The 72,089-nt window shown below is 43.9% G+C and overlaps 3 protein-coding genes across 3 annotated transcripts; all 3 read right to left on the bottom strand.

Annotated features, from left to right (window-relative positions):
- Positions 1–11,060: 11,060 nt before the first annotated feature.
- rcan2 (regulator of calcineurin 2) lies at positions 11,061–24,105 on the bottom strand (the record flags this gene model as incomplete). Its single annotated transcript, XM_080745051.1, has 4 exons — positions 11,061–11,209; positions 19,050–19,224; positions 20,568–20,741; positions 23,893–24,105. The coding sequence occupies 4 exons, from the start codon at positions 24,103–24,105 to the stop codon at positions 11,061–11,063; spliced, it is 711 nt and encodes a 236-aa protein (XP_080601177.1).
- A 26,767-nt stretch (positions 24,106–50,872) lies between these two features.
- LOC308301157 (cytosolic 5'-nucleotidase 3-like) lies at positions 50,873–57,894 on the bottom strand (the record flags this gene model as incomplete). The annotated part of the gene is made up of 7 exons (XM_080745050.1): positions 50,873–50,974; positions 51,932–52,132; positions 52,637–52,799; positions 53,557–53,646; positions 53,812–53,944; positions 54,187–54,256; positions 57,829–57,894. The coding sequence occupies 7 exons, from the start codon at positions 57,892–57,894 to the stop codon at positions 50,873–50,875; spliced, it is 825 nt and encodes a 274-aa protein (XP_080601176.1).
- A 7-nt stretch (positions 57,895–57,901) lies between these two features.
- Positions 57,902–70,183, bottom strand: LOC308301253 (24-hydroxycholesterol 7-alpha-hydroxylase-like; the record flags this gene model as incomplete). Its single annotated transcript, XM_080745170.1, has 10 exons — positions 57,902–57,970; positions 59,611–59,698; positions 60,553–60,638; positions 61,509–61,604; positions 62,459–62,592; positions 63,603–63,693; positions 63,835–63,930; positions 65,211–65,307; positions 66,135–66,284; positions 70,143–70,183. 10 exons carry the CDS (start codon positions 70,181–70,183, stop codon positions 57,902–57,904), a joined length of 948 nt encoding a protein of 315 aa, XP_080601296.1.
- Between the last annotated feature and the right edge of the window lie 1,906 nt (positions 70,184–72,089).

The raw sequence follows: 72,089 nt of genomic DNA, 5'->3' as shown, positions 1-72,089 counted from the left end.
CGCGGCACCGAGTGCCGCGCTGCGAGCTTGTAGATCTGCTATTTTTGAAAAATCGTGAAAATTAGAATTTTGACCCGATTCTAGTGTCTTTTGAATCCTTCTAAGATTTTTGGAAAAAACCCTATGTTTCTATTTCAGCAATCTGGCCAGCCATCGTCAAGGAAAAGGTCCTTTTCACTTAACTGGAGCTCAGTTAGTCTGTTCTTGAGAGACTACTATGTCAGTGTTCTTGAGAGACTACTATGTCAGTGGTTCTCAAACCTTTTCATGTGAAGGACCCCCAAAATTATATTTATTTGGCCACGGACCCACATCTCAAAATATCTAGTTCCAGGGACCACCCAGAAGCAAAATTTGAGTTACAAGCGTTCGCTTTGAAAATACAAATATTCAAAGATTTGCACACATTTTCACGACTTTTTCAAAAATAGCAGATCTACAAGCTGGCAGCGCGGCACTCGGTGCCGCGCTGTGAGCTTGTATATCTGCTATTTTTTTCTTCTCTGAGGTGGTACTTGGTGTAAAAGGGTTGAGAACCACTGGCTTAGTTAATTTAGAATATTATAACTAAATGCAATCTTTGTGACAAAGCATTACAGCATTATTTTCATTCCTCTCACCCTCAGTGCCGTCTGGTTCTGCCTGTTCCTCGCGCTGCTTCTGTTTGAAGTTCATGACACCATGGTGCATCATCCTCTCCTCTCCTCCTCTCCTCACGAGGCACGTTGACCCACGTCTTGTGTCCAAATGTACACAGCGTGGTCTCATGTTGTCCCAAGTTGTTTAAAGAGCAATTGAACAGAGCAATGTGACATCTATATATATACATCCCTTGACATAGTTTGAAGCAACACTCAACTCATGCGTCTGCTCCCTAGGTAAACAGAGAAGGAGAGAGAACACTTCCTGGTCAGGTGATTGGGGAGAGCCAACCGGCTGCCAGGAGAATGTATCCCATGGGCTGGGGGGCCATGGCTGGCTTGATTGGTTACGTGGTTTGGGTTTTCTAGCGTAGCTGCCATGGCAGCTAGTGTCAATTAAGGGAGATAGGTTCTGTGTGTCAGAGAAAGCAAAGATGAGCCGGCGGCCTGCGGCCGCCGGCTCATCTTTGCTTTCTCTGACACATGTTGATGATGATGATGATGATGATGATGATGATGAAGATGATCATCATCATCATCATCATCATCACCAACCCCGGATTGAATGCACCGACCCCGGATTGGAAGTTAGGATGAATGAACTAATTATTGATATAGGACTGTCATAGGTATACAGTGTCATTGACAGTACAGTTCACTGGTACAAGGTCAACTAAAAGGAGATCCTAGAAAAGACTAAGCTTATTTCCACAGGAAACCATTGAAGTATCTCATATAACATTGAATGACGGATAGAACAAAGCACTATGCAGGGGAAACAATTTAAAAAATAAAACAATAAAAACAGCCGATCTACAAGGCTGCATATGTGAGCTTGTGGATCAGCTGTTTTGGGCGCCGCCACTGTCGAGGCTGACAAATGAATGATTGCGACCGTCAGGTCGCAGTTACTATCGAAACCTCGACCAGCTGTCTGTATGTCCGTCACACTTTTGCACTGCTCATATCTCTGCAACCTATCTCTGCAACCGCTGGCCCAATCCGTGCCAAATTTTGCACAGACAGTCCTTGCCCTCCACCCATCCATCGATTCTCTCCTCCTCTTCTAGCGCCACCATGAGGCGAAACCCATTCTGGACACTACTCCTACAGATTTTGCCCTAAAATCACGCAAATCGCCACGCAGTATATATTAGGGAGTCTTACTGGTTTAATTATTTATTTATCCATGCCAAACGTTGCACACACACACACACACACACACACACACACACACACACACACACACACACACACACACACACACACACAAACACACACTCCTTGGCTGTATTTATTTAATTAATTCATGAATTAATTCATTATTTCCCTGTCTGCACCAGGCCGAAAGGACACATTGGCCCCGGCAACTAACTTTCCCCCGACTGCGTAGGCTACTGATTCTTTAAATAATTAATTAATTAATTATGGCCCCGCCCCCTGCACTGGCTGGGCTCACTGGTACAAGGTCAACTAAAAGGAGCTTTATTTATTTCATTAATTATTATTATTATATGAGGCCCCTGTCGAGACTGACTATTTATTTATTTATTTATTTATTTATTTATTTATTCATTTATTCATTCATTCATTCATTCATTCATTCATTCATTCATTCATTCATTTATTTATTTATTTATTTATTTATTTCCCTCCCGACTATGTTTCCTTCCATCCATCCATCCATCCATCCATCCATCTTCAACCGCTTATCCGGAATCGGGTCTCCGCCCCCCCCCCCCCCCCCCCCCAGCGTACATCTTCCTTCCTTCCTTCCTTCCTTCCTTCCTTCCTTCCTTCCTTCATTAAATAAATAAATAAATAATTAAATAGCGTGCAACCTTTCTTTCCTTCCTTCCTTCCTTCCTTCAATAAATAAATAAATAAATAAATAAATAATTAAATAACGTGCAACCTTTCTTTCTTTCTTTCTTTCTTTCTTTCTTTCTTTCTTTCTTTCTTTCTTCCTTCCTTCCTTCCTTCCTTCCTTCATTCATTCATTCATTCATTCATTCATTCATTCATTTCCTTCCTTTAGCGTTTTCGAGCTTGGGTATCCGCTATAGATGCGGTGGATATTCAATGAATGAATTGTCTGAATTAATTATGCAAATGAGGTTGGGGGCGTGGTCTGCATTCATTATGCAAATGAGGTTGGGGCGTGGTCTGCATTAATTATGCAAATGAGGTTGGGGGCGTGGTCTGCATTCATTATGTTAATTAGACGCACGTGTCTTGTTGCTAATTAAACGCGAATGCAGGGGGCAGAGCTAATTAGCCTAATTAATCAAATTGGGGGCGTGGTCTGCATTAATTATGTAAATTAGACTGCACAACATGCATTCGACGCACGCGTCTTGTTGCAGGGGGTGGAGCTAATTAGCCTAATTATTCAAATTGGGGGGCGTGGTCTGCATTAATTATGCAAATGAGGTTGGGGTGTGGTCTGCATTAATTATGCAAATGAGGTTGGGGGCGTGGTCTGCATTAATTATGTAAATTAGACTGCACAACATGCATTCGACGCACGCGTCTTGTTGCAGGGGGTGGAGCTAATTAGCCTAATTATTCAAATTGGGGGGCGTGGTCTGCATTCATTATTCAAATGAGGTTGGGGGCGTGGTCTGCATACATTATGTAAATGGGACAGCACAACATGCATTGGACGCGCGCGTCTTGTTGCAGGGGGTGGAGCTAATTAGCCCAATTATGCAAATTGGGGGCGGGCGTGGTTTGGAAATGCGTGTGGGCGTGGTGCGCATACATCATGCTCGCATACATTATGCTAATGAGGGTGTTAAGGTAGGTTTCCCAGCGCGTAAAAAATGCAGACGACCGTATGTAAATGAAGGGGAGGAGCTTAGTCGACGTATGAAAATTGGGGGCGGTGCATGGTTTGGAAATGTGTGTGGGTGTGGTTCGCATAAATTATGCTAATGAGGCTGTTAAGTGGCGTTTCCCAGCGCGTAAAAAATGCAGACGACCGTATGTAAATGAAGGGGAGGAGCTTAGTCGACGTATGCAAATTGGGGGCGGGGCATGGTTTGGAAATGCGTGTGGGCGTGGTTTGCATACATTATGCTCGCATACATTATGCTAATGAGGGCGTTAAGGTGGGTTTTCCAGCGCGTAAAAAATGCAGACGACCGTATGTAAATGAAGGGGAGGAGCTTAGTCGACATATGAAAATTGGGGGCGGTGCATGGTTTGGAAATGTGTGTGGGTGTGGTTCGCATAAATTATGCTAATGAGGCTGTTAAGTGGCGTTTCCCAGCGCGTAAAAAATGCAGACGACCGTATGTAAATGAAGGGGAGGAGCTTAGTCGACGTATGCAAATTGGGGGCGGGGCATGGTTTGGAAATGCGTGTGGGCGTGGTTTGCATACATTATGCTCGCATACATTATGCTAATGAGGGCGTTAAGGTGGGTTTTCCAGCGCGTAAAAAATGCAGACGACCGTATGTAAATGAAGGGGAGGAGCTTAGTCGACGTATGCAAATTGGGGGCGGGGCATGGTTTGGAAATGCGTGTGGGCGTGGTTTGCATACATTATGCTCGCATACATTATGCTAATGAGGGCGTTAAGGTGGGTTTTCCAGCGCGTAAAAAATGCAGACGACCGTATGTAAATGAAGGGGAGGAGCTTAGTCGACATATGCAAATTGGGGGCGGGGCATGGTTTGGAAATGCGTGTGGGCGTGCGTGGTTTGCATAGATTATGCTCGCATATATCATGCTAATGAGGGCGTTAAGGTGGGTTTTCCAGCGCGTAAAAAATGCAGACGACCGTATGTAAATGAAGGGGAGGAGCTTAGTCGACGTATGAAAATTGGGGGCGGTGCATGGTTTGGAAATGTGTGTGGGTGTGGTTCGCATAAATTATGCTAATGAGGCTGTTAAGTGGCGTTTCCCAGCGCGTAAAAAATGCAGACGACCGTATGTAAATGAAGGGGAGGAGCTTAGTCGACGTATGCAAATTGGGGGCGGGGCATGGTTTGGAAATGCGTGTGGGCGTGGTTTGCATACATTATGCTCGCATACATTATGCTAATGAGGGCGTTAAGGTGGGTTTTCCAGCGCGTAAAAAATGCAGACGACCGTATGTAAATGAAGGGGAGGAGCTTAGTCGACATATGCAAATTGGGGGCGGGGCATGGTTTGGAAATGCGTGTGGGCGTGGTTTGCATACATTATGCTAATGAGGGTGTTAAGGTAGGTTTCCCAGCGCGTAAAAAATTCAGACGACCGTATGTAAATGAAGGGGAGGAGCTTAGTCGAAGTATGCAAATTGGGGGCGGTGCATGGTTTGGAAATGTGTGTGGGTGTGGTTCGCATAAATTATGCTAATGAGGCTGTTAAGTGGCGTTTCCCAGCGCGTAAAAAATGCAGACGACTGTATGTAAATGAAGGGGAGGAGCTTAGTCGACGTATGCAAATTGGGGGCGGGGCATGGTTTGGAAATGCGTGTGGGCGTGGTTTGCATACATTATGCTCGCATACATTATGCTAATGAGGGCGTTAAGGTGGGTTTTCCAGCGCGTAAAAAATGCAGACGACCGTATGTAAATGAAGGGGAGGAGCTTAGTCGACATATGCAAATTGGGGGCGGGGCATGGTTTGGAAATGTGTGTGGGCGTGGTTTGCATACATTATGCTTGCATACATTATGCTAATGAGGGTGTCAAGGTAGGTTTCCCAGCGCGTAAAAAATTCAGACGACCGTATGTAAATGAAGGGGAGGAGCTTAGTCGAAGTATGCAAATTGGGGGCGGGCATGGTTTGGAAATGCGTGTGGGCGTGGTTTGCATAGATTATGCTCGCATACATCATGCTAATGAGGGCGTTAAGGTGGGTTTTCCAGCGCGTAAAAAATGCAGACGACCGTATGTAAATGAAGGGGAGGAGCTTAGTCGACGTATGAAAATTGGGGGCGGTGCATGGTTTGGAAATGTGTGTGGGTGTGGTTCGCATAAATTATGCTAATGAGGCTGTTAAGTGGCGTTTCCCAGCGCGTAAAAAATGCAGACGACTGTATGTAAATGAAGGGGAGGAGCTTAGTCGACGTATGCAAATTGGGGGCGGGGCATGGTTTGGAAATGCGTGTGGGCGTGGTTTGCATACATTATGCTCGCATACATTATGCTAATGAGGGCGTTAAGGTGGGTTTTCCAGTGCGTAAAAAATGCAGACGACCGTATGTAAATGAAGGGGAGGAGCTTAGTCGACATATGCAAATTGGGGGCGGGGCATGGTTTGGAAATGCGTGTGGGCGTGGTTTGCATACATTATGCTCACATACATTATGCTAATGAGGGTGTCAAGGTAGGTTTCCCAGCGCGTAAAAAATTCAGACGACTGTATGTAAATGAAGGGGAGGAGCTTAGTCGAAATATGCAAATTGGGGGCGGGGCATGGTTTGGAAATGCGTTTGGGTGTGGTTCGCATACATTATGCTCGCATACATTATGCTAATGAGGGTGTTAAGGTAGGTTCCCCAGCGCGTAAAAAATGCAGACGACCGTATGTAAATGAAGGGGAGGAGCTTAGTCGACATATGCAAATTGGGGGCGGGGCATGGTTTGGAAATGCGTGTGGGCGTGGTTTGCATAGATTATGCTCGCATACATCATGCTAATGAGGGCGTTAAGGTGGGTTTCCCAGGGCTTAAAAAATACAGACGACCGTAGTGAGTAGTCATTCATTCATTCATTCAATGAATGAATGAATAAATAAATAAAGTGCAAACGAACGAGCGAACGAACGAACGCACGTGCACGCACGCACACTTTATTATTTATTCATTCATTCACGCACGCACGCACGCACACTTTATTTTTTAATTAATTCATGAATACAGCCTGCGATATGCGTGAAATCTTGCAAGCACATTCCCACTAGGTCAAGGAACAGATGCCTCCCTTCTCACATTGGCCTGTTATAGCGCCACCAGCGGGTCAACTTTTGCATAACACATTTTTGGAACAAAATGCCTCAAATCATGCATGCAGCTAATTTCAGTAACGTCAAAGAGAGCACTGCCTGCGATCTTGACATTTTGTACTTTTATAGACATTGTTTTCTGGCTTGAAGCGGGCCCACAATTGTTTCGAAGGAACAATATTTTCTAGTTATTATTATTATTATATAATTTTTATCCCACGATTTTGCAACCCTTTTTCACCCAGTGCCAATTAATCCTGGGCTCTGCTCTCCCTCTGCCGCGCCTGGGGAGAAAACGGACTGACCTCATGCTTCCTTCAATGCATGAGTAGTCAAAGTTGTTTCTTTTCACCTGACAGGGGGGATTTTCCCCGGGATGGACGTAGCGCATGGAAGGAACACGTTATTCCAACCAGTTCCTTTCCCCTTCATCAATCGCCCCGGCTGGCCAGGTGGAGGCATTAATGAGACCAGGATTACTGCATGTTTTTGTGAGGGTATCAACCCTAGGAGACACGGGGAGAACATGCAAACTCCACACAGAAAGGCCCTATCGCCAACCCCACCTAGGGTGTGGGCGCTGATGATGCGGAGGGAGAAACACGCCCCCAGCACCCACAGCTTCCACCGGCGAAGCGCTAACCACTGCGCCACCGTGCCCCTCATTGATCTAATACTTTGTTTTGGATGGGAAAATTGTATGTGACAAATACTATTGTCAATGACCGTTGCTGTACATGCAGTATCCAAACCAACCTCCACACACAATGTGGCTTTAAAAAGAAACCAATTTTTTATTACGACCATAGAATTGGTTGAATTACTGCTACATGGCTACATGAATATGAATATTTGTACAAAAATGCAGTAAAAATAGTATTGATATATGTACAGATATGATTCCTTTCATGTAGGCAGAAAAGGTTTTTGTAGTACAGGTAGTCGATGGCAGGTAAATATTTTTTCTCACATCATTTTTACACAAAACAAGTAATACACATTCCCTACATGTTCCAACATCACAGTATCAGTGCTCACCCTCAAACCAATGTCTATTGATTGTGGAAAGACAGTATTATTAAAATAAAAACTAAAACAACAGGAATCTATATATCATGGAAGGAAAGACCTACTAATTCTTCTTTTTCTGTAGTTGACAGTGTCAAAATAATGAAACAATGTATAGTAAAATCATCACAGGTATATTAGGTTACCTTTGTACATTCTCAGAGTTACAAATGGATAGATTAACACTATTAGTTCTTACTGCATCAGACACAGTGGTCATTCTGAGATTAATTCTAAAAGTGCCCTTAAGGCTTTCATTTAGGTACCGTACTACTGCAATACAGCTTCAAAGTTATTTATTCACCTCTTGTCAAAACATTGTCAAAAAACAGGCGATCTACAAGCTCACGAGGCACCACATCGCAGTTGTGAGCTTCTTGATTGTTCAGTTAAAGGTCTTACATTAAAAAAAAGAAAAAAAGAAAAAAGAGAACTGAACATTCAACATTTAGGCTCAGAAAAGTGAGTTCATTTTCCTCTGGACTAACGCATCATCATCATCCAGGGGAGGATGTGGTTGTAGGGGAGGGTGTATCACCTTTGATGTTACTTTCCACTGTGTTTGTATTTTGCAGTTTGCTTTTTTTGAAGCGGTGAAAGCCGCTTCCAATGAGTGGCTTTGTGTGTCCCACGCCCATATATGGTCATTTCAGTCCAGAATGAACAGGTTTTTTCAAAAACAAAATGTGTGTTTCATGTCCATATATGGTCATCCCAGTCCAGAATGAACAGGTTTTATCTGTCCGGTACGTCCAGAATATCAGTCCAGAATGAATAGGGTTTTTCAAAAACAAAATGTGTGTCCCATGTCCATATATGGTCATATCAGTCCAGAATGAACAGGTTTTATCTGTCCCGTCCCGTCCGTCCGTCCATCCGTCCGTCCGTACGTACGTCCGTACGTCCGTCCGTCCGTCCGTCCGTACGTATGTGTGTAGTGTCCGTCCCGGTCCGATGATTGGATACTTTGAGGATTGGTCAAGCTTCACATGACAATTCGGCCCTCCAGATAAAATCATTAATTCATTCAGAATATAAAGAATGTATAGATCACAGAGTTCATAACTCTAGAGCACATAGAATAAAAGTTCACCGCTTCACTTCGAACCGAGGTTTGATTTTTAAAGATAATCTCCTTTTATGGGCCGTTCTGTCTGTGACATCAGCTGTGGTGATGTCGGTCTCTGCATACTTTCTATGACGTTAGTCTGGTGTGACGTTAGTCTCTGTGAGGTGTTGGTCAAATGTAAGAGCGGTTAGCACCACTGAAAAACCTTTAAACACGTGTGTCTCTTTCCCTTTTATGTCAGAGGCATGCGGAAAGGTCCTTCTATAAAGTCAGCAAATCTGTGCGTGCGTGTGTGTGTGTGTGTGTGTGTGTGTGTGTGTGTGTGTGTGTGTGTGTGTGTGTGTGTGTGTGTGACCGAGCTGATCAATATATGCCCATATATGGCATATTGATTACATCAGGGATGTCCATATGGGCATAAAAGGGACAAGCCAGACAGACAGACAGACAGACAGACAGACAGACAGACAGACAGACAGACAGATACTGTATCTCCATAATAGGGGCATAAAAGGGACACAGACACAACAGAGCCTTTGCACAACCATAGGGTACAACAGGTACTCTGTCTCTGACAGGTCAGGTATTGCATAAGTGGAGGGGAATGTGTTTCCTACAGGCATCATTCCCAATGGGAATCAGCCTATAGCCATATGCTGTATCTATAAATGTGCAACATCTCTGTCTGTCTGTCTGTCTGTCTGTCTGTCTGTCTGTCTGTCTGTCTGTCATGTAACTTGACAGCCTAACCAATGGACCCAAGAGAGTGATGTGCAGAGTGGAAAGTCTGTCGGATCGATATGACATCATATTACTGATGTCATGGACCTGCCTGGACTCCATATTTGGTCATGGCTGACACATAACTTCATACGGGCAAAAAGTGTACACAAACAGACAGACAGAGATCTCCATATATGGGCATAAAAGGGACAGAGACAGACAGAAGGTACGACGGGAACTCTGACAAAGGGTACAACACATTTCACGGTACTTTAGCACGTCTGCACTTACACAACATCTGCATTACATAACATTTATCTTTTCTGTTAAATCTTGTGTATGTCACAATGTATAGCTTCAAAACCCTTACATACTACTCTTTTATCCAAGTTCTCTTGATTTATAGAGACTAGCAAGACAAGACACAGATGCTGAAGAATGCATATTGAAGAACAAGTAGGCTACATCCAAGTTCAGAGTGGCTGTGCAGGACGCTAGTCGCTAGCCAACCAGGCACGCGTTGTGCACACATAGACATCAAAGGGGGCTTGAGCCCCTGCCCTTTTATCCGTCTGTAAAAAGTTGAAAAGTTGAAAGAATTGCCCTCTCTGTGTAGAAATCCATGCCGTTACACCACTCTCCTGTATTCCCTTGATTATGCTTAGTTCAGTGTGGTATCAAGAACTGAAAATAGCCGACCTCCAAGCTCACAACGTGTCGCAGCTGGAAGTCTGCTATTTTCAATATTTTCACCAAAAGGCCCTTTTAGAAATTTCAGCCCCTGCCTCTATAAAATTCTCTGCACGTCCCTGTAGCCATCTATAAGAGGGTTGGTATGTTTATCTGTGTGTGTCCGGAGACCGGAGGAGCCACTTGACTCTCACCGCCAAATCTCTTGTGCACAGTGCCAGAAGTGCCTCCACAAATATTATTATACAAGCATTGGAATATTGCACCTGAATTTCCCCTTAGATGGCAGCAAACTCTCCAAAGTGGCCTGGGGTTCCCTAAATGTTGTTGGAGGTTATTCATTGTATTTATTAGTTAGTTATTAATTAGTTCATATTTCACCATTTTTAAGTAAATGACAAAAATGTCCATCAACTATCTTTCAGCGTTACTTGCTATTGACCTATCAACAAGTGACTCAATTTTGTTGAGACAGCACAAGACTATATGTCTGGTTTCAGGGCTATATCTAAGCCTAATCTCCTAATGATTGTTAACCTGTTGTCTGTTTTGGTCTGACCAAAGACACAGCAACCCTTTTGCATAATTCATATATACATCTTGATACAAACTGTGTTGAACTGTAGCTCCATACAAAGTGTTTTTTGAAGGGAGCCTATAGGCAAGAGTCACTTTAATCCAAAGTTGCATGTACCCATGTGGGCTATATACATTAAATGTCAAAACCAACCAGCTCTCCCTCTCCCTTCCCCCAACAGACTACGGCAGCCAAAGCAAGACAAACGCAGCTATACTTCCAGCCACCTGAAGATAAATGCTAAAACAACCCAACTAATCAACAGACTTTCTGTCAAACTTAAATTAAGTCAGCCCCTGTGTGTGCTAGATTGCTAGGGTAGGTAGGAGGCAGGTGGTGAAACGACACATTTCACTGAGACACAGGCAGGTCAGGACGTCGCGTCTGGATGATTCTGGGTTTGGGACAGCTCTGTGGGATCTCTTCCTGGTCCATGTCACACACCTGCACCACAACACTGGGCGTGGACTCTGTACCCGCGTGGAGCTCAAACCTCTCTCCTGCAGAAGGACAGGAAGGAAGGCAAACAGGGGGGGACATGCAGGTCAGACTTTAAACTACAATGATGTGTGAACATTTGTTGGGCATTACTGCTGTATTAATATTATTGTATTACCTAACAAGAGAGGTAAGGAAAGAGAGAGGGGAGACAGAAGGATGATGTGCAACTCTGGTCTTGTGCCAAATGTATTAAATAAAGATCGTTGAGGGGCAGCAGCTCCAGCAGAGAGCTCCAAACTTCCCTTTCCTGAGCAATATTATATTAGCAACTTCATCCTGGAGGATCCCGAGGCGTTCCCAGGCCAGTGTGGAGATGGAATCACCTCATCTAGACCTTGGTCTGCCCCTGGGTCTTCTCCCAGTGGGACATGCAGTTTATACTTAAAAACATCTGCTGCACAGTTGCTTATTTGATTGACACAACTTTCTACCTGGCCAAGGGACATTAGCATTTCTGTATGTATATGTTTGACCCAGCTGATTTGGTCACATTTCATATTAGCATTACTGTATGTATATTTTCAACCCAGCAGATTTGGTCAAATTTTCAGAAAACCCATAATAAATTCATGAAAAATAATAGAAACTTGGTGATTTTGTGTGTGTGTGTGTGTGTGTGTGTGTGTGTGTGTGTGTGTGTGTGTGTGTGTGTGTGTGTGTGTGTGTGTGTGTGTGTGTGTGTGTGTGTGACAAAGTAGTATTTGCTCTAATCAACCTAACCTATCTCAGAGAAATAAGACTTATAGACATTATTGGAAAGTCAAGACTGGCATGACATAAGTGTTCTTTACAAGTGTAAACTTTTGATTGCAACTGTATAAGTGCTTCTTCACTCTAGGGGGCACTATATTACCAAGAATCAACACAGTGTGCTTGCCATTGTGTGTTGTTGAGGCAACCTTTTTGGGCACATTTTGGGTGTAAGATCGTTTAGCCATTTTCTAAGGCTGATGTGATCACCAGACAGTGGAAATCAACATTGCTTTTAGGTCTTATTATAGGCTGCTTATTAGAATAATACAAGCATAGAGTAAGTCAATAAAAAACTTCACAAAGAATAAGTCAAAAATGGAATATGAATATTAAAGGCAATGGTTGATCACCTCAATAAACCAACCTGATCACCTGGTAGATCAAAAACATGTTGCCCTGTTGTATGTTATACTGTAGTAGACACACCAGGTGGGGCAGAAGTATTGAGCACACAGTAGTGCTTTAATGATAGTGATTGATTGTACAGCAATCGCTCAGTGCTTTAGTGAGAGTTGCTGATACTCTGGTGGCCAGGAGCCATACAAAGAGACTAGTTATTATTTGATTCAAACCCCAAAGCCTCAAAGCCCAATAATCCACACCAGGAAACTGAACAAGGGCAGAGATGTGGAACACAAGTCTCCAGCTGGATTCGGGACAGGGATGTTGCATTCATGAGGTCAAAGCACAAATCAGTCAGTTACTGGTGTACCCTACACCATTATTTAGTGCAGGAGTCTTCAACGTTTTCAGGCCAAGGACCCCTTAGTTGAGAGAGATGAAGCAGGGACCCCCACAACCCATGGATACCATATACTATAGTTTCATCATTTGACAGCACAATCATCAGTATATTTTGAATTCATGTCAATTTGTGTTTTCAGATATTTAACCACTTGAACCGTCAATACTTAATAAACTTGACCTTTCGCTCTGCTCTTTTTCCCCTCTACACCAAAGCTCTTTGCCAAAAATAGCCGATCTACAAGCTCACAATGTGAAGATTTGGAGGACCCCTGTAGTATCTCTGAGGACGGGGTCCCGGACCCCCTGTTGAAGACCCCTGATATAGTGTGTATACAGGGCAAGCGTGATCAGACATCTATAATAATCACTTGCAGAGTCAATTAAGTCAAATGACATCCTGTCTCTGTTAAAATATATATATATTTTTTTTCACGTTGTGAGCTTGTAGATTGGCTATTTCAACTCTCAATGTTCTTTTTTAAGTATAAAGATGTAAAATATGTCAGTAATTTCTTTGTATATTTAGGTTATGTGTCATATCTGCCATGTGTAACTACAAAGCTTAAAAGCCAAACAGAAATGTAATTGTCAACGACAAAGACACAACAATCGTTAATCGCAATTATTTGAGTGACAATTAATCGTCATGTAAAATGTCATAATCGTGACAGCCCTGTGTGTGTGTGTGTGTGTGTGTGTGTGTGTGTGTGTGTGTGTGTGTGTGTGTGTGTGTGTGTGTGTGTGTGTGTTCTACATGCCATTGTTTCCCCCTTCCTCCTCTTCCAGTCAGTTCTCTCTTTCCCATGCACCCCCCCCCCTCCAACCTTCCCCACCCTCTCTCTCTCTCTCTCTCTCTCTCTCTCTCTCTCTCTCTCTCTCTCATCCCTCCATCCCTCCATCCCTCCAGAGGGGGGCTTTACGATCTCCTCTGACGAGCGCCCACTGACGTCAATGCACCACTGGCTGACGTTCATGGTCACCCCGCCAGGGAGAGGTGACGGGGAGAGAGAGAGAGAGAGAGAGAGAGAGAGAGAGAGAGAGAGAGAGAGAGAGAGAGAGAGAGAGAGAGGGAGGGAGAAAAGGGGAAAGGGAGGTAGGGATGGATGGACAGAAAATGAGTGTGTGTAAGAAGGTTAGAAGAAAGACGGCATAAGACAGTGATTCTCAATCCCTCAAAGCTCAAAGCCTGGTAAGCTGTGAGCATATTTCAAGCCCCCGAATAATTGGCAAAAACGATATATTTTTTAAAGATATTGTTGGGTCTTTTCTGCCTGTATTGATTGTGACCGTCAGGTCCCAGTTACTATCAAAACCTCCACTGTCTGTCAGTCTGTCCGTCACAAGTCACATCACACTTTTCCCCTACTCATATCTCCGCCACCGTTGCCCCTATCCATGCCAAACTTTGTACACACACTCCTTGGCTGCCAAACCACATTTAATTTCTCACATGGCCCTCTTCTAGCGCCACCATGAGGCCGATTCTTGCAAAACACATTTTTGGACACTGCTCCTACAGATTTTGCCCTAATATCACGCAAAGCGAGTATCTGTCATGTCGTCAACATGGATCTGTCCCATTTCCCATATTCCCTCCTGATTGGCTACCATTGCCTTCAAAGGTTTGTGTGTGCGACCTGACCTGACGGTCGCTGATCTAAGGAGTAAGTAAGGATTCTTACTGGTTGATACACAGTGGAGGTAGACAGGAAAACAGGGAGAGCGACAAGCAGCAAAGGTCGTTGGGATGGGATTCAAACCCGCAACGCACTGTCAGGCATTAGAGCGGGCTCCCTTCAATTATTTCTTTAAAATCATTAATTTGTTTTTATTATGATACCGATAAATAGGAACTTAAAGTACAACACGTTAGTACCATTGATCCAAGCCACAACACAAAATGTGTTGTTGAAAACGCAGCCATTTGACCACTTAACATGGCAGCCTTTCGGGTGCATTTTCAACTAGAAAGGTGAAACTGGAAACTGAAAGTGTGATCGCTGACTCTAATGGGGAGCCAATCAGACAAGGGGGAAAAGGATGACATCAAGATATCAAGGTATCGTGATGTCTGATTGGCTGAAGGGTTACATGGGATGATGAGTAAGAATGCCGATAACAATAGTGTGTTGCCCTGTGGGGCGGGAGCTTGTCGCTGTTACTACATGTCATCTTTTCAACACCAGAGTCTAACCCTCACCCTAACCTTAACCTCCGTGGAGTGAGTCGCTAACCCTCCGGTCGAAATGATGGGCGTTCGCAAAAGCGAGATTTCCCCCTGTGGGGCAACCAAACTAACTAGAAAGATGCAATTCTGGGAAATTGCAAGTGTGGTTGCCCTGACACGAGTCACGAGGAATATGCTGGGAAATGTATTCAGTCTTATCATTTGTCCCTTTCATGCCCATATATGGATATCTCTGTATCGCTGATCTGTCAGTCCATGTCCCTATTTGAGCGGTGCTAACCATTCCATCCTTAGCCAGGGGGAGGCAGTATAGAGACCAGGATTACTGCATGTATTTTGTGAGGATACCTACCTACCTACCCTAGGACACACAGAGGAGAGAACACGCCCCCAGCGTCCCCAGCGGGGATTGATTGATGATTGATTGAAGGGGAGGAAGAGATGGAGAAATGGATGGGCATAACTAATGTGTTACATATGCCATGACACACACACACACACACACACACACACACACACACACACACACACACACACACACACACACACACACACACACACACACACACACACACACACACACACACACACACACGCATGTGGCACATTATAATTCAGATCACATGCACCTGGCTTTATCAGAGCTATTCTAGCCGTGACTGGTGAGGAGAGGCAGGGATCTGTGATGTCAGAGAGAGAGAGAAGGAGAGGGAGAGAGGAAAAGTGAAAGTACATTTTCAAGGAAAGACTCACACACACACACACACACACACACACACACACACACACACACACACACACACACACACACACACACACACACACACACACACACACACACACACACACACACACACACTTTGTGATGTCACAGGTGTCAAAGCTACGCTATGGGAAACATGGCATTAAGTTAAAGGTGATACACCATGCATTTAAAAAGTATTTATGTCATATTGTTTATGTCCCAAAAACGTTTTTCAAAAGGTTTGAGGCTAAATTACCACTCCTGAATAGAGAGCCTCTCATTTTTGAATGGCTCTCAGAGCATTTTCAGCTGCAGTACCACCTTTGGCCTGAACTGCGCCACCCCCCCCCCCCCCCCCCCCTCTTTTTGGAAAAAAAAAAAAAAATCTTCAAAAACAGCCGTTTATGACGTCACAAACGGCAGCAAATCTGGACAGCCTGTTTTGAGAACCTGTGGGATGCTTTTAACCTCCACCTTCCCAAAACCAGAGAAAGACACAACGGTCTGAAATGGGACTTTGTGAGGATAGAAGGTGCTAGTGGGACCCCAAAAAAAGGTTTTAAAATAGGAAAAGTGAATTTTCATGGTGTATCACCTTTAAGGAATCAATCTTAAATTCCAAGAGACAATTATGTGCCTGTAGTCAGCCAGCCCTACTAGAGGGCGATTGATACTTAGTTGTCTAAAATGGCTGATCTACAAGCTTACAAGTTACAGCGCAACGTGTTACTATCAAAACCTCCACCGGCTGTCAGTCAGTCTGTCTGTCTGTCTGTCTGTCTGTCTGTCTGTCAGTCTGCCAGTCTGTCAGTCCATCATACGTCACGTCACACTTTTGCCCTGCTCATATCTCCACCACCGTTGCCCCGATCCATGCCAAACTTTGCACACACACTCCTTGGCTGCCAAACCACAACCCATTTCTCACATGGCCCTCTTCTAGCACCCAAAGAAAAAATAAGGCACATCCTCTGTTGTTTTAACCTGACTGCTGCCAGATTGGTGGCAGGCGGTAAGCACTGCTGCCACCTATCTGGCGGCAGTCAGGTTACTGTTGTTTGGTGCTGAGCTGAAACTGCCAGAGCAGTATTAAAAAAAATAGGCATACTACACTATCCACATTACGGGTGGCCAACAAACAAGACAGGGTATACCTACTAGTGTTGTAGAATCCATCCAGATATCTGACTTCATGAGGCCAGTCTATGACATCAGTCATCTATATGATGTATGACTCCATATTTGGGCAAGGTCATTTCAGAACAACTTAACCGCCACTAATTACCTAAACAAAATGTGTGGAGTACCTAATTGGCCCTTTGGAAGACAGACAGACACACCAATAGACCCATTTCTAGACGGTTCGCCTCCTACAGAACCACGGCATAGAAAGTCCTTTCCCCGCGGGGGTCAGAAAAACAAACATTCTTTTCAGAGTGTGTGTCTCTCTCAGGGTCATCTTCTTTCTCAGAGTCAGACCCAACATAAACAGCTTGTAATCCCATGCGATTTGGTTCTGATAGGACCTGTGTTGTGTCAGGGGTGCAATCAGAATGATAAGCATTGTTTCCCTCTGCATTTTCCAAAGATTATTTTAACAGCAAAAGAAAAGGAGGGGAAAAAGAGAATGCATGTACTGTACTGTCAGTAATGTTATGCCTTCATGAAGAACATGGCATTTTCAGGCTTTGTGGCTATCAAATGCACAATGCCTCTTTAAAGAGAGCACTGTGTAGACAAAGGTTGTGAGATGCTTTCAACCCATAGACCTGAGGTAAATACTGTAGTATTTGATAGTTATAGTATAATATGATCAGCTGTCAGAACCTTCCTTAAACACCCAAAACTCCACACGTTCTCCCTTCTGGCTACCAAAATGTGGAACAAACTCCTCTTTGCAGTCAGAACTACATACCCACAAACCGCCTCGCGGTTTGTGCTTGTAGATCAGCTGTTTTCACTAGTTTAAATCATTTTTAAAATGATAAATAGAAAACAAACGGTTTTGGACATACAAGGTGTCCACCCGACAACGACGATATGTTACCCTCTGCCAATCGGCTATATTTGCTGAATATTCCCTATTATGACACGTTAACAGAAGATGACATCATGACATGCCCAGAATAGGGTCGCTAGGCTTCATGTGGTTAATAGTTGTCTCTGTATAAAGCTATTTTCATGATTTAAAGTGAGTGGCATGTTTTAGTGACTTTGTATTCCTCTGTGTGTAGTTGTGTTACATCATGGCTACACTCAGGGGAGTTCGGTGTTGCTATTATTACATAACACTGCAAAGTTCTGAGTTAATTTAACACTGATGGACCTTTATTTTGACCCTATCACTCAGGATCTTGTAGTGTAAAGAAGCTATTTTCCCGCAGCACGACAAGCCCTTAAACAGCCCAGTCTAGGGTTTGATTTAGGGTCTAGTACCACACACACACACACACACACACACACACACACACACACACACACACACACACACACACACACACACACACACACACACACACACACACACGCGCGTTTTCGAAATCCAAAATCCAAAAGCCAGGGAGAGAGAGGAAAGAGAGAGAGAGCAAGGGACTCAGAGCAACAGCTGCGAAAATCTGACAAAATCAACCCTGTTCCGAAAATAAATACGAAACGGGCGGCAGTGTGCAAACGTGATTGACATAACGTGAGGTTGATTTTTTTTATTCACGCACTCCGAAATTCAGTCCGATATTCGGCCCGAAAAACGCAGCAGTGTGCAAAGACCTTAAGTGCTCGTAGATCAGCTGGAGTGGATACAAACTGGGAGGCCTGACCAGACAGAGCAGGAGTTTGCTTTGAATGAACTTTTTACATGACTGACAAGCCCAAAATAGGGACGTCAGGTTGTATGTGGAAACCTGTCTACTAGAGCAGTGGTTTTCAACCTTTTCAGGCCGCGACCCCTCAAATAATCACATTTTAACTGGGGACCCCCCCCCCCCATCCTGATGAGCACTAAGAGTTGAGGTATTACATTTTGTATAACACGGTTTTATTGTATTGTGAAAATAGCCGATCTACATGCTAACAACATTTCTGCCTCTTTGGCCAATGTTTAATTTGTCATTTTAGAAGTATTAAAAAGTCTTTGAATTGTCACTTTAGAAATGTGCACATAGCCTCTATACACTTGAACTTGATGTTGGTTTGTTTGCTGTTGAGTGAGAAAACAATGTTGCACATTAAGTTAATCTGGGGACCCCCCAAAATAATTTGGGGACCCCCCTGGAGGTCCCGACCCACAGGTTGAGAACCACTGCACTAGAGCTGGGCTTCACAAACGTTTTATCTTCAGATACATTTGCTGTCTCCAAAACAAAACATCAGTGGAAAGAAAGGGCTGTTAAACAACCTGACGGCTTACCGGCTCCAGGCGAGGCCATGGCACAGAGCAGGTCATAGTTAATGAGGGGCGTGGCCTCGTCAATCTCCTGCCAGCCAATGGGAGGAGAGCCAGGTGAGGAGGAGATGAGGGAGTGTTTTGATGGCTGCGGCGGAGCCAAGTGTGGGCTGTCACCTTCTGATGCAAGGCTCTGGACCTGACAGGGGTGTTGTTACACAAGGAAATCACAACTTTTCATCAAATGTTCCCCAAAATAAATTAAATTCAAATTTTTAATAATTTCCATAAATACATATTTTAAAAAGTATTGAAAATAGCAGATCCACAAGCTCGCAACACGGCATGAAACGATGCGTTGTGAGCTTCTGTTATTTCCGCTAGTTTGGGTCTTTTGGGCGCTCATATAAATTAAAAATAAAAGATATATGTATTATTAAAACAAAGTCCCCCAATTATTTTTACACTATTGCAGCTTAGTTTAACTGTGCACTCCTTAAAGTGGCAGCAAGGGCTAGGTTGTAATAATATTGTAATGTATTGTTATCAAGTGGGTCTTGCACTACCAGTAAGACTCCCTAATCGGGAGATAAGCGACCGTAGGTCACTTATCTCCACAAATAGGGCAATTTTTTTTTGCCAAAATCTTCCTGATCCATGTTGATGACATGAGTGTAGACATACTGTGTAGTGATTTTCGTGATTTTAGGGCAAAATCTGTAGGAGCAGTGTCCAAAAATGTGTTTTTAAAAATCGGCCTGGAGGTGGCGCTATATGGGAGAGATTCATGTGGATGGGATGAGTGTAGACATACTGTGTACCGATTTGCGTGATTTTAGGGCAAAAATTGTAGGAGCAGTGTCCAAAAATGTGTTTTGCAAGAATCGGCCTCATGGTGGCGCTAGAAGAGGGCCATGTGAGAAATGAGGGGTGGGGTCTCCGCGCCGCCAAGGCGGACGAATAGGTACCGGCCCCGGCTGTCCCGGTCGCTCCAAGCCGGAGTTACGGCATTTTATGTGAGCTGCAGTGTAGGGGGTCCTCCACTGGGGGCGCCACCACTTTTGCATCCGTTCTGGAGCACCAGGAGTCGGTGGTCCCCGGGAATTCCCCGTGAGCAGCCCCGTTGGGGTGGTCATTTGGTCAGTTTAGCACATTTGGTCATTTTTTACATCTGGGGGTCCCCCAGGGACCTGGGGGTCCCTGGAGCTCCGGGGGTCCTTGGAGGTTGTAGTTTGGCAGGCAAGGAGCGTGTGTGCAAAATTTGGCATGGATCGGGGCAACGGTTGCGGAGATATGAGCAGGGCAATAGTGTGACGTGTGAGGTGTGACAGACAGACTGACTGACTGACTGACGGACTTACACTTTGTGCAGGGTTTGATAGTAAATGCGACCTACGGTCGCAATCACGCCTGTCACATGAAAATCAAATTCCTTGACTTATCTTGCGGGAAGCTTAACTTAAAACCTTTTTTGCCACTAATATATTGAATATGTTGGTGGCATCTCACAATGAATGCACTGGAAAAGGGTTTCCTGCTTACCTGTGCAAAATAGAGCTTGAGCCTCTTGCCTCTGAAGAAGGTCTCATGGAGCTCTATCCTGGCGCTGGCTGCTAGTTTGGGGTCAGTGAAGCTGATGCGAACGCGGCGGAAACTCCTGAACTGCTGGAACGTCACCTGAGAGTCATACACCAGGAACAAGGCCTCAAACAGCTCCTGAAAAACATGACAGATCCACATGCATGCATGAGCCTCCATCATAACTAGAATGTTAGATGGATTTCACAAACATGTGCATTGATGTCCAGCTTTGAGTGTTTGTCTATTCTGTTTGAGATTTTTATTGAGACTTGAGTGGCGCTGTGACAAAGTACCTGCCCACCACTGCGGAGTCTAGGGGTTCAAATCCAATACAGTGAATCCAGCTTTGGGGGCGGGGAAGCTGATATTTGTCATTGTACATTCTAATTGCCATAGTGGGGAGACAAAGATTAAATAATATTAAAAAGACCATCAGCTGCACTGGGTTGAGCTCAGAGTCAGAAGCACACATTTTGCTTTGGTATATTACAGCTGATACAATATTATCATAAAAATGTTGCAACAATGAAAACTAAGCATTATTCAAAAAACTGCATAATAACAAGTCAATATCACTCTAGATTTTAAGTGATATTTGGTTCAAAGTGTAGCAAAAGTGAAAACTAAGCATTCTTCTTCTTCTTCATTTTTTTTTTATAGAAATAGCAAGTTAGGTTCACTCTTATTTTGAATTTCTCTGACCGATAGTAAAACACTTACTTTCTTATGACGCATGCTCTTATTTTGAAGTGCCTACTCTCATTTGACTTGACACGAACATGCTAAGTCAAAGTCACGACAAATCACTGTCTGAGTTAAATTTCGCCCACATATTTAGTTATAAATAAATATATGGGTGTAATTGAACTCGCAAAAGGCAATGATATGTTATATATTCTACCTGGAATGGCCCAAAGCCAGTTATTTAACTTGTAGGAATGCACCCAACATAACACACTGATGGCAGGTGGTCAGAGACAGAGAGAGTAATAGAAGAGTATTTTTAGAAAGCTATGCAGCAGCAGGCAGCGATGCCCGCTTTGCTACTCTTGTCATTTATCCTCCTCTTCCTCGTTTCTCCCCATCTCATTGTCCATATTTGTAAAAGGAATGCGTCCTGTTCTCAAAATACACACACTTTGTTGCCTCTCATGGAAGCATTCCCAGAGCAAATCAAGTCCAAGGGAAAATGAACTTGACAGGGGTTGTTTTGGTTGAAGTGAAGTGGGATCCACATAGTAGAAACACAGCGTAATTCAAAATGAGCACACTAATGATAACATGTTTTGGACTAAAGCCTGCAGCATACCATAACTTTCAAACAGGTTACTATTTTGGGAATGTAATTTTTGGCAAAAATATAAAAAGTACTAGAATTGACAGAGTCAATTTTGACAAGTGTGCCTGCAGCTCGCTAAATGCGCGACCTTGTGCAGCGGTTCGGACCGTGAGACCGTCCGCCGAGTCGTCCGCGTTTCGTCGTGAGAGGGTCGGTCCCCGTGAAAAACGTGTTCTGGCACGAAACGGTTACGTTTCGCGCGTTTGTGACGCCCCCTAGGGGTCGAAGTGGAAATGCTTTTGGGGATTCGTTGAGTATGCCACCCGCGACCTGTGGTTGAAATTCAGTGTTGACTCGACCTATTGTTTGTGATTTATGGCTATCGTTTGCGAAACGGGCCCCTCCCGCTAACTTTGGAAGCGCGTTACGAGCGAACGGTATGGACTATCGAAATATCCCTTGACTATGTTTATCGCATGGCTTCATAGATCATGTGTACCGGTTTTTAAGACATTTGAAGAAAATATGTAGGAAAAAAAGAAAAAAGTGTGTTTTGGAGAAAATTCAAGATGGCGGAAAATCTATCCTGGCGCAAATGGGCGTGGCCTATATCGGGAGATGCGTCTTGACCCAAGGAATCCAGGGAAAAAATAATTTTAATTTTCCGACCTACGGTTCAACAGTTACAGGCCAAAACGTAAACTGGGCTGTTATAGCGCCACCATGAGGCCAAATTACACTATTATTTTTTATTTATTCCTTGAAATCATTATGAACCTCCTCTCCAAGTCTTGAAACTGTAGCCCCTATGGTTTGCGAGAGAAAAATAATTGAATGTGAGTTTTGCGATTCCCATTATAAGTCAATGGGGGAAAATTAATTCACTAATAAATTAATATCAATTAAACTATAGAACCTTTCTCTTAGCAACTTACTAGCACACGATTCCCGAGTAAGCCGGTCGATTTGACATATGGCGCGAGTGTGTGGTGCAAAAACTGTGGGAGGAGTAGGCGGACAAACTTTGGGGAAACCCGTGTGTGTGGGTGGCTTAAGTATGAGCGATAACAATAGTCTGCCCATGCTATGCATAGGCACACTTAATAAGTATAATATAAAATAGGGCTTAAGGCAGGGGTCTTCAACAGGGGGTCCGGGACCCCTAGGGGGTCCTCAGAGTTACTACAGGGGGTCCCTCAAATTGTTGTGTGATAAAAACTTTTTTATCTCCTTTTTAATATTAACCACTTGAACCCTAGTGTCCATATTCTGAGAACTTTAGACAAAAATAGCAGATCTACAAGCTCACAATGCCTGCGCTGCGAGGCATTGTGAGTTTGTAGGTCAGCTATTTTCGGCAAAGAGCTTTCGTGTAGAGGGGAAAAAGAGCAGACTAAGTACAGAGTGAAAGGTCTTTTTTTTAAGTATTGATGGTTCAAGTGCAAATATCTGAAAACACACATTGACATGAATCCAAAATACACTGATGATTGTGCTGTCAAACAATGAAACTATATGGAATCTATGAACAGGTTGTGGGAGTCCCTGCTTCATCTCTCTCTCAATTAAGGGGTCCTTGGACTGAAAACGTTGAAGACCCCTGGCTTAAGGGTTTAAGTGTGACGGGGTCTACACTGAGTATAAGAGCTACTTCACAGAACCTTTGAGCTATGGCCACCCATTCAGCCATGGGCAGTGATAGATGAATGGTAGAGAGGCTGTCTGGGAGACAGAAGGTCCCTGATTCGTCCCGGTCCCGGCTATGTATCCAAGTGTCACTGAGCAAGACAACTGTGTGAATGTCCCCTACATGGGACAACACAGGTCTCCATCAGTCATATGGAATCAGTAGTATCATCCACTACAGGTGGATGCCACCTCATCACAAATAGTAGATCTACAAGCTTGCAGCGTGGCACGAAGTGTATAAAATAACAGTTAAAGTGGTTAAAATATAAAATGACACAGCTTTCCCGGTTTCAATGGGTTAAGAAGACAAGACCAAACCTTGGCATTGTGCTCTTGGAACACGGACTGATCCACGTTGCAGGCGAACAGGGAGGTCGGCAGGTCGTTGAAGTCGGTGATCGGGTGGAGATTCTCGTCCTCAGGATCTCCCACAGTGCTTTGCAGAACCACAAGCTCCTCACTTCCCAGAAAGTAGACTCTTTGGTAGAATCTAGTTCCTCTCGGACAGAGAAAGAAATGCTCTTTCTTCATGCTAGGAAAGATGAGAGAGGGATATGAGCATAATTCTGTAATCATATCCTTTATGTATCCTTGTTGCATGTTAGATCATTCTTTTCCCCTAGTACAAGAGTCTTCAACCCCCTAGGGGGTCCTCAGAGTTACTACAGGGGGTTCTCCAAATCTTTGTGTGATAGAAACTTGTTTCTCCTTTTTTTTTATTAACCACTTGAACCCTATAGTGTCCTTACTTTAACGCTGCAAGGCATTGTGAGCTTGTAGATTAGCTATTTTTGGCAAAGAGGTTTGGTGTAGAGGGGGGAAAGAGCAGACTAAGTACAGAGTGAAAGGTCAAGTTGATTAAGTATTGACAGTTCAAGAGGTTAAATATCTGAAAATACAAACTGACATGAATCCAAAATACACTGATGATTGTGCTGTCAAACAACGAAACTATATGGAATCTATGAAAAGGTTGTGGGGGTCCCTGCTTCATCTCTCTCTCAGCTTAGTCTGGGATCACTTCACTTTTCGGGCTTGTAACCGGTCTGGAGCGGACACCACAAAACGTCTAAAATAATGCAGAGCGGTACACAGTATGTCTAGAGTCATTTCATCAACATGCATCTGTCCCATTTAGCGCCACCATCAGGCCGATTTTAGCAAAACACATTTTGGACACTGCTCCAAAAATACAACTCCCATCATGTCCCTTCTCTCTGACCTCAATGTCACGTCAGTCTCCCATCAGAAGTAGGCCTTTAGCAAGAAATGAAACACAACAAACTGGTTGAAAAATCCCAGTCTACTCAAGAGCTCTGCAGCCTCTACAAAGATGCCCTGCTGCAGCCTGCATGACTTTAGAATAGGCCTACTAGACTCAAACCTACCTGCCTAATCCCAGTGTCTTAATAGTTTAAAATAATAATCTACAAGCAATATTGCTATTCAATACTACATTTGACACACTTTCATTATGTGACACACTATAGCTCCTTTCGAACCTCTGAAAGGAGCTAAAGGACACATGCATGTCATTGACAGGATCATGTTGAAATGCACATTTTCTCATTAAGTGGTCTAAAAACATAGGCTTGCCAAGGCTAAAAGTTCATATACAAACAAGTTCTGCGGAAATTGTCACTCATAGGCTATTAGATAATAGATCTCTATAGGCCTATAGGAGTTCTTTATTTTCCAATTACATTCAGGTGTGTCCAGTCATAAAAGCAGTTGAAGGGAACTTTAAATTCAGATCAGTGAGTGAACCATTTTACTTTGCAATTTTGGGCTTGTTTAGGGTCCCCTTTTACAACATTAAATGACAAATAAAACAATATTATCAGCCTCGTTTGCATCTATAAGTGTTATTATTTCCCATTAAATGTGCTAAATAAAATAATAGGCCCAGCTGTATGTCACAATTAATGAACCATCACTTTCTATTAAAACAATAAATAGGCCTAAATGAACCAAAACTTAAAGTAATCTCTTCGCGAGGCCGTTAGCTTCCATACCATTCATGTGCCTTTTTTACATATCTACTGCATAGTACTGTGTTCTATTTGTCTGTCATTCAATGTTATATGAGATACTTCAATGGTTTCCAGTGGAAATAAGCTTAGGCTTTCAATGGATCTCCTTTTAGTAGACCTTGTACCAGTGAACTGTACCGTCATGAAACTGTACCTTTTCCTATGCAAACTTCTAATAAAGTCTTCAATCAATCAATCAATCAATGTGGAGAGGAGACCGTCCATACCTGTGCGAATCAGTGCGATAAGAGATGTGGTGAAGGTCTTTCTGTCTGTCTGTCTGTCTGTCTGTCTGTCTGTCTGTCTGTCTGTCTGTCTGTCTGTCTCCTCTTCACTTCTTATTTACGCTGCTCCTCTTTGAGAACCAACCTTGTCATTCCAGCTGCTCAGACGGAGCATAAATAATAAATAATCCATCCAACAGTTTGAGGATCCAGTTCTGACCGAGCAGGGTTTACATTACAACCGCTGTTTGTTTCCCCGAGTAGTGATGAAATCAGCCTCAGACCACAGGGAGGGGGGGGGGGAGGGGGGGGGGGGGTTCTTCAATCTGGACCAATAGTAATTCTGCTGCCCACTTTCTAAAAAAAGCTCCCGTGCACCATAGACTGCCGTGCACCCGCGGCGACTGACGTCAGAGGGGGGGGGGGGGGGGGGGGTGTGAGAGAGAGAGAGAGAGAGAGAGAGAGAGAGAGAGAGAGAGAGAGAGAGAGCAAGAGTGCGGGAGGGAGAGAGAGAGAGATGGATGGATGGTGTGTGTGTGTGTGTGTGTGTGTGTGTGTGTGTGTGTGTGTGTGTGTGTGTGTGTGTGTGTGTGTGTGTGTGTGTGTGTGTGCGTGCGTGCGTGCGTGCGTGCGTGCGTGCGTGCGTGCGTGCGTGTGTATTGAGTAGACTGTGTAGAGAGTGTGCGTGTGTTGAAAGAAAGAGACAAAAACATACCTTTTCTGAACTCCATCTCATGGATTTTGGAAGCTGTCTGCTATCACTGACATTTATAGCCAGTAGCCTACAGTCAGATTGGCTCAGGCCCAGGTGTAATGGTGGCTGGGTATGGATAGGCCTACTGTATGAATGCAGAATGTATTGAACCTTTAGCCTGAATTAGACTTTCTTTTTAAACAACTACTGTATATTACACACAATACACAGACTTTCTGCAGCCTTCATAACAGACACTAAATCAGAATACAGTAGTACTGTCATTAAATAAATTGCCACCGGGCGAAAGCTTAGTAAAAGGATTTGACAAATTAATAACAAAATGAATAGGCCATTAAATACATATTTAATCACATATCACAACATATTTGCAATGATTACACTCGATTCCAAACTAAATATTTTTTACACATCAAATATACGGAAAGGCGAAACATAATCAAAAACTAGAAAAGGTGCTCCTCGGTCTGATGACATCATCAAAGTGTACTTTGCAAGCCAAACCCCACAATCAATCCTCCAGTTCCAGGCAACACAGGGACTTCTTTCTTACGGTATTTCCACACAAGGTACCGTATATATAAGGTATATTAATGACATGTAGTTCAATGTTGAAAATGAGTGGTATTCCCCTTTAACTGTAACTGTATTTCCCACATGGACTTCCTGTCTGGGGTTGTAAGAAAGGACACGCACGCACGTGCGCACACACACACACACACACACACACACACACACACACACACACACACACACACACACAGAGTGTTTCCAAATTGCCAAGTTTTCCGCCCAAAGTTTTAGTTTTAATTACTGCCAATTAAAAATGCCCCTCGAGTGGCACTAGTGCCAGAAGCCTCCATAGACTCCCATGTAATTTATAGTGCACAGATCATGCACGCCCATGCACAGATCATGCACCATGTTTGTGCAGGCTGTTCACAGCTTTCAAACAAAAAAAGAAATTTGGAAATCCGTTCAGGCATTCATGATTTATCAGCCATAATGTCTTCAGATCTTTCTTCGCCCAAAGTCGCTTGGCAGGGAACTCCATAGTGAGAAAGTTGCTCTAAGTCGCCTGGCAGAGAAGGAGATATTATTCTGGAAAAATAATTAAAAAAAATTATTGGGCAGGCACTTTGGGCTTGTTTTTAACATATTTGGTGGGTTTTAGTGGATTTCCCTGGTTTCTTACTAACAGTGCTTATCTGGCAACCCTTCCCATTCCTACGTGACCAAATCGACTGCGTGCCAGCCAAGATCGCCAACGACGTTATCATCTATCATTACTTTAGACACTTCAGAACAAGGTGAGTACTTTATTGGAAAGAAACTTTTAACAAGATGTGTTATGTGTTACATCTTGTGTGCAGGGGATTCTTTTTTCCACTGGACTGAATTTAGATGATGTAACTTTGTGATGTTTGCTTTGTGCTCTGCTAGCATTATGCTAGCTTGCTTCACAAATGTTTCCTTTCCGACATGTCTCCTTTCCGACACTAACCCTATCTCTAACCCTAACCCTAAACCTTAGGCCCATGGGGAGTGTCACCACTCCGACAATAAGAAGTCAATGTCGGAGTGGCAACAGTCGCAATGGAAACCCGTTACCGTGCGCGAGTTTAGAAACTCTAGGCTTGCAAAGGGAAGGAGCGCTCGTTTTCAGTTATTGTCCACGACATTGCAAGCGGCGCGAAGGCCAGCGGACCTTCCCAGCTAACAATTTTCCCGATATTTCTGACGTGAGAACGGCGTCACGCCGCCTCGCAATCGCCATTAGCGTGTCGTTCGCCAGGCGTGTTACGCTGCGCTGACGTCACGTCCTTGATCAGCGCACGCCAAGCCTTACGCCAAGCCTCCAAACGACGTCACTCCGGCGGAGCCCGGCGTGCGGCGATAGCGAGCGAATAGCGTGACACCGTCGTATAGCAACATCATTATGCCCCCCCCATATTATGTACCCTCCTCCCCTCCCTTCACCCATACAGTATTTATACAATCAGTTGAGGCACAGACATTAACTTCGTTTTCTTCTTTTTTATTTAAATGTACACAAGCAACAAGCAATCACAATTATGTACAAGGCAGGATGATATCAGTTGTACTGATGTAAATCTCTGTCATTCAATTTAATGAGTTAGAGCAGTGGTCCTCAACCTTTTCTGGCCATGACCCCCAAAATAATCATATTTTAACTGGGGACCCCCTACCCTGACGAGCACTAAGAGTTGAGACATTACATTTTGTAGAACATAGTTCTATTGTGAAAATAGCAGATCTACATGCTCACAATCTGCATGCTCACAAGCATGTAGATCGGCTATTTTCACAATTTCTGCCTCTAATTTTGACAATTTGGCCCATGTTTAATTTGTCATTTTAAATTAAAAAGTCCTTCAATTGTCACTTTAGAAATGTGCAGATACCCTCTGCAGTGTTGAGTGAGAAAACAATGTTGCACATTAAGGGAACCAGAGAGAACCACTGAGTTAGAGAATGATATCAATGAAAATAAGCCCTTGCAAAACCTCCAATAAAAACTTCAAGCAATCACATTACACAAAGGTTGCCATCTTTATATCATTGACAACTGGTAAACCTGCCTGAAAAGAATTTAAACAAAGTATGGGTGGGTTAACAGTACATTTTGATATCCTAAAGGCTCTGCTATATATTATTTTGGGAAAGGTTAATCATTTATCCTGTATGCTAAAAACAGAAAGGTGTAAACATAGCCAATATCCAAGCTCAATACACATGTAACTTTTCTATAATAGTTTAAACTGTACTGTGGCACTGAAGAGGTACAACATATAATAACATTACCACATGTATATCGGAGGACATTGTAAACATTAAAAGTATTTAGTCTTTCTATAGACAGATTGTGTGCATGCTGTCAACCCTAAAAATGAATTACAGTACCATCAGAGCTGGCATTGGACAGAATTGGAACCACATTCCCATCATCAGTTTGTTTCATGAAGGGTATGTAAAATTAATTCAAATAGAAAAGTTAAACTGATCCACTTAACATGAAGTCAAAAGACCCAAGTCAAAAGACACCAGATGGTAGGGTAATGGTGGGGATGAACAATATTTTGAACTCTAGAAACAATATTCAAAAGGTTTAAACACAAAACATCCTTTAGGTAGAGAACAGTGGGAAGGTCAATGAACTTTGTGTACGGGTGGTGAGCGTTTAGACTTGGGGCCAGGAGGTGAAGGCATGGAGACCTTAGATAGATAGATAGCTTATCCCACAAGGGAAAACTGACAGTGCACACTGTCTGTCAGTGTCCATTTGGTTTCATGTGTACACTCTCAGAGTTACAGACCTGTTAGGGTCCATTTGATTCCATTTGCACACTGTCAGAGTTAGGAAGAGTGTTTTCTTCTGGTGTTTCAGTCAGTGTATCAAAGGGTGCGTTCGGAAATGCGCACCGGTTCTGGTTAGGGTTAGGTTTAGGCATAGATTTACTGAGGTTAGGGTTAGGGTTAGGCATAGTTTTACTGAGGTTAGGGTTAGGATTAGGGTTAGGTTTAGGCATCCACTACACTGAGCACACACCCGGTGCGCATTTCCGAACGCACCCTTTGATACACTCGGATTGAAACACCAGCAGAAAACACTCTTCCTAACTCTGACAGTGTGCAAATGGAATCAAATGGACCCTAACAGGTCTGTAACTCTGAGAGTGTACACATGGAACCAAATGGATGAAGTAGGTGGGCATGGGGACTGAGCGACTGTGGTATCCTGGGCTGTGCTGTGCTTCTTTCGTATGGCGTCGGAGGTCCAACTATGTCGCGTGGCCGTGTCTCGGGATGAGGGTGGTCTGAATAGGGGGCATGTGGTTCGGTGTGGTCCATTGCTGGCCAGGGAGATGGATGCAGGACTTTATGCAGGAAGGTTTTCAGCTTGGTGTGGGGACCGGATCTTCCTGCAGGAGGATGATGAACAGAGAGAGAGTGTCAATAATTGAATAAATGCATTTCAATACATTTCTTTTCCCAAATTACAGTAATCTCCAAGCCAAAAAAAGCTGATCTACAATCTCAAAGCAGGGTCCATTTTACACTCAGAGAGTTACAGACCTGTAAAGGTACATTTGGTTTCATAAGTACACTCTGAGTTACAGACTTGTAAGGGTCAATTTGGTTCCATTTGTACACTCTCAGAGTTACAGACATGTTAGGGTCCATCCATAAGTAGTGAAAATAGCCCATCTGCAGAGCTTGTAGGTCTTCTGTTTGGGTAAATGATTTAATAAAAATAGAGTATTTGGGCTTGGTGGTGGAATTTTACACTCTCATACTCAACACATTTAAAAAATAAATTGAAAAGCAAAAATAGCCAGATGGGGAACATTAGACAAGACATTTTAAGGCTACAGATAGAGGTTTACCTACACACAGAGATGATTTGTGGTCTGCCAGTGTAAATGGAACCAAATGAACCCTAAGGGTCCCTGTAATCTGCTTTGAGAACCACTGGCTGTCTTTACATGTGCAGGTCAGATATGAATACACACATAAATAGGGAATCATTAATAAAATAAGCAGCCTTTTTGTCTGCTGACAAAAAAACAAAAACAAAACAACAACAAAGGGATGGCTCCTAGTGCTTGACGCAAACATTGCTAACATTAGCCCATTAGCCACACACACACACACACACACACACTCTCTCTCTCTCTCAAAAAATATATATATATACAAAACGTAGATCTGTTTACCAATCTATCAAACAAACATTAGTATGTTATGACTGAATGGGTATGATTTCAAGCACTGCACCACGACGCAATAATACCGGAAATGAAAATAAGAGAATGTTTACGACGAGGCTACCATGCTATGTAGCTAACAAGCTACAAATAGGCAAACAAAGGAAGGTCTCACACACGGACATTTAGACTTTACTACACAGACCACACTTCCCCACATATACACTCACCGTTTCAAATTAATTACATTTCCAGGAGTAGAAGAATTAAGTATAAAATTCAACATGTATCTCTCCAATGCATGGTCCTGTGGTCCCAAACTCGCGTTTTCTCTTTGACCGAGAAGAAAAGATACGACACGGAAAGGCACCGATAGCACGGTGACCACTTCCGGTCTGTGGATTCCGTGATGAATAAAAAAAGTTGTAAACATTAAAACCCTACAAAATACAATTTGACAATGCAAGCCTAATGAATAAATAAAATAGCAACAGCACAATAATGAAAAAATAAATAAATAAGGAAAAACATAAATAAATAAAAATAAAATAACTTTATTTAGAAGACAGTTTTCATTGGAATTGAATCATTACCGAAGTCATCTTGTTTTGTTTGAAACAGTAAATAACACCAATATAATAATATTGGCATAATAATGGCAAAAAATAAAGAAATTACAAAAGTGCTGTACAATGAGAGAGATAGAGAGAGAGAATATCCTATGGCTTTAAGGGTGGCGTTGCGTGAGGACGTGAGGTCGTCGTTACACTATTGCTATACGCCACTCAAAATCGTCACGCTAAGGAATTCTACATAGCGGGATTGATCGGCGTGAGGAGAGCTGAGCGTCGGCGTTTCCCGCACGGCGTGGACCCGCTCTTAAAATACCAGCGTCACGTCATCAGCGGCGGAGCCTTGTTAGCTGGGTTGGTCCTGCTCTTCGCCCCCGAGCGCCGCAGGCGCGAGTGGCCGCGAAGAGCGGGCCAGGGCCGTGCGGCCGGCGGAGCGCCGCGCGAGTTACGAAGCCGTGGTGAATGCAATCGTTCTATTTATGCCCAGGCCGTAAGGCCTGGGCAAGCGCACGATAAACGCAATGATAATTGGGTTTTGGTGCACCTCGCGCGGTCCAAGTGACTACAACGGAGCGCTCCCAACCTCCGGTTCAGCCAATCACAAGCTTCAAAAATGAGTGCGGGGCGTGGTTTCCCTTTGCAAGCCTAGAGTTTCTAAACTCGCTTACCGCGCTCGGTTCTAGCATTAGCATTATGCTAGCTTAGGGTGACCAGACGTCCCGTTTTACCCGGGACAGTCCCGTTTTCAAGCTACGTGTCCCAGTGTCCCGACAAATATCTCTAAAACACTAATATGTCCCGGTTTTCAACATTCACTACAAAATTGTCCCGGTTTTCGCCAGAATTAAACTAATAGTAGCTGTTTTCAGTGGTTGCATAGACATTTATCATGTTCTTTTCATGAAAACATGCTCACCTAACCAATCAGAAAAAAGTAACAAATTCATTGCGTGTCTGAATTCAACACTGAGCCTGTTTGTCAATCACTCACTGCCTGTTTGCAACCCTTCGGTGCGTGTGTGCGCGTGCACGATCGTTAGAGAATGGGCACGCGCGTGCGCTGTAACGTGCGCATTGCTTTTAGGGTCCCAGTTTTAGGCAACAGTGTTTAGCGTCCCGGTTTGAGTGGCTGAAAATATGGTCACCCTATAGCTAGCTGATATTACAGATAAAATAAATATCTACCACAGATACTTTTATCTGTGGCAAATATTTGTTTTATCTGTATCTACCATCCACTTTGAATGGAAACATATCTGGAGGAAGAGATTTTTTTATCTGTTGTCTGGCCCAGTGGGAATGGGCCTTTACTCTAACACAAAATAACATTGTAATGGTGTTTACATGGATATGAATGCATAACAAGTCACCTATGAGGTGGGTGAAGAAACCAAATTAAAATTATATGTTTTAGAGTACTTTGGGCTGAGTTAAATCACAGGTAAGCATTTGTCTATGTTTCCAGGGACATTTCTAAGCTTTCAGGAGCTAAAAATATTATTTTGTTTAAGTGTTAATAAATTTAGTTAGTTTCAATGTAAATTACCCATACTAAATGCATTACATTTAATGATATAATATGAGTTATATTTACTTAATTACAAGCCAATAATATTTACTCAATGACATTGAGTGTATATAGTTGCCATAATTTTATTGAGTAGATCATGTATATTGTTTTTTACAGGCCTGCTTGTGGACAAACAATATGGATGTAATTGAGACCATACAAGACTTATTCGATTCATTACCAGACGAATCAACATTCTGGCAAGTATGGGGAGAAGCTGCAAGACAAGAAACACAATCACGTCGTGAAGCACGTGAGCATAACCCTACTGGGCGACCAGGTATGTTTTAGAAGCATTTAGAATTGGCGATAATTGTGTTTTTTTGTGAGAGGTAGATCTCTATAGCACTGTTTCTTTATGGGACTGAACGTAGCCTATATGTACTGATCAGGGGGACCACTGAAACAGACATACAGTGGTCCGTGGACCAGCCAGCTAAGGGATGTGTACACACACACACACACACACACACACACACACACACACACACACACACACAAACACAGAGATATATTGCGACCGTAGGTCAGTCCTCAGCCGATGATGTGGCGTGATGTCATACAATACACAAACGAGCCCTACAGTATAAAGGGGCAATTCTTGCCAGGAAAGAAGCATTTCTTCGACTCAGACCTTATCGCCAGGGTTGGCTTATAGCTTATCATCACATCCAACCATCTCCAATACTCGGCTAGTTCTCCCAACAAGACTTCAGAGCCTTCCATACGATTCAAGGCATCTCGGTTAAGCTCTTACCGGACACCACTGCGTCGGTTATCTCCATATATGGAGGGATGTGTTGGTTATCTCCATATCTGGAGATTCAACTGTTGCTTTGGGGGTCTGGGGTCCTCAATAAACCAGAAATATGTGCAATGAGTTACCAATTATGCCCAGAGACAAACTCACAAAATACGCGTTCGTTTAAATGGTGGAAGTAGGAGAAGGACAAGATAAATACAGTTAGAATGAATTTAATAACAATTAGAAAGTATTACAATATTACCAAATGAATAATAGAAGTGGTTACAGAGCTCTGGCGTCGATTACTCTATCCCTATCCACACAACATCCGAGCTGCGCGAATGGCATGAAGTATCTGCGCGCTGTCTATCTCCCCCTGACGCCTTTTTATATTACTCGTTACACAATGCAAAGAATATTTCCGATGTGTCATGCATCAGCCGACTCGATGCACACTTCCCCATCTCTTCGGTGTTTCCCGTCAACAGCTTAATTCAGGAGTCAGGAGGTGTTCATAAATATAACACGTCCGCCCAGTATGCTACCATGCTTAAGGTTCCTATTTTTCAGTTACACAATCTGTACGTCTGGACAATCAATTGTTCATTCCTAAGCATGGAAGCACAATGGGTGACCTGTTCACTCTTAGCTATATGGCTGTCTTGGAATGCTGTTTCTCTCCATCTCTGTTGGCCCTGTAACATATCAACCAACATTTTCCACACACAAGGACATGTATAATTCTAAATAATACATTTTCAAACTGAGGTAGAATGTTGTACAGCCGCCCTAAGTAATACTCATTCAGTGAGGTAGTACTGGTTGGACTAATACATTAATGTATTCAAATGATTAGTAAGTTAACAGTAATGTTCACAATTAGTATATTAATATATTCAAATATGTAGATTAGTTGTATATTATTCTATGCTATGCATTGATTAGGACCAATTTTGAGAGTATAATGCTTCATTATTAAGAGGGAAGGATACACTTTTGGGGCCTTGGCCAACAACTCCCTCTCTTCACATGATTTTATCATGTGATCACACTCTCCCATCGTTGACATAGGCCCTCTCTTCAGCTGGGTGTACAGCAGCATACTCATGCTCCTCCTCGTCCCCCTCCGGCTCCTGTTCGTCATCTGCATTGTCCACCACAATCAGTGGCAGCTGGTGGGCTCGATAGGGAGGGGGAGCTTTCTCTGTGAGAGCAGTGTCAATGCAGCGCACACACAGAGCACGAATACAGGGAATGCAGCAACATCCACAAAGCACAAAGAGGGCAGCACACATCGCAATAGAAACAATGATTGAAGCAGCCAAGGCCTTCCACTTTCCAAACCATTTGTCCATCCAATCGGTTATTGGATTGCCGACACCTGAAGATTCCTTCATCTCCTCAGACAGGGCTCTGAGTCCTGCCAACGCCTTGGTCACTGAGCCATTAGGGGAGGTGTTACCAGGAATGAAGAAGCAACATTCCTGGCCAATTAGAGCGCACGTGCCTCCAGACTCAGCAAGCAAGAAGTCAATAGCCAGCCTGTTCTGATAAGTCATCAGTGAGTTAGCATGCAATTCTTCTGCCGTACCAGCAATAGCATCTCGGGTTAGGTTAGCCAAGCGTTGCACATTGTAATGGACATAGTTGATGCGGTCCACATTCTTGTTTATCGTACACCACCAACAAATAGTACTTTCCCACCCCGCAGCTATCTGATTGGCTATTTTGTACTCGTTTGGAACCCCACGTGGTACCCCGATAGCGTCCATATAAGTAGGAGAGCCCTCAAATCCTTCGCTAGTCAGCTCAAACGAACGCTTCATGCGCCTATGCTGACGCAACAAGGGGTGGAAGCCATACTGTAATTTATGGGTCTCCTGATACAAAGTTTCAGCAGAGAGGTGGGCAATTGTTACAGGGGCAATCAATGAAATGATGGTGCACTATCCAGGCTGCAGGGAGGGTGCCCAGCAATGCTTTGCCACCACAGTACCACCAGAGGTCAGCGCGGGCTACAAGAAAAGAAGTGGCATTAGACCAGGAACTCACATTCAAAACATTAATGCACCAGTCACTAGGGATCTCTCCCACGGTGACACCTGAGAGGGCCTGTCTAACAATGCAAGAGTGATTGTGGTGCAATGGGGTGAAAATGGGAGGGACTGCTGCAGCTGGGGCCAAAGGAAAAAACTCTTCAGGGAAGGCACAAGGTGGTTTGGGGTTTTGAGTGGTGTGCAAGCTTAAAATGCACACAGCCAGGGATTCATTGGTAGTGAACACTGAGGGCACTGTTACTAGAGTGGGGCGAGCTACAGAACACACCACACAATCCTCAGGTGCCTTCTCTTTGCTGCTGGTGGTGTTGGCATAAGAAGACATCATATCCAACCATAAGTTAGTCTGGTCGTAGCCAGTCTCTATAGCCACCAGTTTCCGGTAAGTGAAACTCTCAGGGGACTGGGCCTTGACAGTGAAGGAATACTTGGGGGGCTCCTCACTCGCCTTCTCCCTTGGAATTACAGATATAACAAATGGTCCTACAGGGTCTGTTCCTGACTGCTCCGAACCCAGAACATAGGTTCCAGAATCAGCAAAGCGGGGATGCTTAATGGTGAGTATCAGGGGATTACAGTGTTTAGGCGGGCATGGGTGGCGCACAGGGCGTGTCATGATGGAGATGCGACTTCTAAGAGGAGCACCTGGTCCTCCGTCCAGTTTGGTAGGGGTGTCGGATTTAGCTATCACTTGGCTCCATGAGGGACAATGCTGATAGTGGGGGGATTTCCCCTCGGGCACTTCGCACACATATTTTGGAGAGGCAGAGTATGAAGCCTGGTCAGAATTGCAACTAATAGCTATACATAAGTCAAACTCGGCTATTCCTTCAGTCCCTTCAACAAACCTCAAAGTGATGAAGCTGGCAGAGTGGGCACGCTTCTGGCGGACAGGTGCACGTACAGCAGTACTCACAGAATAGTTGTCAGGCAGAGGTGCAAGCGTGGCAGAGCTGTTGGCAATGTCTGGTTTAGCAGCAGGAGATTCGACAGTTTCCAAGCACCATATCAGAGGTGGAACTAGAACAGCAACGAAAAATAAAGCAAAGCCCAGGAAATCCTTGACAGTAAACGAGTCTCCCATGGTGAAGGGAGGCTACTTAACTATTCTAGTCACTATAATATATGTCTTTTTCAGGGAAATTACGATATGCGCTTCTAATTTGACTACTAACTGATTTCTTAATTCGATTCCAATATTCTTATTGGTAATATTTATAAAATATGAAGCAAAGGTGATTAAAAAATGTATTCTAAACGTGCGAATCATAAGCACAATCAATTGGATGGGACAGATGATTATTTGTTAGCACACATATGATAATAGTTTTTCTTTTTTCTTTCTTATGTCTCTTCTGCAGATTGTTGGAGGTCCTCACGGACTTCCGCAAGAGTACGTTGTCCCGGTGGGTCTGCCGGAGCACACTGATTTAAATGATACCAAGTGGCACCTTTACCAGACAGCTGAAGCACGTGAGACCTTGCGTCTGTCACCTGATAGGGACCAGTCCACCTAGGCTCAGTCCACTTCCTTTTTAGGGATTTCAGCCAAACCCAATCAGAGACCCCCACGGCCTTTCCTGCCTGGGTTGCCAACACCTCCTCGCGCTGATCTGCGACCCGCTGCCTTTTCTCCTGCGCCTGTTGAGAGATAGAAGCTACCAGTGCAGTTAGGGCATTAAAGTATGTTTTTGTGCACAACTTACTGGTGTCCAGGGGCGTCCCCCTTAGACCAATTGAAGCCGGGCCCGGGAACTGGCGACCTGTTAGCAATTCATATGGGGAGAAACCAGTACTACGGTTAATAGAGGAGCGTATGGATCCCATAACGATTGGGAGTGCTTCTGGCCAGGTGAGCTTAGAGTCTACACATATCTTAGCTAGTTTATCACGAATCGAACGATTTTGGCGTTCCGTGACTCCCTGCGACTGGGGGTGCAGGACAGCTCCAAATCTATGTTTAATGCCTAGCGCTTTCTCCACCTCCTCCAGGTCTTGAGATCTGAAACACTGAGCGTTATCTGATCTCACGTACTGTGGACAACCAAAAAGTGGGTAGTGAGTGTTAATCAGGTATTTACAAACAGTTTTTGCATCTTCTCTTCTGGCGGGAATTGCAGAGACCCACTTAGTAAAGGTGTCAGTCACCACAAGCAAATACCTGAAGCCTTGGACCCTATTGTCTTTCCCTAGGTCTAAGTAGTCAATAACAATTTCCTGCCCAGGTGCTACAGGAAGTGGGTAGTTACCCAGATGAGTCTTGATGGTTGGCTTAGAATTATATTGATTGCATACAGCACACTCTTTAACATAGTTGTCAACCATCTCCCGCAAGTATGGGTGCCACCAATGATCCAGGTTCAGGAGTGTCTGGCCCTTTGAAGTATGTGCCAGTCCGTGTGCTTCCTCTATCATAGTTTTAGCGAGCTTCGCAGGTAACACTACTCTACCGTCATGAGCTCGCCACAGATTATCAGTTTTAGTTGCACCCCTGTCTATCCAAGTCTGTTGTTCAAAGACTCCTGCTTCTTCCTGCATTTGCTCTAAGTCCTGCCGTGTGCATGATATCAGGGGAGGGGCTTCCTGGACACTCATAAGTGGATATTGACTTACATAACCTGCTGCTCGTTTTGCCGAATAGTCCGCTGCCTGATTGCCTGCCGCCACCCCAGAGTCTTTCGATGTGTCATGACCTTTACACTTCATGATAGCAACTTCAATGGGACCCATCAAATGTTCAGCTAATTTAGTGACTTCATCATAGTGTTTCACGGGCGTACCTTGTGCTGTAACAAATCCTGCTCTGTACCATCTAGCCAACTCATAATGTACTACACCGTGAGCGTAAGCCGAATCAGTATAAATATTGACTCTCTTGTTCTTGGACCACTCCAATGCTTTTCCTAAAGCTACAATTTCAGCTTTCTGTGCAGAGGGACTGTCTACTATTCTTCCTACTGCCACGTCCTCAAACTTCCCATTAACTTCCTGCACAACTGCATAAGCGGCTTGCAGGCCCTTGTCAGCTCGATAACAGCAGCCATCTGTGTAGAGAGTTATAGCATCAGTGGAGTTCAATGGTGTGTTTTGCAGGTCATGTCTGATTTTAACATCACGCTCTGTCTTCTCAATACAACAATGGTGTAATGGAAAAGAATTAATGTAGTCAGACATATTTATCCCTTCATGTACATACCGTATGTGTGGTTGTACCAACGCTTTTTCCAAGCGTGTCTGCCTCAGGTTGGACATGGTGAATGCCTTAGATGTAATAAATGTGGCTACACTATGGTCAGTCAGTACTACGAGTGGGTGGCACATAACAATGTGGGCTGTCTTCTTGAGCGCTCTGGCTAAGCCGGCTGCATATTTTGCACAAGGCGGTTGTGATTGCTCTGTCGTGTCCAATTTTGTTGAATAATACATGAGTACCCGTCTCTCACCATCTCCCCCTTTCTGAAACAGTGTGGAATTTACAATTCCACATTTTTCAGAACAATCCAAATGAAACGGCGAGCTATAGTCGGGGGTAGCAAGGTGGGTGGCCTGAGTCAATAACTGTTTGAGTGTAATAAACTGTAACTCAGCCTCCGTGGTCCATTTTAGTTTTGCTTCCAAGTTTCTGTGACCCTGCTCTGCAATCAACTGTCTGAGCAGGGCAGTGTTTTCTACATACGAGGGGACATAATTCCTGGAGAATCCAGTCAACCCAAGGAAACTCAACATATTTTTGACAGTAATTGGTTTCGCATGATCTAGTATGGAGGTCAGCTGGGATGGGGACAATCCAGAGCCTTGTTGTGAGATGACACGACCCAAGAACGCCACCCGAGGCCTACAAATCTGTAGCTTTTCCCTCGAGACTTTAAAGCCTAGTTTACAAAGGTGACGTAATAAGGCCATTGTAGCCTCCAGGCACGTGGCCTCGGTGTCAGCTGATAGCATTACATCATCAACATACTGGACCATGACTACCCCTGGTGGCAGTTCAAGGGATGACAGGCACTGCTTCAGGGCTTGGTTAAAGAGCCCTGGACTAAGCAAAAATCCCTGGGGTAGACGCGTGTAACGAAGCTGCTGGCCCTTAAAGGTAAAGGAGAAGATATCACGCAGTTCCTCTTTTAGGCGCAGGCAGAAAAATGCATTAGAAATATCCACCACCGTATAGTGCTTGTGACTGCAATCTAATTGCGACAATGCCAGGTATGGATCTGGAACGGACAAGGTGTGAGTGGACACCTGTCGATTAATGGCCCTAAGATCGTGTACCATACGAAATTTATTAGAATTCAATTTTGGAATGGGCAGAATAGGAGTATTCCAACATGAAGATGATGGTTCTAGGACTTCAGTCTGCATTAAACCATGTATCGTTTCTGCAATACCCTCCTCCTGCTCTGGCCTCAAGGGGTATTGTTTGCGATAGACAGGTGTGTAGTCAGCAAGCTGGAAACCAATGGGGTCAACCAATGTGCACAAACCTACATCTGTTGGGCCTCGCGACCACAGGATTGGGGGCAGCTTGCTTAACAATCTGTCCGTGTCCGGGTGGTCAGTCAGTTCTCTGCCATGAAATCTATCCAAAACTTGATGCTCTAAAATGGCCTTGTCATGAGTGGAGCCGGTGATTTTATAAGCCTCAAATGTGGGAGAAAACATAACATTAGGAAGTTCAGTCTGCGTCCAGTCAGTGGCGTCAACTAGGGATTTAGTCATGGGGCCTAAGTCCATAGCTTGATGTCCTGGGTTTAGAGCTAACGATACATGAGGAGCGGAATACTCGCTCAACTCGTACCATTCTTTCTGAGAGTCGTCAAAATCTACCACAGCTACCACACCCTCCTTTCCCACCAGAACACTAGATGTTTTGATATCCCAAGTAACCCCCTCTAAGTTTCCCTGAAATTCAGACTGGTAGAAAAGAGCAGTTTCATCCTGCTCTCTGCAATAATTTAAAGTGGCATGGGGAGGGTCGCTAGGTGGGACTAGAGGTCTTAAGGACTGAATCCAGGGCTTCCACAAATTGTAGAAGGATAGTATGCCAGCCTTGTTGGTGTCCTCAGGTTGTAGTGCACACCAGTATACATCAGCAGTATACGTCTCTCCATTAGGACTGGTGTCAGGTAGCAACAGCATTTGCTTTCCTGTTCCAGTTACACTGCCAGAACATAGCATTTCCTGTCCATCAGGGAATGTCACAGTTATGCCACATGGGCTGCACTTGACCGTGGCACCGAGAGAGATGAGCAAGTCTCTTCCTAACAAATTCACAGGGCAGTCAGGAGAGTACATGAATGAGTGTGCGAGCATTTGTTTGCCAACCTGTGTGGGCAAAGGTTGGGTCATGGGCAGGACGGATTGTTTCCCAGAAAACCCCATAACAGGTATCGACACATCTGACAGCTGATGTTGAGTGACCCCACAGTTCAGAGTGGAATGTCTAGCCCCAGTATCCACCATAAAGTCAAAGTCAGTGCCGTCCACCTTCACAGTCAGGAGCGGTTCTGCCAACTCGTCCTGACCAGGGGTCCCCAGGCCCCCCTATTGCTGCACCATCTGCTGGGGTGCAGGTGCCTGAGGGGCGGCGAGCGCATTCGGGACTGGAAGAAACTGTGGCTGCTGTGGAGGGGCCTGTGGCTGAGGCTGCTGCACTGGCACTGGCTGCTGGACCCGCTGGTACTGGGGCACTGGCTGTACATACTGCTGCACTGGCTGTACATACTGCTGCACTGGCTGAGTCATCTGCATCACAGGCAGCGGCAGCTGCTGTGCAAACTGTGGTGCGTGCGAATACTGTTGTTGCTGTGATTGATAAAAGTTCGCTTGCCGTTGAGTCATGGGAAATGGACATTCACGTGCAATATGTCCCAGTTGGTTACAGTTGTAGCAGGCTCGATTCTGCTGATAACCCTGTCCTCCGCCCCCTCCTCTGCCACCCCTAGGACCCCCTCTGCCTCTACCCCGCTGCTGCTGCTGGAATTGGCCTGTATAAGCATTCTGGTAAGAAGGAGGAGGTGGGGCAGGCTGCTGGGGCTGGGCCGTCCATCCCCAGGGGGGAGGGGCCTGCGGTTGGGGATTGTCAGTTTGCTGTACCATGTTCATTTCAGGGTGTGGCTGTGGTGCCACCACCTGTACAGCTTGTTTGGCAGTTTTAGTCTTGTCTTTGTCATTTACTTTGTTTTCTAGTTCTTTAAGTTGTATTTTAAGAAGTCTTAGTTCTAGCTCCCTCTGAGTGGTGTCACTTTCTTTAGCCTTAGCTTTGTGCTGTTTACACTTGAGTCCTTTGGATCTCCCTCAGGGTGCAATCCTGGGCTGGACCCCTTTCCACTAGAGGCCTGCACTCAGGTTCCCCTGGGTAGAGATCTCTAGCCTCCTGCTTCCCGGTGTCTTCTTTTCAAAGACCCACCACCGATCACAGGAGCACAGCTCGCCTACTAACTCATTCGCTTTTGGCTTACTGTGGCCTGACTGTACATTGAGCCGAGCACGGCGGCCATGAGTCTTCCACATGGACCACATGGACTTACTGCCATCTGTGACCCGACCGGCCGGTGACCCAGTCGATAGCGACCCCTGACCCCGTAGTGACACTGATGGTTAGCCACCCAGGGAGGAAGCCGGCGGTCTGATCCCGACCCCACTTGGCTATGGGAATCGAAACTTTGACCGTTTTCACCAGCCTTGCCTGTTCACAGAGGTCGTCCACAAAAACGTACCCTCTGCTAGGTGTGGACTGTCATCCACGTACCACGTGTTGCCCCCACATCCACCATGTGCGACAACTACGCCGACTAGACGGTACCACGGCAGGGTGTGAACTCACCCTTCACTAGACACGGGGGCCTTCAGTCAATCTCCCCAGCACTATAGTAAGTCTTTAACGTGCCCTCGGAACCTTGCGATTCCGCCGCCGCCTGTTGGACCCTAGGTTCGGGGTGCCCAATCCCCTTCCCTAAGGTCCTATACTTGTCAAATCTGCCAAATTCTATTAAATGCCAAATTCTACAATACAGAGGGTGTGCCAGGGTTTATCAATTTACAAAAATAACAGACTTATTAAATTGCCAAGTTTATCAAATTTGCCAACAATAGAAAGTCATTTATTACCAAGTTTATCAAATTTGCCAACCTGTGAATGGACACAATTATAACATTCAAACGATTAGTGGCGGTTCTAGGGCTCAGCAGCCTCCGTTAAAATATTTACAGAGGCCTTTTGTAACAATGGTGGCCCAAATGGCCGTTTATGTTGGTTTCGAGCCTTAGAACTGTCACAACAGCAACGTTCCCCAAACGGGGCCCGTTGTACAATTAGGTGAACGTCTTCACACAATCATGTAACACAACAATTCATAGTTATTTCAATTCAATACACACAAGTTTGGCCTTTTCACAATATATAGGCTTCTTTTGACTTTTTACCGCGCAGCAAAGCGGACGGTTTTTCACACCGCGAGACAGAACCGCTGCCTTCTCAATTCATCATCATCAGACTTTTTACCGCGCAGCAAAGCGGACGGTTTTTCAAACCGCGAGACAGAACCGCTGCCTTCTCACTTCATCATCATCAGACTTTTTACCGCGCAGCAAAGCGGACGGTTTTTCAAACCGCGAGACAGAACCGCTGCCTTCTCACTTCATCATCATCAGACTTTTTACCGCGCAGCAAAGCGGACGGTTTTTCAAACCGCGAGACAGAACCGCTGCCTTCTTACTTCATCATCATCATCAATGCGCTTTTTTCTAATTTATTTCTATTATTCAAATGTTTGAGATTTCTAAATTTGGGTCACTACAACAGCATACACTTAGGGAAAGACAATCAATTTAGAGTAGCCAATAGCAGATCTTCATTTTAAAAAAGGCGTCTGCTCACCTTTGATCCTATGTGCTCCGGAGCTGTACTGTCTTCCCAAAAGCTGCTTGCTGCTGGCTGGGTTGTCACACTCGAGTCCTTTCCGTTTTCCACCACCACGTCCAGGGGTCACCAAGTTGTTGCTTTGGGGGTCTGGGGTCCTCAATAAACCAGAAATATGTGCAATGAGTTACCAATTATGCCCAGAGACAAACTCACAAAATACGCGTTCGTTTAAATGGTGGAAGTAGGAGAAGGACAAGATAAATACAGTTAGAATGAATTTAATAACAATTAGAAAGTATTACAATATTACCAAATGAATAATAGAAGTGGTTACAGAGCTCTGGCGTCGATTACTCTATCCCTATCCACACAACATCCGAGCTGCGCGAATGGCATGAAGTATCTGCGCGCTGTCTATCTCCCCCTGACGCCTTTTTATATTACTCGTTACACAATGCAAAGAATATTTCCGATGTGTCATGCATCAGCCGACTCGATGCACACTTCCCCATCTCTTCGGTGTTTCCCGTCAACAGCTTAATTCAGGAGTCAGGAGGTGTTCATAAATATAACACGTCCGCCCAGTATGCTACCATGCTTAAGGTTCCTATTTTTCAGTTACACAATCTGTACGTCTGGACAATCAATTGTTCATTCCTAAGCATGGAAGCACAATGGGTGACCTGTTCACTCTTAGCTATATGGCTGTCTTGGAATGCTGTTTCTCTCCATCTCTGTTGGCCCTGTAACATATCAACCAACATTTTCCACACACAAGGACATGTATAATTCTAAATAATACATTTTCAAACTGAGGTAGAATGTTGTACAGCCGCCCTAAGTAATACTCATTCAGTGAGGTAGTACTGGTTGGACTAATACATTAATGTATTCAAATGATTAGTAAGTTAACAGTAATGTTCACAATTAGTATATTAATATATTCAAATATGTAGATTAGTTGTATATTATTCTATGCTATGCATTGATTAGGACCAATTTTGAGAGTATAATGCTTCATTATTAAGAGGGAAGGATACACTTTTGGGGCCTTGGCCAACACAACCTTCAACGATTTTGACATCTTGTTACTAATCTGTCGGTAGATAATGCCGGTCTTATATATTATATATTGAGCTGGGTGCTCGTCCAAAAAGACCCGGCTCTCATAGCTGTACGCTTGAGCTCCCAGACGTACCCTATGTTACCGCCCCTGCTGGGGACCCACCTGGAACTCACTCAAGGACCTTGGGGGTCCCCGAACCCCACTTTGAGAACCAATAGCATATATAGTTAGGGCTGTCACAATTATCACATAATCGTCTAATTACCATTATTTATCTACAAGCTCACAACACGTCTCATCGTGACAGTAAATGTATTATAATTTTCTGTATCTATTTTTCTATAATGTCCAGGAATTCCAGCAATTCCAGCAAATCCTAGGGGTGGTCTGGTGATCTGGATCATAGACAACTTTTACAATGACAATCATTTTACCCATGTGTTCTGGCGACACCTGAACGACTATCAACATTTTGGGACCTGGCTGGCCGTGGTAAATTGGATGGATGGACTTCATCCTGAACCTGCATGGAACCCCCCATTCCCGGCGCCTATTCGTGTAAGCAGAATTTAAATTTTTGCCAGACATGCTTACTCAGTTACTCGTTATGTGGAAGTCCTATGTCCCATCATACATACAATCCACCCCATTTATTTATTCATTTGTTTAAATGTATTTAAATGATGTAATAGTATGTATGGATGGAGATCCGTGCTCAGGTGGGGACTGCCCAAAGTCCAAAGGTTCATTAGTCCGAATTTAGTTTGGGTTACTGTGGTTAGTGTTAGAGTTAGGCATAGTATTCTTAACAAATTCAGACAAATGAACCTTCGGACTAATGAACCTTCGGACCAATGTCACCAGCAGTTTCATCTCAACCTGTGGGTCGGGACCCCCATGGGTGTCCCCAAATTATTCTGGGGGGTCCATAGATGATTAACTTAATGTGCAACAATTGTTTTCTCACTCAACAGTAAACAAACCAACATGAAGTTTAATTGTATAGCCAGGGTATTTGCACATTTCTTAAGTAACAATTTAAGGACTTTTTAATACCTCTAAAATAAAAAATTAAATTGTCAAATATTAGAGGCAGAAATTGGGAAAATAGCGAATCTGGCCACTGGCCTAAAACATATTCGCCTAAATTCATTTGGTCCTTTTGCCTGGCACTTTCGCCGTGGAGGAGAGTCTTTTCAGCCACCCTGTCTGGCCGATTCACCGCAAGATGTAGTGGTGATTCCAAATATTTATGGAGTGCTGAATCTCTTTTGGACTCACTTGCATCAACTGACTGGCTCTCACATGAAATGATATATGTCTGTCTGTGTGTGTGTCTGTCTCTGTGCTCTGTTGTTTCATTGCCACCTGATGGTTGCTTCTCTGCCTTGTCTTACTTGTCTATATATCCTCTTCACAGGAGGTATGGAGTGAGTCTCCGGGTGATCCCGATTCCTATCAGCTGTGGCCAGGACCCCCCCAGGCAAATCTAGGTGTTCTGATCCCAGGCGGCAACGCAAATGTGACCGTCACATTGTTTCGTCATCTGTGACCTGAATGGCCATAACATCTAATGTCTGTATATGCCCATTCTAAGGTGCAAGGCTCGATGTTGTTCAGTTTGCAAAACTGCATAGTATTTCTACTAATAATATTTGTAAACAATATCCATATTATAAACAAGTTATTCAGCACCACATGTTGAACATTATATTTAGCTCTCAGTAAAGGCAACACTGATATGAATCAGTCTTTGAAAAGCTGTTGTTCAGGAACATTTCAGGTAGACTATGAAAAGCATTGAGCCGTCACTGCTCAATCACTCAGTGACCATCAGTTAACTGTTGACATAGTTCAAGTGAGTTGAGTGAAAGTTGTGTGAGTTAAAACCAAATAATTCAAGAGGGTTTATTTGTCAGTCACTCTTACAGATACAGGTATGAGTGACTGGCAAACGTTTCATGTTCCACAAGACTGATAACAACTATACAATATGACAACAATATAATGATAATAATTGTGGATTTATTGAGCAGGCCTGTTGATTAAAACCAGGAAAAGACAACACTTGGTATATTCTGCCTGGTAGAGCTGTGTCTTTTCCTCTGGATGTTTGTCAAGGAGCTGTTACCAGTTACCTCAAAGGAAAACCGCTTATTTGATACTTCTTGCAAGGATTAATGTTGTTTTTGGTTATTCATTACCGTTAATAAAATGTAACCAGACCTCTGAGAGCTTCTGTCTGCATACATTTATTGTTATTGTTTTTTTCAAATTGAAATGAATGTCCGTTTACACTTTTGTCTCCAAAGTGAGCATCTATTCTGCTCCCCCATAACCGGTACCTGTGAGGCTCTGTTTAGATTTCAGTGTGATTATAAACCAGTCCATCCTGTTTAAAAGGGGGGTTTAATTGTTGCATAAATGCACTCACTGCTGTGGATAGTGTGGATGTGGGTGATGGGTGGGACCGGGACGTGGGAGACAGACGGAGTGTGGGAGAGAGTTATTAGTCCAAACAAACCATTTCCTCCCGTTGCTCGTGTGAGCCCACATCAATGAGTCCCAACTACAGTCTAGCATTGTTCTAGTGTTGTTCTAATGTGTTCATTGTTCTAGTGTGATACATTGCATTCTTGTGAGCTTGTAGATCAGTTATCTTCAGTTAGTGTTCCCCATCATACAAAGATTTGGCGGACCCCATCTCTGAGGACCCCCTGTTGAAGACCCCTGATCTACAGTACTTAATCACACAATGCCCTCTCCACCTTAGTTTAAACAAGAATAATGTAGACTTGTAGAGCAGTGCTTAGAAGACACTTGTCTAAATGCATCTAATATAAAGTACCTTGATGCAGTACTTGATTCAATAGGACAATATCACAAGGATTGAGAAAAATGAGAAAATCAGGGCTCGTTCGGGATTTGAACCCGGGACTTCTCGCACCTTAAGCGAGAATCATACCCCTAGACCAACGAGCCAGATTTTTGATCTGTTTGACAGTCCGTTTCAGAACCTGATATATGCCACGTTGCATAGCATACATGCATTCAGTCTTTTACTGTTTTCAAGTTTCACGTTACCAGTTACCTTGTGATTTACTGCCATCTAAAGGTGGCTTTTGATACTGCAATAAGTTCCTACCAAAACCTCACAGGGGACAGCTGTTGATTTCACAAGTAAAAGAAATCTGTATGCAATCATACTAAATGTATGTAATATATTAAAATAATTATATATTCTCCTCTAATTTTAACATAAATTCAGTAATAACAACAACATGCAAGTGATAGCAGCACATTTAAAACGCACAATTTTCAAAGACAACAAAACACATTCAGACTAGGGCTGGGCGATATGGATAAAATGCCCATATCACAATATTCTTTAACCCTCAATATCAATATTGACTGTTGACATTATTGACCTTATTGATAAATAAATTAATCATCAATAATGCATATATTAAAAGTTGACAAAGGCAAACAATAGAATAGAAATAATAGAATAGCTAGAACAGTGAGGTAAGTTCAGAAAATGACATCACTTTACTGTAACACAGCCTTTAAAACCAGGAAGACAACACTTATGTCATCATATCACAATATTACAACATCCCAAATTCTAGACGAGATCTCGTATCATGATATTGATATTATCAATATATTGCCAAACTGAAACAGTAACATTATATACTTTGCCCTCTGCAAAAAAAAAAAAAAAAAAGCTTTAGAGGTAGTGTTCAGTTTGAAAACCAAAAACAAACAAACGTTAATTTAATCAAGACTATGACGATGAGCTTAACTAACAAATGTGTCCTGTTTTGGGGTTCACTGAACATCGATTTTATCATTAACATTATTGCCTAAAGAGACAAAACGTGTCGCTTCCAGCCATGTGAGATTGTCAGCCATTTTCACTACCTCTTAATTATATATATATTTTATTTATGGCATTTCTTAAATGTGTTTGTTGGTTTAAAAATATATTAAAAAAAACTAAATTCTGTATATTTCTACAGATTTGTTTTATTTTTTTATTTTTAAATGAAGGAAAAGAAAATGGGATTTTTACTCAAGTCTTGATCCAAAAAAAAAGGTCTGTGACCCACAAATGGGTCCCGGCTCGGTGTTGAGAACCACTAATCTAGTGTTACCTAGACCCTAACCTTACCCTAACCTACCTAACCCTAACCTACCTAACCCTACCTAACCCTAACCTAGACCCTAACCCTAACCCTGTTGAGAACCACTAATCTAGTGGGAGATGAAGAACACTTCACAGCTCGGTGTTGAGAACCACTAATCTAGTGGGAGATGAAGAACACTTCACAGCTCGGTGTTGAGAACCACTAATCTAGTGGGAGATGAAGAACACTTCACAGCTCGGTGTTGAGAAGCACTAATCTAGTGGGAGATGAAGAACACTTCACAGCTCGGTGTTGAGAAGCACTAATCTAGTGGGAGATGAAGAACACTTCACAGCTCGGTGTTGAGAAGCACTAATCTAGTGGGAGATGAAGAACACTTCACAGATGAGTCTAGTGTGCTCCATCTCAAAGAAAGAAACATACTGTCTTTGACCTACAGTATGTTTTTAATAAAAATAAAAAAAAGACAAGGTAGGTCTAATAATTGAAGCCTAGAGATTGAAAGAGGCACAGTTCTTTGGACGTTTGAGGCCAGGGTGGTCACATTTCAAAGCAAAAAGATTTTACAGGGTAGACTGTGTGTCGATATCATATCAACCCTATTAGAGTACAATGAAGCCTGTGCAAACATGGCCCTTTAGTTCCATGAATCGATACCACCGCCCCAGCTATTGTCATTCTAAGGGGGTTCAAATTGACATTTTCAATAGGTTAAAGTGCATTCCCTCTGATCAGCTGATTCTTGAAGCCAAGCATGTGCAATTTACTGTACAATGCACAGGTAGGAGACACCAAAGTCTGCATTTTCATCAATACGGTGTGTATCCTGCACTTCACAAGCTGTGTTCAGAAAACTGTATGCATCTACAGTAAGAGGCTTTTACAAGATGTATACAAGCTCTGTGTGCCTGTTAAAATTCAATTGCACAACTTCAGAAATACACTGGAATGGCAATTATTTTTGCAACATGCATTTAAATTCATCCAGAGAAGTGAGGAGTCCAATGGTCACCAATGAGAACTACCACCTAATTACATGAGGTTCTGGGAACTGAGGTGCAATGCATGCTGGTAAGAGACCACTGTTTGTCTGTGGGTGTTTGTTTATGATATGCAAACTTCATACACTGATACAAACGTCATACATGAGCATATGGATAACAAAAGTAACAATAATATACAATTGTTTGTTTTTGGTTATCATCATGGGTTAGTGGATAGGGGCAATGATTAGAGACAGACTCAGACACACGCAAAGACAGAGACTTGGACTGCGTGTACTTTTAAAACAGTTCATTCAGGATTATTCTTTTTTTTTATAAAGGTGGCGAGAAGGGTTGAGAGTAGAGAAGAGTTCAACAATGGCCCAAGTTATTGGTGTGAAGTCCAAAAGAGACCTTGGGGCTAAAGCTAGAATCTCTTGGTGTGGAGGAACAGTGAAGATGTTTGGGTCAGCTAGTGGTCATTTCCAGCTGGAGGAAGAATAGTCTTGCAGTCTTTTTCCAAATCCGTGGGTCTGGGACTGGGGGGTGTAGTAGCACAGTAGTTGGGAAGTGGGCTGAACTGTAGGAAAGTTATAGAATCTTCTGGAGGATGGCATTGGGCACTTCCAGAGTCTCATCCCTCACTAGGACAATGTCGTAAGAGTCCAGATATTTCTCCATGCTCTCTTCCACCTGCAGGACAACAGAGCAAATGCAGATTGTTAATGTTTTCATTGCGGCCATGTGTTATATGCCCTAACCACTTCCTTATTAGGTCACCCAAGAAAGTCTATCTTTGATCTGCTGATCTTGGCTGTTTAAAAGGTTGTTCAGAGCTGTTTATTTTACTTTACTACTCCGTCTTTACTAATACACATCTGTACTAGGAACTCTGGACTACCTTCACATGTTTTATTAAATGTTCAGAAATAGGTCAAAATAGACAGTTTCACAATTCCCCCAATTCTGGATGGCAATGCCATGCGACCTGATCCCAGAGCTTACAGCGAAAGGGGAGGTCACAGATGGGGCTAAACAATAGGTAAAAATAAATAAATATCCTTCATTACAGAAGTGGGCAATGGTTTTGGGCGCATGATCATCCAGTGCCAGACAGTGAATACACCATTGCTTTTATGTCTTATTATAGACAGTTATTAGAAAATAATTAATACAACATAGAATTAATTGAACACGAATAAGGTAATATAAGGTAAGATAAATTCAGACTATCTGGGGAGAAATGTTTTATGCTCATCAAACAACGATGGTTGTTTTTGATCACCTCAATAGCCCACCTCGTAGATCAAAAGGAGGTGCTTGCCAGTCCCTGCTTTACTACATCTATATGAAGTTGGGTCTACAACTAAAACAAATGTATTAGCATATATTAGCCACTTAAAACCTATATACTACCAGGACTCTACAGTATACTTGAACCACTCCTTTTTTTCTCTCTATGCAAAACAATGCCGTTCTACAAACTCAAGCTGAGCTCGAGAGCAGTAAATGTTTGCCCCAGAATAGGGACACTAGGGTTCATGTAGTTAGGATGCATTTTTCCAGTTTTTGTGCAAGTTGTCCAATACTTTTCTCAGATATCATATGCCACACCTGTGTGAGAATCCTGGTTACATGTCTGTGCAGTACCTTGTCATTGAGGAACCCAATCTTGAGGATGTTATCCACATTGGGCACTCCGTCAGCCATGTTCAGGTCCCCCAGTGAGTCTCCCATCAGGACAATGTTGCAGTTGTCTTTCACCTGCTTGAAGTAGTCTGTGTTGCGCAGCACACCATCATGCTTGTTGTACACGTGGATAAGCTCCCCTTTGAAGCCCTTCAGAATGCCCTGGTTGGAGAGAGTAGGAGCACGTCAATAATGTGAGTGACGGTAACTCTGTTGCCTACAGTAGCTACACTAACATTTTAGCCATTTAGCTGGAACTTTTATACAGATTGCAATGAGCTCAATGAAACAAGGACACACACTAACTATATGTAATCACCTCGTCTTTAGCATTATCTTGCATTATCCCCCAATTTGCTAAATCTATTTGAACCCCCGGTGTTTTAAAATTTGACGCCCGGTACTTATTTGTGTCCATTTGAATAGCGGTCGATGCGCAAAATGGTGTCAGACCCCCGAGAGGTATTTGTTGCCCAGTGGCGGGCAGATGGAAGCTAAAGAACATTTCTTATGATCAACTGATTATTAAGGTTAAACTATTGCCAGTACAAAGGAATGGGACAGCATTAACTACTAAGTTAAATTTCACAGATTTCAGACTTGGCAGGTTAAGGGGACATGTCTAACCAATAGACCGAAACAAAAATGTGTTTTCATGGGACTCACGTTGTCATCAAAGTCCATGAAGTTGGAGACCACTTTGACATTGGGGTGGTAGACCCCCGCCTGGCAGATGATCTCCTCCAAGACATCTCCAAGGCCGGCGGAGAAGATGAACACCGGCACGTTGTGTTGCTGGAGGCGGTCGAAGAAATGCTCGTAGCCCTCCCTGGAACCAGCCAGCCACACAGAGCAGCAGGTGAGATACAGTACACAGCAGCATACATATAGACAAACAAACACACACTCAAAGTTGGTGGCATAGCACAGGCGTTGACACTAAGGGCTATCCACCTGCCCTTGGCAGGTAAATAAAACCTTCAGGCAGGTGGAGTTTGCTTTCAGGTTGCCCGACGGGGCAAGTGCTCATTTGAATGGGGACACAACCGTCTATAAACACAACACCAGATATCTGTCTAAACACCTGAAAGCCGCTCTGTCTTCTGGTCTGTGGAATGTAAAGAGCACTGTTGACCTATAATGTGCTGTTTTCACTTTTGCTACTGGTGTGAACCCATAGTCATGTATGTATTTGGCATAATAATTGAGGTATGACCTTTTCTATTGCACAGCCCCAGAAAGTAAACCAATAAATGTAATGGCAATTCAAAAAATTACATTATAATGGATTAACTTTTCAGGAAAGTGGGCATGACCTTTGGGCAAGTAGACCATGACCTGTACAGTATTTGCCTGACAGGCAAGTGCCTCTGAGACCTTAGTGTCAACCCCTGAAAGCAGATTTCAGAGGACCCTGATGAAGGAGATCAAGGATCTTAAACTGCAGAACGCAGAGCTGGTGAAGAGAACTGACGACTTACTACTCACGTAAGAACACATGTAAAATGTGTTACAAGTCACTCGTAGAAACAGCATTGGAAAAACAGTAGTGTACACAAACAGACCGAAGGGAGGAGTTGGGTTACCTTAGGGCAGCGTCAGAGTCCCTCACTACTTCTGGGAGTTTGTATTTCTGTAGTCTCTGTTCAACCAGTAATGTGTGGGACTTAAAATACCTGAGAAAACACAAGTCACACGCACACACAAAAACGTGCGAGAACATACGTATACACAGTTACACAGTCTGTGTGTGTGTGCTTGTCCTGTTTATTTATGTGTTTGCATCTGTATGTACAGTATGTCATTAATTACATATGACTGTGTTGGTGTGTGTTACTTACCATTCCACCATGAAGGGGTATTTTTCCTCCATTGTTAGATGGGGGTCTATCTCTATGGGATAATATTTGTTCTTCAGCTGCAACAGCTTTTGCCTACAGTCCTCGGTCACCAGCTTGCAGTTGTCTATGATATCTACGACAAGTTGGGACATAGAGTCACTGACACAAGCAATTACATAAAATGATAGGATGGATAGAATACAGAATGTCCCCCAGAACCTTACAAATAAACATAAGACACACACACAAGCTTCTTTAATGTTCAATGAGAATACATTACAGAATGTACTGTATTGTCAGATGACATGATTAAAACACCCCTAACCCAAACAACACAACTGAATCACATCAAATCTGTCTTTTTGATATACTCACTGTGACACGAGGGGCAGCGTTTTCCATTGATCGCAAACTTGCTCAACGTCATATCAAAGTCTGTGATAATCTGTGGCAGAGAACAGAAGAGAGCTGATGTTTTTAAGGGTTTCCCTTCAATGTGTCACCCATCTATCAGGGTTAGGGCCTGCATGACTTTAGAATAGGCCTACTAGACTCAAACCTACCTGCCTAATCCCAGTGTCTTAATAGTTTAAAATAATAATCTACAAGCAATATTGCTATTCAATAGCCTACTACATTTGACACACTTTCATTATGTGACACACTATAGCTCCTTTCGAACCTCTGAAAGGAGCTAAAGGACACATGCATGTCATTGACAGGATCATGTTGAAATGCACATTTTCTCATTAAGTGGTCTAAAAACATAGGCTAGCCTAGGCTAAAAGTTCATATACAAACACGTTCTGCGGAAATTGTCACTCATAGGCTATTAGATAATAGATCTCTATAGGCATATAGGAGTTCTTTATTTTCCAATTACATTCAGGTGTGTCCAGTCATAAAAGCAGTTGAAGGGAACTTCAAGTTCAGATCAGTGAACCCTTGGGCTTGTTTAGGGTCCCCTTTTACAACATTAAATGACAAATAAAACAATGTTATCAGCCTCGTTTGCATCTATAAGTGTTATTATTTCCCATTAAATGTGCTAAATAAAATAATAGGCCCAGCTGTATGTCACAATTAATGAACCATCACTTTCTATTAAAACAATAAATAGGCCTAAATGAACCAAAACTTAAAGTAATCTCTTCGCGAGGCCGTTAGCTTCCATACCATTCATGTGGAGAGGAGACCGTCCATACCTGTGCGAATCAGTGCGATAAGAGATGTGGTGAAGGTCTGTCTGTCTGTCTCCTCTTCACTTCTTATTTACGCTGCTCCTCTTTGAGAACCAACCTTGTCATTCCAGCTGCTCAGACGGAGCATAAATAATAAATAATCCATCCAACAGTTTGAGGAGGGGGGGGGGGGGTTCTTCTGGACCAATAGTAATTCTGCTGCCCACTTTCTAAAAAAAGCTCCCGTGCATATTACCCGCGGCGACTGACGTCACTAGGGGGGGGGGGGGGGGGGGGAGAGACAGAGAGAGCAAGGGAGAGAGATGGATGGCACACAGTGTGTGTGTGTGTGTGTGTGTGTGTGTGTGTGTGTGTGTGTGTGTGTGTGTGTGTGTGTGGAGTACAAAAACATACCTTTTCTGAACTCCATCTCATGGATTTTGGAAGCTGTCTGCTATCACTGACACTTATAGCCAGTAACCTACAGTCAGATTGGCTCAGGCCAGGTGTGTAGCCTACTGTAGAATGATTGAGCAGTGGTATAGATATATATGCAGAATGTATTGAACCTTTAGCCTGAATTAGACTTTCTTTTTAAACAACTACTGTATATTACACACAATACACAGACTTTCTGCAACCTTCATAACAGACACTAAATCAGAATACAGTAGTACTGTCACACTTAAATAAATTGCCACCGGGCGAAAGCTTAGTAAAAGGATTTGACAAATTAATAACAAAATGAAGAAGCCATTCAATAAATATTTAATCACATATCACAACATATTTGCAATGATTACACTCGATTCCAAATAAAATATTTTCTACACATCAAATATACGGAAAGGCGAAACATAATCAAAAACTAGAAAAGGTGCTCCTCGGTCTGATGACATCATCAAAGTGTACTTTGCAAGCCAAACCCCACAATCAATCCTCCAGTTCCAGGCAACACAGGGACTTCTTTCTTACGGTATTTCCACACAAGAACATACAAGGTACCGTATATATAAGGTATATTAATGACATGTAGTTCAATGTTGAAAATGAGTGGTATTCCCCTTTAACTGTAACTCTATTTCCCACATGGACTTTCTGTCTGGGGTTGTAAGAAAGGATACCTTCCAATTATATGTTATGTTGTATGTTATACACACACACACACACACACACACACACACACACACACACACACACACACACACACACACACACACACACACACACACACACACACACACACACACACACACACACACACACACACACACACACACACACACACAAAGATGTATTCTCCAGTGGGAGGCTGTGCCTTGAGTAAATCAATATGAAGAATATAACACAACCAATGTGTTAGAAGAAAACACTTTTATCAAAATCAATCAATATACTCTAACTCTGAGACCCCTAAATAATACCTAATATAGATTCCACCATCTCTGAGTTCGATTATAGGGATTGATCAGTGCATTAATTAGAAGTAAACACACGTATTACTGGACAGATTTTCAACACTAAACAGTGTAATCATATATAATCAAATAGTGTAAACAAAGCTAGTAATAGCATGTATGTAACTAAGTAGCAAATAGAATGTTTAAGGTGCACAAAGGAACATAAGGAAAGCTTTAGGAGGTCATAGTGATGTCATAGTGAGGTCATAGTGACGTTGGGCTGGAAACTGAGCAAGTGCTTTGTGGTCCCTTTTTACCCATCAGAAATGACAACTTGTCACTAAATATAAGGTGCATTGTGGGAGAGATTGGGTGCCCTCCAAAGTATTGCAAAGTTGACTTGGCTGTAGCTCCTTTCGGAACTCCTCACTCCACTGCTACGCAGCTCCGAGATGGGGTTCCTAATGGTCACATGATGATGAGATGGGGTTCCTACTGGTCGTATGCCAGAATCTTCCGGCTGGGTGGACGATCCGCCGTTAGCGATCACTTCTTACCTTTGGTGAACATTCTATCCAAAAAGTGACGGGTTTCTGCTGATCTATAATCGTTCTACTTCTTTATCGTGGAAGAAAACCGAAGCACTGGGTTGAAATAAAGATTTATATCGCTCATCAGGTCAGCCGGTTCTGTGTTTTCCCCGTTGTGTGTATACCACCACGTGACCAGGGGAGGCAGTAATGTTTTCCTATGCGGCCGCAACTTCCGGAATGTCAAAAACGTGGGACCGGCTGACCTAATGAGCGATATAAAGTCTTTGCTAACGGCGGATCGTCCACCCAGCCGGAAGATTCTAGCATGCGACCAGTAGGAACCTCATCTGGGAGCTGCGTAGCAGTGGAGTGAGGGGTTCCGAAAGGAGCTAACTTGGCTGATGCATGTTGTACTAAACAGAACTATAGATTATTTATTAGAATGCAACATTTAAATCCTTGTTGTGTGGGTGAATTAAGCAATATTATACCAGAGGGTGTGCATTATCACACCAGCCTTGCTGCAGAAACAAGCTGAAGGCAAGTTCCGTAGGAAGGACTGAAGTGCAGATAACCTTGATAAGGCAGACCCTCAAGTGTAATATTGGGATTATACAACTGCTGACCTTAAAAAAACAACAACTTCATTTCATTGTAATTACGATATAGGAATTTGTAATTTTTTAATGCCACATGTGGCTGCTATGTCCCTGAACTTCACATGAGAACTGTTTCCCTACCTGCCTGTTGGGGAGAGGGAGCGCTTGCTCTCTTTCGTGACCAACGCAGCTGATTTCTTTGTTTGATGAGACAGTGCAGTAATGCTCATTAACTGCACTGGTAGAGAGCCATTTCAACCAATCAGATAGCTTCGTGGGAACTACCAGTTGTATAATAAACTACCAGTTGTATAATAAGGAACATCCAACCAGAGCGGTGGTGGTACGGTATGGTAGCTGCAGGCAGCATGGTGCTTTTATCTGTGACGATACTGTACAGTGCAGGGCCCTTCTGGTTGCTGCGTCCCAACAAGATGGAGAGAGCTCTGACAATGCAGGGAAAAGAGAAATAAGAAAGAGTTGTGAAAAGAAAGCACAAGAAAAAGTACAAGTACATGTTGTATGTTGGCAAGTAGTTCATAGTTCATAACACTATAGAGATGTGAGGTTACACTGTGGGATTGTAAATTAATTCAGACTTGCTACGCTATGCTTTATTTGTCCCTATACGTGATGAGGTTTAAATACATTCATGAGCCTTTAATAGTACCTACTATACAGTAAGACCTATTTTATATACATGTTTTTTATTATTCACAAATAGTGAAAATAGTGGATTTACAGTACAAGCAAAGTGTTGTAATGCAACACGTCTACTACACCGAGTCTCTGTTTAGAAAATAGCCAATTTACAAGTTCACAATGAGTCACAACCAGGGTAGGAATTTCATGGAGGCCATGAAGGCCATGGCTACCGTTGACCCTCAAATCAATGGCATGACCTGAGGCCACAGTGGCCTTAATGCCCCTCAAACCAATGGCATGACCTGAGGCCACAGTGGCCTTAATGCCCCTCAAACCAATGGCATGACCTGAGGCCACAGTGGCCTTAATGCCCCTCAAACCAATGGCATGACCTGAGGCCACAGTGGCCTTAATGCCCCTCAAACCAATGGCATGACCTGAGGCCACAGTGGCCTTAATGCCCCTCAAACCAATGGCATGACCTGAGGCCACAGTGGCCTTAATGCCCCTCAAACCAATGGCACGACCTGAGACCACAGTGGCCTTAATGCCCCTCAAACCAATGGCACGACCTGAGACCACAGTGGCCTTAATGCCCCTCAAACCAATGGCATGACCTGAGACCACAGTGGCCTTAATGCCCCTCAAACCAATGGCATGACCTGAGGCCACAGTGGCCTTAATGCCCCTCAAACCAAAGGCATGACCTGAGGCCACAGTGGCCTTAATGCCCCTCAAACCAATGGCATGACCTGAGACCACAGTGGCCTTAATGCCCCAGCTGACTGGACCACTTTCTCCTCTGTCTCTTTCAATATGTAGACAGTAGACACCAGTGTTTCTTTCTTGTCATGCAGTGTCTTTTGTTGAGAATCTGAAATCTCATCTCGTCAGTGCAGTGCTGAGTATAGATTCATCAGATAATGTAGTAAATAAATAAAGATGTAAATACATCATTTATCTATTTCACTGCAGATTAAGTTATCATCCCTAACACTTAAATTCAACAAATTCTTTCAATGGACTAAAATCTTGTTTTATAAGATGGCCTTCCTGCCCTGACAACACCAAAGGCCAAGTGACCTTACCCCTAAAATGTCGAAATTCCAGGCCTGGTCACAACACTCTTTAGTCCGAGCGCTTTGTGCACAAATCGTGCACTTTTTGAAAGAAGCATGAAATTTGGCACACAGTTAGAACATGCCATATGGAACATTTTTGGCTATAGGGACATCGCAGATTTGTCTTGAGAAACTTGTGGGAGCCAATCAAAGTCTCATGTTCCATATGGCATGTTCTAACTGTGTGCCAAATCTCATGCTTCTTTCATAAAGTGCACGATTCCATCAACATACTGCCCGAAACGCCCAGACTACTTGTAGATGGTCAATTTTCACCGCTTGTTGGCATATTGTGACATGTGCACAGATTGAATACTCACAGGACTGGGCAGTGAGGTCAGGAGGCTGAAGTCGTACTTGAAGAGGATCATCGCCACAAACATGTGGAGCTCCACGATGGCGTACCACCTGTAACCATGACAACCAGAGCAAGAGGCATTATGACCCCCCTTGTGTTTGGCATTAACTTGGTGAGGAACATGATTGAGTTAAATCCTGAATGCTGCAATGCATAACTTAGTTTAAAAGAAATATATTAGTTGGTTAGTTAGTTGTGATTTTATCACACTTGTACTGATAACAAACGGCTCCTGATAACAATGCATAACATTGATTCATATATAAACATGATCTGTTGGTTTTGGGCACATCTTTTTCATGTCCATGAGAAATGAAGGACATGAGGGGTTTATGAATGAGACTAATGTAATGAAGGACATGAGGGGTTTATGAATGAGACTAATGTATTCGAACAGAGAGCAGCACAGCAGAGACAAGCTGACTGACGGTAGAATCTGTCCAGATCATTTTAATCTGTCAATCAAACAAACAAATACAGGAACGAACACATATACCCAAAAGTCATTTGTAACACGTGCGCACGCACGCACGCACACACACACACACACACACACACACACACACACACACACACACACACACACACACACACACACACACACACACACACACACACACACACATAGTTTAATACATTCAAGAATGGGTGCATGAAAAGGCTAGGAGAGTGAAAGTGACCGTATTTGTGGATGATGGATCTTGGTGGGCGACTTGCCAGCTAGGATGCTAGATATAGACTTTAAAGGAAAACATGCTGTGTGCGTGTGTGTGTGTGTGTGTGTGTGTGTGTGTGTGTGTGTGTGTGTGTGTGTGTGTGTGTGTGTGTGTGTGTGTGTGTGTGTGTGTGTGTGTGTGTGCGTGCGTGCGTGCGTGCGTGCGTGTTTGAAGTGTGTTTTTCTAACCTTCCCGGGCACTGGTTCTTGCCTCCACCAAAGGCCACAAAACCTTCCAAGAAGACATTCTTCTCGTCTGCCTTCTCCCATCGTTCCTGTGGGAAGATGAAGACAGAAAGAATAACAACATTGTTTTTGGGTGCACCATGTTGCCTGAATCCATGCACAGGCATCAGTCATTCATGGCTGGTTTACATGTTTCTATAGAGTGAATGTCTTTCTCCTGGAGTAGAAAAGGGATTGGATTTAAGTCAAAGCATGTGAAGGTTCAGTCCTGTCTTAACCTCAACTTCCTATGCATTGATATAGGAAACTGGCAGATACTAGTGGCTTGGTATGACGGCAGGGTAATCCCAAACATCGGTCTCTTCCCAAAAACAATATCCTTGACAGACGCGAGGAGCTCAATGGGCTGAGGTTTTGGATAAGGTTGATGCCCCCCTCGCGGCTTGGGAGCTTTTGGCTACGCTCCCTTCATTTTTTTTTTTATTATTATTATTATTTACTCCCACTTCCACTGTGCTTTCTGCGGACACATTTAACATAGAATGACAGACAAATGAAACGCAGTAGGCGTGCAGGAAAAAGTTGGGAACATACAATATAAGTGTTTATTTTTCTATTTACAAATCTGCATCTGTGCTTTCTGCAGAGAAGCGAATTTAACATAGAATGAACGCAGTACTATGCAGGAAAAAAAGGGGGAAATACCAAAGAAGTGTTTATTCTTTTTTTATTTTCACGTCGCCCACTACCACTGTGCTTTCAGCGGAGACGCGCTTGACATAAGAGATCTCCCACTCTCCCTTCTGCATCGCGAGCCTAGGGGGGCGTCAACCTTCACCACAACCTCAGCCCATTGAGCTCCTCGCTATCCAGACGCATTTCAATGATTTAGTTTATTTTTTTTGGATTTTAAAAGGGGTACACCAAAGAGAGAGATAGAGAGAGAGAACAGTAGTTACCGGTCTAAACTCTTCTGGTTCTGGAAAATATTGTGGGTTCCTGTGGGCCCAGTAAGGAGACACCATCAACAGGTCCCCTGGAGGAATGATGTAGTTCTGAGACACACACACACACGCACACACGCACGCACGCACACACACACACACACACACACACACACACACACACACACACACACACACACACACACACACACACACACACACACACACACACACACACACACACACACAATTATTATTACTAAGACGCCTCAGGGCGATTTGCGCCAATTCTTGGCCATCTGGCCAGTGATCATCAGACCAGTTACCCATATATGGAGACCCCTGGTACCCATATATGGAAATCCATGTACTGTATATGGAGATATGCTGTGAGAGCCCAAACATGCTTAGTTGCTTACTCAGTTATTCGTTATGTGAAAGTCCTATGATGTCTATGACATCATACCCTTTTATGCCCATACATGGAGATCGCTGTCTGTAGAACCAGCCGTTAGTGTGGTATGATAATGTGGCCGATGTGGCCTCCATATACAGTATGAGTATTCCCATATGAAGTCCTGTTAGATATGGGCTTAATATTGATGACAGGGACTCATATATGGGCATAAAAGGTATTCTGTGTGACATCGCAGTGAAGCCAGAGCATGATTTCAGAGCGGCAAACCCATAGAACCACAGTGTCAGGCGTTATAGACAGAGATACACACTGTAGTGGATGGGACGACACGCGATATTGTCGTTTATCGTGATAAAAACACTCACAAAATTGCCAATCTACAAGCTCAGTTGCGACGTGTTGTGAGCTTGTAGATCTGCTATTCTTTGGCAAATGTATCCGCCCCAGCAGGATAATGGATTTTGATCGTAAATCGCCGTTTCTTTGTTCACAATAATCGTGATATGAAATTTTCTTATCGTCCCATCCCTAAAACTGACCCACAGACCTGTAGCTTCATGGGTCGGATGACTCTACGTGTGATGGCTCCAGGGGCCCGGAGGCGGGTGGCTTCCATGATGCACCACCTGACATAAGGCATCTTCTGCAGGTCCTCTAGTGTGATCTGGATTCTGTGTGGATCTGACAGACACACACACACACACACACACACACACACACACACACACACACACACACACACACACACACACTATTAGATGTCACGCAAGTAAAGTCATACAGAATATCAATCAATCAATCGAGTATTCAATCAATCACTAATCCTCAACATATCCAAAATATACAAAGTCACCCTTAACACAAACAAATCATCTTTCCGTCTAAACCTGATGCATAACACGCAGAAAGCATTTCATAAAGAGTATAGGCTGTGTGTGAAAATGCAATTTCAACTGGACCATGAAAAAAGGGAATGTTCAGTTTGCTAAGAAACCCAGTGGAACTGTTCATTGCAGAAGACTGATTGTCAAATACTGCCACCTGCTGGTAGCAGGTAATACTGGTTGTTACTGACCTGACAGAAGCAAGTGCTTAGCCCCCAATCAACAGGCAAATAGTATTTTTTGGAGCGGTGAAAGCGCTCCCAATAGACAGGTATATCCGTGGCTGGCTGGCTATGTGGCTGGCTGGCTGGCTATGTGGCTGGCTGGGTATGTCTGTAGCCTGGCAATACCTTGAGTGGCCACACATGTTAAAGGAGGGGCGCTGTTGTGCAGGCACAAACACACATACAAACACACACACACACACACACACACACACACACACACACACACACACACACACACACACACACACACACACACACACACACACACACAGTCACACACACACACACACACACACACACATACAGATTCACCGCTCCACTTCGAACCGAGGTTTGATTTTTATTTGAAGTATATACCTTCTATTTAGTCAGTTACTCCATATAATGATGCCAAAAATTTATGACATGGAAGTGATTTCTAAAGTAGTTAGGGTATGGTCACACCGAAGTTTAATTCTACCTTAGTGTCTTTGTTCCGAAAATATAATACTATTTGTATAACATCACAATGTCTTTGGAAGCGTGTATGAATATTCTGAAGGGCAAACCGATATCTAACTTTGTGTCGAGTCAAGCCCACCTTGGTCTTTGAGCGTGGCTGTGATTTCTGTCATTGCTTTCTGATAAGTCTCAGGTTTGTCCAGCAGGAACGCTATGGCCCAGAATGTTATCTACACAAAGACAAAACAATACGGTTGTGAAGTAGTAAGTCTTCATGGTTCACATAAACACAAAGAGAAGAGAAGAGAAGAGAAGAGAAGAGAAGAGAAGAGAAGAGAAGAGAAGAAGAGTATTACTTATTATTGACTTACAGGGATAGCATTGGCGAGGGAGGCCCATAACATCAGTAATCCATAGTTGGGCAGAAACCTATCCGTTATTGTGGAGACCAGGTGTTGGAGCAATGTCTACATACACAGATAACATCATTACCATGTCATACTGTACATTCGCTAGGCTATAGCACCTCACCAAGTGCATGGTTTAATTCAGGCTAATTAATAATTGTCCTGCTTTGTAGAGTCTCATGCATGCCATGTAGGCCATGAGAATTGGCACAGACATATCAAGCTTTAATACAGCATTACGTTAAGTTAATTTCTGTTAGGTTAATTAAGGAAAAAACAAGACAGGGTCTAATAATGCTGTGGCTTTGTTGTGGTTTTCTAATGCTAGGGTGATGACGTCATATTGATTATGTCAGTCTTGCTCAATTATAGATCCCCTAAAGTATGATGCCGATCTTGTGCATGTTGCCTATCGGCCAGGGAACTCAACCCTCAAATATATTTCCAATCCACCAACGACAACTATTATTTTTGTGAATAACTATTTGTGGATAGTTGAACCACTATCCTTAGAATCCAAGATAATGCATAGATTCACAAACCCATACACACATAATGCACAGGGGCAAAAACATGATCTCTGGCCTGGTGGAGATAATGAAAAAGTATTGACATTGAAACATTAAGGAGAATGTATTTATTTATAGATTTATTTGAGAGGGACGGCGCATATTAATGAACACACACACATAGGGTTGTGTAAATACACAACTTAGACTTTAAAACAGATGGTCCTGGTGTCTGGAGCGGAACTGGATAATATAGTATAGTAATAAGTTCCTCTGCAAGCGTTCACTCACTCACTGTCAGGTGAACTGGATAATATAGTATAGTAATAAGTTCCTCTGCAAGCGTTCACTCACTCACTGTCAGGTGAACTGGATAATATAGTATAGTAATAAGTTCCTCTGCAAGCGTTCACTCACTCACTGTCAGGTGAACTGGATAATATAGTATAGTAATAAGTTCCTCTGCAAGCGTTCACTCACTCACTGTCAGGTGAACTGGATAATATAGTATAGTAATAAGTTCCTCTGCAAGCGTTCACTCACTCACTGTCAGGTGAACTGGATAATATAGTATAGTAATAAGTTCCTCTGCAAGCGTTCACTCACTCACTGTCAGGTGAACTGGATAATATAGTATAGTAATAAGTTCCTCTGCAAGCGTTCACTCACTCACTGTCAGGTGAACTGGATAATATAGTATAGTAATAAGTTCCTCTGCAAGCGTTCACTCACTCACTGTCAGGTGAAGACGGTTTTTTGGACGTTTTAGGAACTGAGAATCAGGTTTTCAAGTTAATCAAGTGAATCAATTGGTCCTGAAGTAAGTCTTACCTTGCCACCGTTCTCAGGGTAGCTCTCCTCATCCTCTGCCTTGTTCACCATGTTACCCAGAAGGGACAGCAGCCAGCGTTTGGAAGTGGCCCACTCTCTACACAAAGACAAACATATCATCATACTACTGAAACATGAACATAAGAACTGGCAAAAACCTGATTCTTCCTTTTTTCTGCATGGTTTAGCTAATCTGTTCTATTCGACCCGTTCATATAGCTTGCTGTACCTCTACAGTAAAAGTAATACCCAATCTTTAAATCAGTGGTCTTCAACGTTTTCAGGCCAAGGACCCCTTAGTTGAGAGAGAGATGAAGCAGGGACCCCCACAACCTGTTCATAGATTCCATGTAGTTGCATCGTTTGACAGCACAATCATCAGTGTATTTTGGATTCATGTCAATTTGTGTTTTCAGATATTTAACCACTTGAGCATTCATTACCTAATAAACCTGACCTTTTACTCTGCACTTAGTCTGCTCTTTTTCCCCTCCACACCAAACCTCTTTGCCGAAATAGCTGATCTACAAGCTCACAACGCCTCGCACTGCAAGGCGTTGTGAGCTTGTAGATCTGCTATTTTTGGCTATAGTTCTCAGAATATGGACACTAGATTCAAGTTGTTAATATAAAAAGGAATGGAAGATTTGGAGGACCCCCTGTAGTAACTCTGAGGACCCTCTAGGGGTCCCGGACCCCCTGTTGAAGACCCCTGCTGTAAATGGTAAGACGGAATTCATTTCCAAGCAGATTCATCAGTGCAACCACACTTTCCAGTTTCTCATATTCTAGCTAACCTTGCATCACCGGTCTTTCCACACAGAGGAATACGTGGTTTTCAAACATTGTCATTCATTTTTACAGAAGGAATATGATCAAAACTAAAGCGCTTGCTCAACCATCAGTCCGGTGGAACCTGCACACCTGAGGAACAGGTCGGGGAGCTGGGAGCCGTACTCGAATCCCTCGTCATATTTGACAAAGGTCTTCTCAAACTGCTGCATGGTGAAGGGCGCGCCTGGAGAGTTGTTCTTCCCTAGAAGGTTACTCATCACTGCAGGGTACATCACCCCTCTGGAGGGGAGGAGAGGAGAGAAGGTTACTCATCACTGCAGGGTACATCACCCCACTGGGAGGAGAGGAGAGAAGGTTACTCATCACTGCAGGGTACATCACCCCTCTGGAGGGGAGGAGAGGAGAGAAGGTTACTCATCACTGCAGGGTACATCACCCCTCTGGAGGAGAGGAGAGAGGAGAGAAGGTTACTCATCACTGCAGGGTACATCACCCCTCTAGGAGGAGAGGAGAGGAGAGAAGGTTACTCATCACTGCAGGGTACATCACCCCTCTGGAGGAGAGGAGAGAAGGTTACTCATCACTGCAGGTTACATCACCCCTCTGGGAGGAGAGGACAGAAGGTTACTCATCACTGCAGGGTACATCACCCCTCTGGGAGGGGAGGAGAGAAGGTTACTCATCACTGCAGGGTACATCACCCCTCTGGAGGAGAGGAGAGGAGAGAAGGTTACTCATCACTGCAGGGTACATCACCCCTCTGGGAGGGGAGGAGAGAAGGTTACTCATCACTGCAGGGTACATCACCCCTCTGGAGGAGAGGAGAGGAGAGAAGGTTACTCATCACTGCAGGGTACATCACCCCTCTGGAGGAGAGGAGAGAAGGTTACTCATCACTGCTCTGGAGGGGAGGAGAGGAGAGAAGGTTACTCATCACTGCTCTGGAGGGGAGGAGAGGAGAGAAGGTTACTCATCACTGCTCTGGAGGGGAGGAGAGGAGAGAAGGTTACTCATCACTGCAGGGTACATCACCCCTCTGGAGGAGAGGAGAGAAGGTTACTCATCACTGCTCTGGAGGGGAGGAGAGGAGAGAAGGTTACTCATCACTGCTCTGGAGGGGAGGAGAGGAGAGAAGGTTACTCATCACTGCAGGGTACATCACCCCTCTAGGAGGAGAGGAGAGAAGGTTACTCATCACTGCTCTGGAGGGGAGGAGAGGAGAGAAGGTTACTCATCACTGCTCTGGAGGGGAGGAGAGGAGAGAAGGTTACTCATCACTGCAGGGTACATCACCCCTCTGGAGGAGAGGAGAGAAGGTTACTCATCACTGCTCTGGAGGGGAGGAGAGGAGAGAAGGTTACTCATCACTGCTCTGGAGGGGAGGAGAGGAGAGAAGGTTACTCATCACTGCAGGGTACATCACCCCTCTAGGAGGAGAGGAGAGGAGAGAAGGTTACTCATCGCTGCAGGGTACATCACCTCTCTGGGAGGAGAGGAGAGGAGAGGAGAGAAGGTTACTCATCACTGCAGGGTACATCACCCCTCTGGGAGGAGAGGAGAGGAGAGGAGAGAAGGTTACTCATCACTGCAGGGTACATCACCCCACTGGGAGGGGAGGAGAGGAGAGAAGAGAAGGTTACTCATCACTGCAGGGTACATCACCCCTCTGGGAGGAGAGAGGAGAGAAGGTTACTCATCACTGCAGGGTACATCACCCCTCTGGGAGGAGAGAGGAGAGAAGGTTACTCATCACTGCAGGGTACATCACCCCTCTGGGAGGAGAGGAGAGGAGAGAAGGTTACTCATCACTGCAGGGTACATCACCCCTCTGGGAGGAGAGGAGAGGAGAGAAGGTTACTCATCACTGCAGGGTACATCACCCCTCTGGGAGGAGAGGAGAGAAGGTTACTCATCACTGCAGGGTACATCACCCCTCTGGGAGGAGAGGAGAGGAGAGAGGAAAAAAGGACATGTTATACACGTGCACAATGACAACAGGAATAGCACACAAGTCAATGGCAATGAGTCAAGTGTCATGTCATACGTGTTGTGCCATGTGTTACTCATAGCGATGTCCTGCGTATACAGTACACAGCGTAGAGTGTAAAGTGACAGGTGAGCATTCAAGTTCCTCCAGTTTAGGTGGTTTCAAAATCTTAATTAGCGAAGTGTGTCAGTTTGGAGCGAGTCAGACCAAAACAAACTGACACACCGACATGAGGCAAGGCAAAAGGCTAACTGACACCGTGATCCGTGGCACGTGTGTGGGGTGTGGTGGAAATATGGCACTTCTGACAGAGGTGTGGTGAAAACGCTGCCTCTGTTAGAAAGCATAGTAGTCATGTGTCACGCATATATCCACACAATACTTTCTGTCTCATACAAATGTAATACACCTGACAAATACCATATGTGTGATAAACCCACCTTTAAATGATCTGGCTATCAGGGTGATATTTCTGTCACTGTTAAGAAGTCAGATGTTTGAATTTCATTACTAAAACATTTTCCAATATTTCCAGCTAGACTTTTCAAATCAATCCATGCTTTCGATTTCCTTAAAACTATAACATAAGACTGACAAAAATGTTATGGAAATCCAATTACTTTTTTGAATAAAATAAAATAAAACAGTAAGTATACCAGTAGACAAATATGGACCTTTAAAGAAATTATCAAATAACACAATAAATTAAATTAAATACAACAAAGTTACTGTGTGGTATAAGCGCTACAGAAAACATGCTTGCTGTATTTAGACCAGCGAATAGTCTACAAATTATATAAATCGTGCTTTGTGCGATTACTATTGTCTCACTCGGTGCACCTACAGTATACCAGTAAGACTCCCTAATCGGGAGATAAGCGACCGTAGGTCACTTATCTCCACAAATAGGGCAAAAATGTGTTTTTCCAAAAACTTCCTGATCCATGTTGATGACATGAGTGTAGACATACTGTGTAGTGATTTTCGTGATTTGAGGGCCAAAACTGTAGGAGCAGTGGGCAAAAATGTGTTTTAAAAATCGGCCTTTAGGTGGCGCTAGAAGAGGGCCATGTGAGAAATGACGGGTGGGGTGTCCGCGTTGCCTTGGCGGACGAATAGGTACCGGCCCCGGCTCTCCCGGACGCTCCTAGGCCGAGTTACGGCATTTTATGTGAGCTGCAGTGGCAGGGGGTCCTCCACTGGGGGCGTCACCACTTTTGCATCCGTTCTGGAGCACCAGGAGTGGGTGGTCCCCAGGAATTCCCCGTGAGCAGGCCCGTTGGGGTGGTCATTTGGTAATTTTTGCACATGTGCTCATTTTTTACACTTGGGGGTCCCCCAGGGAGCTGGGGGTCCCTGGAGCCCCGGGGGTCCTTGGAGGTTGTAGTTTGGCAGGTAAGGAGTGTGTGTGCAAAATGGGGCATGGATGGGGGCAACGGTTGTGGAGATGTGAGCAGGGCAAAAGTGTGACGTGTGACACCTGGGGGTCCCCCAGCGACCTGGGGGTCCCTGGAGCTGCGGGGGTCCTTGGAGGTTGTAGTTTGGCAGGTAAGGAGTGTGTGTGCAAAATGGGGCATGGATGGGGGCAACGGTTGTGGAGATATGAGCAGGGCAAAAGTGTGACGTGTGACACCAAAAGTGTGACGTGTGACACCTGGGGGTCCCCCAGGGACCTGGGGGTCCCTGGAGCTGCGGGGGTCCTTGGAGGTTGTAGTTTGGCAGGTAAGGAGTGTGTGTGCAAAATGGGGCATGGATGGGGGCAACGGTTGTGGAGATATGAGCAGGGCAAAAGTGTGACGTGTGACACCTGGGGGTCCCCCAGGGACCTGGGGGTCCCTGGAACTCCGGGGGTCCTTGGAGGTTGTAGTTTGGCAGGCAAGGAGTTTGTGTGGAAATTTTTGCATAGATCGGGGCAACGGTTGTGGAGATATGAGCAGGGCAAAAGTGTGACAGACGGACGGACACCTCGAGCAGCTTTCTGTAGTAAGATGCGACCTACGGTCGCAATGACCGTATTCCTTGGCTTGGTTAAATCCTGCATCAAACGGCTGGTCTCCCTGCTGGTCTTCCTGCCTCATCCTTGATCAGATGCAGTCCATCCATTACTCTCAGTGACGATCCATATACTATACATGAGTGTAATGTGTCACCTGACAACTTCATTGAGTTCTCCCTGTCCTTGGGGTCCCATCTTCTTCTTTTTTTAAGATTAGTTTTTGGGCTTTTTATGCCTTTATTGATAGGACAGTAGACTGACAGGAAATGGGGAGAGAGATGAGGAATGACATGTGGCAAAGGCCGTCCGGATGGGGAATCGAACCAGCGACGCCAGCAGGCATCATAGCCTAGTATGCGGTATGCGCCTTGACCACCAGGCCAGCGGGCGCCCTGGGGTCCCATCTTCTATACTATACATGAGTGTGTTACCTGACAACTTCATTGAGTTCTCACATGCAGAGACTTCTCGCATTTATAGATAGACTAGTATGGATGGATCTAAATGTCATCATCAACATTGTCATCACAACCAATGTACTTGTCTTAAAAGTAAACGTCCAATAAACCAAATGTCATTCAACAACTATTCCAACTGATTAAACTGTCCTTTAACAACCTGTAAATTATTAGTTGTGCTGATTCACGGTGGTGCTGGTTTGTGAAATGTTTCACTGGACAATAGCTCTGAAAGGAGGACCTAAGACTTGCCACTATGCTGCTGTGGTGGTCAAACACAAACTGTACTCATTTGGAGGATTCAACAACAACTGGAACAAAAGGGATCAGATTGAAGTCCACATCTTCAACACAGTGTCTTTGCGTTGGAGGAAGTTGCCCCCAGTGACAAATGGAAGAGGACAAAGTCCCATTGAGGTTCCCTCCAGGCTCTGGGGCCACACAGCTGTGCTGGTAGAAGAGATTGTCTACATCTGGGGAGGAGGATCTTACTGCAATGTGCTTTATGCCTTTGATGTCGACACCCACATCTGGTTCAAACCCAATACTTCTGGGTCTGTTCCAGAAGCAAGGAGTTGCCACTCAGCCTGTCTCCTGGAGAAGGTCCTGTATGTGTATGGAGGAGGCACCCAGCTGAGATGGACTAATGACATGTACAAGTTGGACACCAGCACAATGGTCTGGTCTTTAATTAACACCAGAGGAACTCCACCTCCTGCTTCATTACATCACTCTGCCACCATCATTGGAACAAAGATGTTTGTATTTGGGGGCTTGGGGATCCAGGGACGCTTAAACAACAATACTGTGTTTGACACAGAGACCAACTGCTGGCTGAGCATGCCTTCTGGACCCCTCCTCCCACGAGATCGTCACGGTCATTCAGCCTTTGCCTACGATGAGAAGCTCTACGTATATGGTGGCTGGAATGGGATAAACAATGATCTGTGGAATTTCAGTCCAGAGACCTTTTCCTGGAAGCAGGTTGAGCCCAAGGGGAAAGACCCCTGTAGGATGCATGGGGAGAGATGTTGCATGGTAGGAGATCGTATCATCATCTATGGAGGATACAAAGCACACAATTCACTTTCAATGTCTGATGACCTGTACATCTTAGATGTAAGTCCTAGCCTGAAGACATTATGCAAGCTAGCGGTTATTCATTATGGTCTGGATGAGTCTGAACTCCCACATGACATCAGGTGGGAACTGGCAACCATGACTACCAATAGCTACACAACAAAATGACAGCCCCACACCACACACGTGCACACCATGTCTAAGCAAACACACACACACACACACACACGCACGCATGCACGCACACACACACACACACACACACGCATGAGATTGGTTTGGAAGCCGATATGTTGGCACTTTTTTGTTTCAGCATAGTGGTGGCCGCCATCATTAACTCATACAGTGCCAAACGACTTTTAGATCAACATTCTTACTATGGGCTTCCCTGCCAGACGACTTTGAATCGACTTTGACTTAGAAAAAAAAAAAAAAGAAAAAGAAAATTGATTTAATAAAAAAAATAAAAAATAAATTGACCCAATTAAATCTAGTTAACATGATTTCAATCGCGATTTTGCATGTTCCACCTAGGGTTGTTCGATATGGCCAAAAAATAAAAT

Source organism: Nannobrachium achirus, assembly GCF_963921795.1.
Source record: "Nannobrachium achirus genome assembly, chromosome: 16".
NCBI lineage: Eukaryota > Metazoa > Chordata > Actinopteri > Myctophiformes > Myctophidae > Nannobrachium > Nannobrachium achirus.
Note: the sequence above shows the minus strand (reverse complement) of the source record. Positions and strands in the feature narration are given on the sequence as shown.